Source organism: Lathyrus oleraceus, chromosome 4, assembly GCF_024323335.1.
Source record: "Lathyrus oleraceus cultivar Zhongwan6 chromosome 4, CAAS_Psat_ZW6_1.0, whole genome shotgun sequence".
Classification (NCBI taxonomy): Eukaryota; Viridiplantae; Streptophyta; class Magnoliopsida; order Fabales; family Fabaceae; genus Lathyrus; species Lathyrus oleraceus.
The window spans coordinates 424,956,048-425,028,136 of record NC_066582.1 but is presented as its reverse complement, the minus strand read 5'-3'; positions in this window follow the sequence as shown (position 1 = coordinate 425,028,136).

Here is a 72,089-nt window from a genome sequence, read left to right as displayed (position 1 = left end):
ATAAATCTCAATCCCCTTCACTCAACCTCTCAAACAACCTGTGGCGGCGGTGCTGTAAACGGAGGGAGTTGAGTTTTGTTGTTGTTGTGGAGGCAAGGAGATTTGGTGTTCGTTTGGATGGTGGTTACAATGTGGCTTCACTTTGATGCTTAGTGTTCATGGTGATTTTATGTTGTTGCTTTTGAAGAAAAATGAGAAAATGGAGTGGATTGATATTATGGATGACGTAGCAGTATGGGATTGTCGTGGTTTGAAAGGGTTAACTTTGTGAGAGGAAAAACAATGATAATGTAGGTTCTTGTGTATTAGAGGATGGCGAGAGATTATGTAAGGGAGAGAAAGATGTTTTTTTTGTGAGGTTTGGAGGTATTCCTTTTGATGATGATGATTTTCTTTTTAAAAAAGGGTGATAGATGTCTTAGGGGATGGTGACCGATGAAGGGAAGATGATGATGAAAGTTTTAGCTTTTTCTGAGTTTTATTCAAAGGTGATGGATAGAGTACTGTAGAGGAATAAAGAAAGATATTTTTGTGTTGGTTTATATGCTATAAAACAAAATGAAAGTAAAAAAAACTAAGAGAAAGAAAGGAGAAGGAAACGTGGGAAGAAAGAAGAGGAAAGAAAAAAATAGAAAATATCTCAAGACCATATGTCCTTTTCTCAATGGCCCAAATTTAAATTAACTTTGCAAACAAAAAGGGACAAGTGTTGCATTGTGATTGGTCCTTCAATTAAAATTTTAATAATAAATAATAATAAAATTAATTAAATTAAAAATAAACAAACACAAATTAATATCAAATTGAAAATACTGATAGTTCTGAATAAATCTTCCAATTATTGGAAAAAGAACAAGAATAATCAGACAAAAATTGAATAAAAATTAGGCGCGAAAATGTCCGAAAAAACAAACCGAACGCATAAAACTGATTAGCGTGAAATAAACTTCTCTGAAACATATAGGTTTTGATCAAATTTTGAAATAAAAATCAATCGGTTAAAAGCCTCAAACGGACCAAATGCGACTGAAAAAGTAGTCGAAAATTTAAAACGAGCACATCAGGTTAAACTACGTGAATCGTGGATTAAGAAAACTGACGTCTGCAAGCTCAATTTTGAAATTTTTCGCCTGCTAATTCGACACACTGTTGAGAAACAATTTGACCAATCTGTCTGTAGATCCGAAAAATTAATTTGGCTGATATTTCAAGTGTTATGTGAAACAAAATGTATGTTGTGACTGTTAAAAAAATGCAAACGTCATGTGAATCACTTTTGGATAACTTGCTTCTGATTCTCAATTATAATTAAAAATCTACAAAGATTTAGATGACGACAATACTCTTGATTGTCTTGCTCTGAACCTCTGAAACATGATGTAATGGATAAATGATGCACATAGATCAAGAAATTGAGGATTTTGACTTCTGAATCAATAGATGATTGAATGAATGATGTCCAGATCAGATAAAGTTCTAGAACTCCTAACTTTTCATCTAAACCCTGATAAATATATTTTTACTGATGAAATGCACGACATAATGTATTGATTGATGTTATGCTGATGTAGGAAAAACTCATGTGAAAATTTAGGGTATGACAATCCCCATGCAGAGTTTTACTTCTCATGTTCCCCGACAATATTTGTCTTCATCCCCTACAAGGTTGTCTCCCATTTGATATGGTGTAGACCTAAAAATCCCCGTAGAATTGACAATTTGGATCCTCAGCAGATCTTTTCTCTAATCCTCGACATGTTTGTCTATCCTTCAACAGTGATCTTTCTCCCCGTAAAGTTTGCCGTTATTGGTTGGAATCATGTTCTCCATGATTTCCCAGCCATAGTTGATTTGTGCAAAGCTTGATGATTTATTTTCATCTATAGCATTTTCTCTAGTTGGTGTTTCTATCTTTTAGAGATTAGCCGAGTGTTGCAGCAGTGATTCAAATCTTTGTTGTTTGTATCCTTTGTGTTGTTTCGTTAACATAATTATTATCATATACATATATATTCATGCATAAAACTCAGCATCAGATATTTCATTATGCATTTTTATTGCATTTGATTTCTTTATTCTGATCCTATGTTTTTGTGTTATCATTTACCTATGCAGATCCGGTGCGTCTGTCCTCCTTCAGTTGTAGAATGTCAACCCCTTAAGTAGAAAGAGTTTAACCTTTCTCATTCTCCACTGAGTTATTTCCTCGTGGATGATTATTGTTTCAGTTTCCTCCCTAGCTAATTATCTAGATGGTACCGCTCCTCTTGAGTTATATCCTCATTGGGTTGAGTCTTTGATTGGCCGTTTCTTTCTAGTTATTACCTAGATAGATATTTTGGTCCCTTGAGAATTTATTACCCAGTGACGGGTAATATCTTTCACGATTGTTGAGTACATTACTTTTGCTTAATACCCAATAAAATGTAATCTACTTCCTTTGTTCTCCCTAGCGGATTTGTTCCCATGTTTCCCCAGGTGGTTTATCCTTGATATGTTCATCCTAACCGATGACGGATATACTTCCTTCTTGGTTTTCTACCCAGTAAAAAGGTAGTTGTAATCCCTACTTTTATTCCCCAGAGAGTTAATCCTTAATATGTTCATCTCAACTGATGACGAATTTTCTCCTCTTTGTGGTCTTCTGGCCAGTAACCGATAGATGTAAATCCTACTTTCCCCTAAGAGTCCATCCTTGATATGTTCATCCTAACTGGTGACAGATTATCTCTCTTTGGTATTCTATCCAGTGACTGACAGATATAATTCCTATTTCTCCCGGGTGGTTTATCCTTGATATGTTCATCCTAACAAATGGCGGATATGAAGGAGAATAGTGATCCATAACACAGTGGAATTTAAAATTCCTCCTTTAGTGATCCTTATGATTGGGCATGATCAGTGATAGAATCGTTACCTCTGGTGGCAATGGTAACCTTTGATGCAGATCTACGGAGCGATCACGAACGTTGAACGACGACAACGCCTATACTCAATCCACACGAACGGATTCCTTCAACCTCAGTGCTAGCTGCTACGAATGAAGGCTTTGAGTGAGTGAGAGAGAGAAACGAAATTGCAACTGCACAAATGCTTCTACACAAGGCTTCTATTTATATAACCACTTGTGTGGACTGCAAGCTAAAAAAATCCCACTCAAGTGTATGTGGCCCATATCTTATAATATGCCAAAATCACTTAAGCGCGTGGTACCTTACCATATTTCGTATTCTACTTAAGTACACCGTACCTTACGATGTTCTACAATTCACTTAAGTGCATCGTACATTACGGTATTTCTTAGTTACTCTATCTCTTATCAATCAGTCCTTTTGTGTGTGACCCTGTAGGTTTTCGCGGCATTGACAATTATATTAAATCACGTATTTAACATAATAAACAGTGAGCGGTATCTAGCAACACATCACTGCTACCCAAAACACGAAAATGTCATGTGATCTGACAAATCCTTTTGTGATAATACTTATGTGTATAATTACCCTTTTTCCCTTATGTCTATATTGAACACAAGGCATAGACCGTATCATCCTTGTCCAGTTCATTGGACCCATAGACATTTATCCTGTTACGCAGGATGGGCAAATTCTATCTAGGTCACTCATGTCCCTTAGCATGCTTCGTGGAGTACCCATTAACTGTCTTTATGGTCATCCAGTTATGGACAATGTTTGATAAACAATAACGCACCCGACTCTACATCTAAGGTCCATAGTGGTTTCAGGTCGAAGGGTGGTATACACCATTATCACCATGAGAATAACTTATGACACTTTGCATAACATAGCGGGTCAATCCAGTATAAATATTACTCTTAATATTCATACCTATGTTTAAGACTTGATAACTCCTTATCCATGATCCATGAGATGTGATCATCAGTCTATATACATAATAGTCTTAATGCTTTAATGTTATCCCACTTCACAATAAAGCTCAACTGTGGATATTTTAAGAATAGTGTCCTTATGTTTAATGTGATCTCATGATTAAGTCGCACTTGATACATTAAAAGGACTATCTATTCTAGGGACTTTATTAGACAAACATAATAAAGAAAAATCCTTTTATTATTAAAAAATAATTCGATACAAGTACCAAAAGTATTGGCCTCTAGGGCTTACACCAACAATCTCCCACTAGCACTAGAGCCAATCAGGCATACCCCTAATGCCCATAGATCTAGTATGGCCATCATGCTTCTGCTGTGCAAGAGACTTTGTCACTGGGTCAACAATATTGCCAAGTGTAGGTACTCTGCATATTTTCACATCTCCTCTATCTATTATCTCTCGAATGAGGTGATAACGCCTAAGTATGTATTTGGATCGTTGGTGAGATATATGTTCCTTAGCTTGTGCGATAGCACCATTGTTATCATAATAGAGACCAATGGGATCCATAATGCTAGGAACTATGCCAATGAATTTTTCACTTGAGGCAACAATACACTCGGCCTCGGTTGTAGAATCAATAACTGTATCTTGCTTTGAACTTTTCCAACTCACAGCGCCACCGTTTAAGCAAAACACATAACTAGATTGCGATCTAAAGTCATCCTTATATGTATGGAAGCTAGCATCGGTGTATCCAATTACAACCAGCTCTTTCTAACCTCCATATATCAAGAATGAGTCCTTAGTCCTTCTCAAATACTTAAGGATATTCTTGACAACTACCCAATGAGCATCACCAGGATCAGATTGGTACCTACTCGTTGCACTTAAAGCATACGAGACATCTGGTCGAGTACATAACATGGCATACATGATAGATCCTATTGCAGATGCATATGGAATCTTATTCATGCGACCCCTTTCTTCCTTAGTTGAAGGGGATTGTGTTTTTGATAGACACAGGCCATGTTGCATAGGTATGAATCCTTTCTTGGAATCATGCATATTAAAGCGTCTCAGCACTTTGTCTATGTACGTACTCTGACTTAGGCCAAGCAGTTTTTGTGATCTATCTTTATAGATTCTGATTCCTAATATATAGGCTGCTTCACCTAGGTCCTTCATAGAAAAGCATTTCCCCAACCAAGACTTTACTTGTTGCAGGGTAGGGACATCGTTTCCAATGAGTAATATGTCATCCACGTATAATACCAGGAAAATGATCATGCTCCCACTAACCTTCTTGTAGACACAAGGCTCATCTTTGATCTTGATGAATCCATATTGTTTTACTGTTTCATCAAAACGAAGATTCCAGCTTCTGGAAGCTTGCTTCAATCCATAAATTGATCTTTGTAACTTACATATCTTTTGGGCTTCTTCTGGTATGTCAAATCCTTCAGGATGTGTCATGTAGACATCCTTAAGAAGATTCCCATTAAGGAAAGCAGTTTTGACATCCATCTGCAATATTTCATAATCATGATATGCAACGATAGCAAGTAAAATCCAAACAGAGTTAAGCATTGCAACTGGTGAAAAGGTTTCATCATAGTCAACCCCATGAATTTGTTTATATCCTTTTGCAACCAGTCTTGCCTAATAGGTATGTACCTTACCATCCATCTCAGTCTTCTTTTTGAAGACCCACTTGCATCCTATAGGGTTAACTCCTACAGGAGGCTCTACCAAGGTCCAAACTTGGTTTGTGTACAAGAAATCCATTTCAGATTTCATGGCTTCTAGCCACTTCTCAGACTCGGGACTAGTTATGGCCTCTTGGTAGGTCACAGGCTCATCTTGATCCATGAGTAATACATCACCTTGATCAGTTATGAGATATCCATATCTCTCAGGTAGGTGACGTATCCGTCTTGACCTACGCTAATCTAGTTCTACTTGAGCAGGTTGCTCTTCCATAACTACTTCTGTTTCTTGCTCTAATTCCTCCATAGGTGTATCAATGCTTTGTGATGCTTGAATTTCTTTAAGCTCTACTTTCCTCCCACTGATTCCTTTGGAAATGAAATCCTTTTCTAGGAAAACTCCAGTTCGAGTGACAAACACTTTAGGATACCCCACAAATAAGCATTTGTCAGATTTAGGCTCAAGCTTAGTTGAAATTAGTCATTTCACATAAAGTTCGCAACCCCAAATCTTCATGTAAGACATATGTGGTTTCTTACCACCCCATATCTCATATGGTGTATTCTCAACCTTTTTGGATGGAACACGGTTAAGTGTGTAAGCTGCTGTCAATAGTGCATGTCCCCAAAAGGTGTGACTCATCATGGATCGGACCATGTCTAACAGGGTTTGATTTCTTCTCTCAGATACACCATTCCATTGGGGTGTTCCAGGAGGAGTAAGTTAGGATAGGATCCCACACTCTTTCAGATGGTCATCAAACTCTAGGCTTAAATACTCACCACCTCGATCTGATCGAAGAGTTTTAATATTCTTACCTAGTTGGTTTTGTACTTCATTCTTGAATTCCTTGAACTTTTCAAAGGACTCTGATTTGTGTTTCATTACTAAAATCATCAGTAAATGTGATGAAGTACTGAAAACCTCCTTTGGCTGGTATATTCAGTGGTCCACATACATCAGTATGTATGAGGGTCAAAAGATCATTAGCTCTTTCACCTTTTCCTGTGAATGGAGACTTTGTCATCTTTCCAATTAAACAAGATCTGCATGTCTCATATGATTCATAATCAAAAGAGTCCAAGAGTCCATCTTTATGGAGTTTTGAAATGTGTTTCTCATTTATGTGGCCTAATCGACAATGCCAAAGGTAAGTTGGATTTAACTCATTAGGTTTCATCCTTTTAGTATTAATGTTATAAACAAGCATTTCAAGATCAAGGACATATAGTCCATTGTTCATTTGTGCAGTAGCATAGAATATATCATTCAAATAAATTGAGCAACAATTGTTTTTTATTATAAATGAAAAACCAAACTTGTCCAAACAAGAAACGAAAATAATATTCCTGCTAATTGCAGGTACATAATAATAGTTCTCTAACTGAATTATTAAACCACTAGGTAAAGTCAATATATAAGTTCCTACGGCTAAAGCAGCAACCTTTGCTCCATTGCCAACTCGTAGGTCAACTTCACCTTTTGCCAAATCTCTACTCCTTTTTAGCCCCTGCACATTGGTACAAATGTGAGAACCGCATCCAGTATCTAGTACCCATGATGCAGAAGTAGATAAATTAATTTCAATAACAAAAATGCCTGAAGTTGAAGTCTATACTCCATTCTTCTTATCTTCCAAGTACTTTGGGCAGTTTCTCTTCTAGTGTCTGGTCTTACCGCAATGGAAGCAGGTGCCTTCCTTTTCTATGCCTCCACTAGGCTTCAAAGCAGCAACAGTGGGTTTGGGTTTGGCAACTTCCTTGTCTTTCCCTTTATCACCCTGCTTGGTGGGTCTCTTGTTCTGTCTCTTTCCATTTCCGATCATCAGAATGGACTTCCCTTTTGACTTTGTATTCTGCTCAGTAGTTCTTAACATGGCTAGCAGTTCAAGAAGATATTTGTCCATATCATTCATATTGAAATTTAGGACGAATTGACTGAATCTATCTGGCAACGATTGCAAGATCAAATCAGTCGCAAGTTCTTTTCCGAGGGGAAAACCCAACCTCTCAAGGTTTTCCACACACCCAATCATCTTGAGCACATGGGGACCTACAGGGGCTCCCTCAGCTAACTTGCCTTGAAAAAGGGATTTTGAAACTTCAAACCTTTCATGCCTTGCTTGCTCTTGATAGAGCATCTTCAGGTGTTCGATCATATTGAACGCTGCCATGTTCTCATGTTGCTTTTGCAACTCTGAGTTCATGGTAGCTAGCATGAGACAAGAAGTTTCATTGGCATCATTGACATGCTTCTTATAAGCATCTCTTTCTGCCTTAGGTGCAGAACTAGGAGGTTCCTCTTCAGGAACAGGTTTCTCCAAGACATACAACTTTCTATCATGTTTGAGGAAAATCCTCAGATTTCGATGCCAATCCAAAAAATTTATCCCAGACAATTTTTCCTTGTCAAGAATTGATCGCAAAATGTTGTTAGAGGTGTTTGTTGTCATGGTAATCTATATGAAAATAATAAAAATATAAGTATCAATAACATAATTAATTAGGCCTTTAATTAAATATGCTCCCACTATTTTACTCAAAACAAATGACCCTCACCATTTGATTCGGAAAATCCTGTTGGAAGACTTTCTAGTGGGTCGAGATCCACATTTCACTTTGTTTTAAGTCCGCGTAGGTGGATTACACAAAACTAGGTTATTTAGGTAGGAACTCCTTTCAATTGTATCTAATACAACTCTCAAATATTTTAGTTGGGTGAATAACTCCTTATTCCAATCCATCACATGGATCATTTTCAACTCCTGCTTCTAAACATATATAATCTTATTATAATTTGTTTAGTTAATTTTGACCCATTGTTTTAGCAATTGGATATTATAATTATCCCATCGCACCTTACTAATATATAACATGCAGCTCGTGTAAGCGAAACCTATATTATCCGATACTAGTCTTGATGAGTGCTAAAACTCGGAAAGCATAAACTTAATATTTAATTTGAGGGAATTTGCAATTATTCTGATCTCACCGACTTATTTATCATATAAATTGTCTCTCACATGCATCAACATACATTAACATGCATTAACATACATAATGAAACAGTTATGGCCCCTAGCGCAATTGTTCTCCCAAGCCAATGAGAGAACCTAAGCTAACCTAATAACGATCTAAGCTTCTCCAAGCAAGATCTTCAAGGTTGTCCTCCTTTGATATTGAATTCTTCTCTTTCTTCATAATATTACATTACATAAAAGAAACTCGTTTTATATACGAGGGAGTGAGATGAGAAAAGAAGTTACATTAAGATATTAAAAGAGAGGCACAACACGCAGGTCGTATTTTAAAAACCCAAAACAAAATAAAGGAAAACTAAGGCCATAACCGATCACCACAAGACAATAATAATAAACACATTATTATTATTAATTTTAATTCTTTTAATTAATTAAAACCAAATTAAATTTCGGCGACCGATCACACTACACAGAGTTAGTCGGGGGTCCGCTGCCCGGTCAGCGGGATGGGGGTTCCGCTGCCCGGTCAGCGGACGGTGGTTCCGCTGACCGATCAGCGGATGGGGGTCAAGGGGGGAGCGCCCCTGGCCGAAATTTTTAATGAACAATTCATTTGAAATCGACATCGTTTTTCGCATTAACACTTGATACTTTAAAGCACAACTTTTGCGCAGTCACAACCCTAATCGCATAACTCTTTGACAACACAACCCTTGTGCCGTCATTAACCCTAATGTACCAATTTCAGACCGTCAAACACATCTCGATTGTTGATTCAGTATGATTGATCAACACGTCATTGCTTCACCATACTAATGTCGGATCAAGAAGCAAACGACCATTGATCGCTCAAAGGAAAACAACCATTAAGTGTTTGAATGAACGAAAGAGAAACAATATATCATATATACCGTAGTTTGCATCAGGATTACTTATATCATATATATAACTTGATCGATCTCAATTGCATAACCTATGGACGATCGATGTATCACTACTTCACCATACTAATGTCGGATTCTGAAGCATAGTCAACATCAATCATCCAAATCGTACACACATGATGCCAAATTTAATTACTCGTTTATTCTTTGATTCATTCTGTCTTTTAATCGTGTTAATACAGAAAATACAGAAAATAAACAGCTATCAGATGCATGGTTTCGTAAGTGGCTCTGATACCACTGAAGGAGAATAGCGATCCATAACGCAGCAGAAATTAAAATTTCTCCTTTAGTGATCCTTACGAATGGGCATGATTAGTGATAGAAGCGTTACCTCTTGTGGCGATTGCAACCTTTGATGTAGATCTACGGAGGGATCACAAACGTTTAACAATGACAACACCTCTACTCAGTCCACACGAACAAATTCCTTAGTTACTCTATCTCTCATCAATCCGTCCTTTTGTGTGTGACACTGTAGGTTTTCGCGGCATTGGCAATTATATTAAATCATGTATTTAACATAATAAACAGTGAGCGGTATCTAGCAACACATCACTGCTACCCAAGACACGAAAATGTCATGTGATCTGACAAATCCTTTTGTGATAATACTTATGTGTATAATTACCCTTTTGCCCTTATGTTTATATTGAACACAAGGCATAGACCGTGTCATCCTTGTCCAGTTCAATATTGGGCCCATAGATATTTATCTTGTTACACAAGATGGGCAAATTCCATCTAGGTCACTCATGTCCCTTAGCATGCTTCGTGGAGTACCCATCAACTGTCTTTATGGTCATCCAGTTACAGATAATGTTTGATTAGCAATAAGGCACTCGACTCTACATCTAGGGTCCATAGTGGTTTCAGGTCGAATGGTGGTATACACCATTATCACCATGAGAATAACTTATGACACTTTGCATAACATTCTATATAGTATTCTCATAAAGGGTCAATCCAGTATAAATATTACTCTTAATATTCATACCTATGTTTAAGACTTGATAACTCCTTATCCATGATCCATAAGATGTGATCATCAGTCTATATACATAATAGTCTTAATGCTTTAATGTTATCCCACTTCACAATAAAGCTCGACTAAGTATACTTTAAGAATAGTGTCCTTATGTTTAATGTGATCTCATGATTAAGTCACACTTGATACATTAAATGGACTATCTATTCTAGGGACTTTATTAGACAAACATAATAAAGAAAAAGCCTTTTATTATTAATAAATAATTCGATACAAGTACCAAAAGTATTGGCCTCTAGGGCTTACACCAACAAGATATTCTTCCTTTGAGTTTATCCTTAATATGTTCACTTTAACGAGTGACATATACTCTCTCTTTGGTCTTCTACCTAGTAACCGGTAGTTGTAAATCATATTTGATCCTTTTCCCCAACATGTTATTCTTGACCAGTAACAGGTAACAAATACACCTCTTTCTCCTCAGCGAGTCATCCTTGATATGTTTACCCTAACCGGTAACAAATGTCCCTCTGTCAGAGTATATTATCTTCCTACCCAGTAACCACTAATATATAATCTCTAGTAGTCTTATGTTGAAGAACATTCTTCCCCAGTTGAGTTTGAGTGCGTATTTCCTCAACAAAATCGCCTTTTCCTGTTTGATCTGAGTATTTCAGCTTTGTTCTGATCTACCCATTTCCCCTGCAGATTTTCCTGACCCGGGTTCTTCCATTGATTTATTTTCATGGAAATTCCCCTCGTGTCTCCAACATCTTTTAAGTTGTAGCCTGGCCTACGCATAACTTTTTATCCCCCTAGAGTATCTGTCTCCCCAGTGAGTTTTCCTTATGGAATGCATTATGCTCCTGTGGACTTTCAGTCTCTCCAGATTCTTTTCCTTTGTGGCAATTTATTCCCACTAAGATTATTTTTACATACATACCAAATGCATCATGGGGTCTCTTAGGGACTAAAATTTGTTTCTATACATTGTTATTTAAGTCCATTCTACTGAGATGATATGAAGATTTTAACCTTCACATCCTCAGTTAAAATGTCCTTAAATAGGGGCAGCTGTAAGACCCCAATTTTGACCCTAAGATCCCTCATGCTATCTCATCATATGCATTGGCTTTAGGATCACACCTTGACATCCTCCTTACCCCTCATTCATTGGGTTTGCATTGGGGGAGATCACCAAACACATGTGATTGTATTATACTTTATTTTTCTATGTTTACTAACCAAAATGCCAAAAATATGTCTATGTATAGCTTTATTTCTTTTATAGGTAGTGTGTGCATCCACCAATGCCCTATCAAGCTCACAACTAGGGTTTGAGACCCTCAATGAAAGGAGATGAATTAAGAGATGGTTCACATTGGTTCTAGAAATCATATATGGATCCCCATGGTCTTCATTTATTATTTTGATCAAGAATTCATCAAGAGTTTGAAGCTTGTTTGCCTTAGAAACCCTAATTCATATGGGTATCTTGTGTGACTTCCTCAACAAGTTTCTTCAATATTTGATCAAATATTTCAAAGGATAACTAATTATACATCATATTATACATATATGATACTCAATAAGTCCAAGAGATCAATAGAATTTCAAGTTTGCAAGTTGGTTTATGGTGCTGGACCAGAGAAAGTCAACTGGTCAAAACTATGGTTCCCTAGACCTTATTTCCTACAATTTTTGTCATATGAAAATGATTACAAGATCAAAGTTACTCCTTATGACATTCCAAACAACTTTCATGTTAAATACAAGATCTATTTTTGCTTGGAAAGTCATTTTTACGGTAAAATATTATAAGTCGTTTTGTATGTGCCCTAGTTAGGAGGTTAACTTCCAAGGATCATAACTTGCTCATTTTTTATGATATGAAGGCCATACAAGTTTCATGATCAATTTCAATATGTCCTCTCCAAATTTGATTCTTTGATAAACTTAAAATTCAACTTTCAAATTCACGTGCCAAGAGGAAACATTATAGATCACTTTGGGCCATTACCATTGAACAAGAGATTTTCCTCAACTTCTAAAATGCATAACTCCTTCATGCCAAATCCAAATGAGGTAAATTTTGTGATCAAATTTAAGAGGTTTGAAAGATATACAACTTTGATGAGGGAACGTTTTCCATTTGAATCCCATAGCAAACGTTATTCAAGGTGGAAGAAGTGAACATTTGGCTTGGTACTTAGAAAAATTTCATTTATGTTTGATTTTCCAAACTTCCACCTAAAACTTCATAATGATCCAAGCTTCAAATGGAAACGTGTTCAACATGGAAGTTGTTTCCCTTTATCTCACCTTTACAAAAATTCCAAGATCATCTCATTTGGAAAAGAATTGAGGGACTTATGCATATGTTTTTCACAAAGTTCCATTTGGTAAGAATTATGGTTAAAATTCATTTCCTTTATCCATGGTAATGTGACATCATTTCAGGTTGAATCATTGGATGGGCCTATCACACGTCCATGCATCCATGCAAGGGAGATTTCTATTTTTGGAATTTTAAATGAAGTGTGTGAAAAGCAAATGCATAGCCTATAAATAAGACCCCTCATGCTCAGAATTAGAGGGACCTGACCCAAGCTTTGAATTTGCAATCCTAACCCTCACCATTAGAGGACAAACTTGAAGGTTTTCAATTGAAAATCGAGTTTCAATTTCACTTCAGTTTGGAAGTTGAAACTCCTAGAATCCAAACCTTTCCTTGATCCAATTCAACTCCTGCAAGCTTCTAAAGTCAAGACAAGGCCAATTGGAAGCAAGATCAAGTAAGATTCAAGTTCCCTTGAAGGTGAATTTTCAGAAACTTCGTATCTTCGATTCTCTCTCAATTCTTCACTATTCTCTTTGATTTTTGGTTGGCTGAAGTCCTACCAATGTAGGCAACAAGATTGAGTTGCTTTGAGGTCAAACTGAAGCAACTCAGTTCATGATCCTCAAAATTCAAATCCCGACATCTTTTGATATACTTGAAATTGGAGAAAATTGAGGTCAGATTCAAGATCCTGAGCATTTTCTCTTTGAAATAGTGTCCTTGTTTTTCATTTTTCATTGAGATGAAGTTGGACCAGTCTGGTGGAGGTCACCGGATAAGATGACCGAAGCCCTAGCTCCGGTGGTGTGTTGGCACAACTCCTGGCCATCTAATCATGTTTGAATGTTTTAATTTGATCCATTTCCTTTGAATACCACAAATGCCACGCGTTGACTACAATGCACCATGGAATGCGCGCTAGGCCATCAGATCTGCTACCTCAATTAATGAGAGATATCTGATGACCCTTGTTTTTTCTAATTTCTTTTTATTTTCTTAATTTTCATTTAATCCTTTTATTTTGTTTATTTCATATAAATTTTATTTTTAATCCAAAAAATATGGAACTTTCACCAAAAATCTTTAAATATTTTTCTCTTCCATATTCTGAATTAAAATTATTTTTTGGATTAATTTTGATATTTTTCATGAATTAAATGTTTTTGTGCATACTTTTAATAGTTTAAAAATACTTCTAACTTTTGAAAAATGGTGACATTTTTTGTCTAAGATCCTTTGACCTTGTTTGACCTAGGATAAATCCCTTGGTCATTTATTTGGTGTTTTGAAGGGATTTTATGTTATGACCAAATTAAAATGTTTTTTAATTTACTTTTAATTGGATTTTTAATTGATTAAATGCTAAAACATTTTGTTGAGCCATTTTTATGGTCTTGTGATGTTTCACTTTTTGTTTGGGCCTTGGGCAAGGTTGATTTGACTTTTGTTGGATCAAAACCATTGGATTTAGGGGATCGATGAAATGCATATTTGATCTTCCAAAATGAATGAATGGTTTTGATTTTTTGAAAGTTCTCTATTGGTCAATTTGTGTTTCTATCTTCATCCCTATTCTTTCCCATTCCCTCATTTGACCAATAAAATGTCTAATGTATTAAGGCTAATTGGTTCATCAATGAACTTGTGTTAGATGAACTAATACAAGTATGACTATGATATGTCCCTCCCTCTTGATCTTTTATTTTAGTGTATGGGATGTTTTAGGAGTTTGGTTCTTCATACCAAATATCTAACATGAATTAACACCTAAATTTTTATTGTCCGACTGTAGCACCTCAAATTTGCACCTATCATTGTACATACCATCTCATATTAGGTCATAGCATATCATGATCCATTGCATAGCATTGCATTGTCCCAGTTGCCTCAAGTACAAGCCAATCAAGGAATTAGGTCAAACTGGTCAGGAGATCAGTCAGTCAAGCAAGCAAGTGCATTTTTCAAGGAGCCAAGGCCCTAGGGTTTGTCCAACATGTTCACATGACTTGGAGGTCCATTTGAAGTGTTTAAGTCAAGGATTGGATGTTCAGAAGTCATCAGTTCATGCACAGTCAGTCAGAAACCCTAAAAGTCAACTGTTGGTCAACTGTCCTTTTAATCAGTGATTTGATGATGGAAATTGGTTTGAGAGGTCTCATTCATGTACATATAGTCCTCATATATCATGTCAAACACCATCATGGAAGAATTTGAAGCCAGATCAGAAATTTCCAAAAATGGAAACTGGACCTGTAACTGAAACTTACCAAAAATGGAAAGTCTTGATCCTCAAACTTACATCATGATACAAGCTTCAAATGAATTTTTGCCCAACATGAAAGTTGAAGATCTTGTTCTCCCATTTCCAAAAAGTCCAAGAACTCTTAATTCCCATGTGTGGTTGGCAAGTTATGATCGAATCGACTTCAGAAATTCTTGAACTTCAAAAGGCCATATCTCTCAAACCGTTTGGCCAATTTGGGTGGGGTTTTTTCCTACAAGTCACATTTGTTCCCCTCTTTCCAAAAATATAAATTTCATAAGCCAAAACTTCACCAATCAAAATGGCATTTTTTGACCTATCTCATTTAAATGCAAGTTTGACCAATGTTTGACTTTTTGATATAAACATTTTTCTAACATTTGGCCAATTGGAACAGCTCAGAAAAGTCATTTAAAACCTGTTTGCAAGCTCAATTATGCAGTACATGAAGCCATTCTTTAACTTGCTTGAAATTTGGCAAAAGGACAATTTCACTCATTCTATCCATACTCTCTACCATGCCATGCTTTGTACTTCATCAAGACAGAACTTTAGAAGTACATTTGCTGTCATTTTGAACACATTTTAGCAGCCTAACCAACAGCAAAACAAGGGCCATTCACTACTTGCTTGAATTTTGGAACAAAAGGACAAATGCAACCATATCCACCATACTTCCACACCTTGCTTTGTACCATGACAGCAGACCTTAGGCATGATTTTTTGCTGACATTTTGAGATTCAATTGCAGCTAGTAGCCATAAAAAAAAAACACTTGGCATAACAGAAATTATTGATGCTGAATCCCTCTCACTTGCATTTCAAAAAGCTGTCAAAAACTAAAAAAAGAGCAGTTGCTAATAGCAGAATTTTCCATTGACTTGCTGTCATGAGAAGTCAGCAATAACAGGCACAAACCAAAAAGAAGGGACTTCATCCATTCTCACTCTTGGCATTTGCAAATTCTGTCCAAAAAGGCAACTTCAAACAGAAACTTCTCAACTTCATTTTCCTGTCATGAGGACATTAATAGCATACCAAACACACTGCAGCAGAAAATGATCTTATCCACCTTGCTTTAGCATTTCAAATTTTCTGTCAAACTCCACAGTTCCAAGACAGTACCTTGCCACTAAAGCAACACTCAACAGTAGATTTTAGGGGTGTATTTTCTGTCATATTGAGGACAGTAAAACCAAGGGCAGCATGACAAACCATTTTTTTTTGGGGCCAAGGCAAACTCATTATGCATTCTCATTCTAAAAGCTCACTTTGCTTTGCATTTCTAAAAACAGTCAACAAAAATACCCTAAAGACCAAACTTTGCATTGCTTTTCCATCATCCAAGTACCATTTTGAAACTAGCAGCACCAAGCCAACACAGTAGAAAACCTTGTGCTCTCACTCTCTCAAAAGGAAGCACACTTTGGCCATCAAACATGACATAGCAGACCAACAAACCTCATTCATTCAAACTCACCCCACTTGCATTCTTCCAAAACCTGTCAAAACTCAAGAAGAACTGAACCTGCCTTGCCTAACTCACAAATCCAAAAACTGCATTCAGTCTGCCTTTGGCATTTCAAACTTTCTGTCAAGTACAAAGGAACCAAACCTGCCATACCATAGAGCAATATCCAACAGCATGACCTTGCTTCGATTGAAACAACATAACCTCATTTGCTGTCAAAGATGAAAACTCCTAACTAGCATCCATCAAGCACATTGGCATACAAAAAAATCATTCATGCTGAAAACTCATTCTTAGCATTTTCAAAATCAGTCCAGAAACTCCAAAGTGACCAAAGCTTTGCCCTGCCAAAGAAACTCAAAAAGCGGCCAAACCTTGCATTGTATTGTGACCATCCATTCACCATTACCAAACACTGCTAGCAGCCACTTGGTCAAGAGAAAAAACACAAAAAACTCACTCAAAGCCAACTTCATCATTCATCATCTACACAAAAACTCACTCCATGGCAGAAGTTGCTTGAGACCATTTCAATCTACACAAGCCAAAGCCAACTTCATCATTCGACATCTGGGACCCTAAGGTGCAACTGCTGCACTTCAATAACATCAAACAACATCAAGAACACAACTGCCCTTCAAAAATAGGTACTTTAGTTGCTTTTAGTTCCTTGTGAACTTTTGCTTTGCTTTGCTTGTATAAGTAATTTGCATTGAGGTATGTCTCTTTGTCTTCATGTAGTCTGGAAGACCTGGCCTGTTACTTGGCCAGGCAACTGTCTGAAGTCCTCCTTAAGAGGCAATGTTTGTGACTGTTTACTTTTGTCCTTGCATAGAGTCAAAGACCTCCTAAGAGAAGAGGCAATTGGTGGAAGGTAGGGATATGCAATCTATCCCCCACTATTCAGTGTGTCATCTGCTTTGCTCACACCACGTTGTTGATGCATTGCAGATACAAACCCAAGATCTTGTACAATTGTACAGTTGAGTCAGTTTCAAATGTGTAGAAGGGTTCCCACTTTCTGAACCCACACATTCTTGTCAAATGCTCTCCCAGGCCAGGGATAGAAGCAATGAGGCACACCCCTCATCTCCTTTCATCTGCTTCACCTTAGCCCCGCAATGGCAAGGTTAAGAGCAACATTCACCCAGTTCCAGAGGTTTGTTTGTTGAGGTTGATATGACCCCTCGACTAAAACCTAGCCTTGTTTGAGCCACTTGCTTGTGTATAGTGTGTGCTATCTGTGCTTGTAGGATTGTTTGACTTGCTTCCTGTGCAAGTTAGGATTGTTTGACTTGCTTCCTGTGCAAGTTAGGATTGTTTGACTTGCTTCCTGTGCAAGTTAGGATTGTTTGACTTGCTTCCTGTGCAAGTTAGGATTAGTTTAGACTTGCTTCCTGTGCAAGTTAGGTTTTGCTTGGCTTGCTTCCTGTGCAAGTTAAGTGTGTGTGTGGCTTGCTTCCTGTGCAAGTCATGTTTAGGGTAGGTTGGCTTCCTGTGCCAGTTAGCTAGAAACCTTAACTTAGGGTTGATTTTGCATGATAACATCTAGGCTCGAGTCGTAGTCTCCCTAGTGTTGTGTCTCCCTCTGTTATCTGGTTAGGCTAGTCCTTTATCCCTGCGTAGGGGAACTACATCGCCCTGATCTTCATACCAGATGAAGTATGTAGGCAGGAGATTGAGCTGATCTCTCCGGGCGCCCTTTTCTTTTTTTGTGTGTGTTGTCTGACAGTTGCTAGGCTCGAGTGCCTGACTCCTTAGCAATTTGTTGTCTGTCTGTTTGAGTGTGTGCTTGACAGTTATAGGCTCGAGTCCCCGACTCCCTATCAACTTGTTGTGTTGTTGTGTGCTTGGAAGCTGATGTAAGTCCATCGAGTGGCATTTGGGTTCCAGTGTGCGTGTGTTTAGGTTCGGATGTCAATGTAAGTCCAGTGATTGGCATTTGGGCTCCACGTTTGCCTCTTTGCGTGTGTTTTGGTTCGGATGCTGATATAAGTCCAGTGATTGGCAGTCGGGCTCCACGTTTGCCTGTGTCTTGTTTTGTTTGTGTGCGTGTCAGCCGAACTACGAATGCTCTGATTCTTCTCTCGTCCGAGAAGATACGTATGCATAGGATGCGATATCCTAGCGAGCACGTGTCGTTTCCCCAGTCCGAACTACTTCGATTCTGATGTCTATGCCTGATAGACTAAGTAGGCCCAGGATGCGACATCCTGCCGAGTCAGTTTCAGTCAGTCTCTTTTGTCTCTTTCAGCCAGTGTGTGTGAGTTTGAGCAGTGTTTAGCAACCATTTTCCTTTCTATTGTGCGTGGATCCCGTAGAGTACTACGGATGCGTAGGGGTGCTAATACCTTCCCTTCGCATAACCGACTCCCGAACCCATTCTCTTTGGTCGCGAGACCATGTTCTTTCCTAGGTTTACTCTGAGCGTTTCCTTTCCCTCTTTTGGGATAAATAACGCACGGTGGCGGCTCTGTTGTTTCTTCTTTTCCCGCCGGTTTTTCGCGCGATGCGACAGCTGGCGACTCTGCTGGGGATTTAAGAGAAGTTGACCTATGCTGGTCCATCTTCCCTGAGCGAGTCTCTCCTAGCGCTCTCTAGGTTAGGGTTTTGGTTGCTTTGTGCTGTTATTTATTGCATTCATTGTATATATGTGCATTTATTGTTTGCATTTATGGTTTGCATTAATGTTTGCATTCATTCATATTCATTTGCTGGCTGTGCTGTGTTTCTCTGTTTGGGGTGGGAGTTACTCGAGGTAAAAGGCCCAATACCCAGGCTATGAGTGAAATCTAGGAAACCTAGGAATAGAGTGATTCATGGGAAGCGGGTGGTGTACGCCACTTAGCGGAACATTGATATCACGAGCAGTTCAGACCCTGGTGGGATATTATCGGTGCATACATCGGGTGTGCACAGGATGATATTCTGCGAAAGGTTATTTATGCTGCGTTTCTCTCGACTTTACCCTGGCCTAGATAACACCCGTGAGTGGGGAGGGTTTGATCATTACAGGTACAGTTGCTGATTGGTTGGTGATTTGTTGGTGACTCTTGGTACTGATGGTGACTGTGAATTATGGGGCATTTATTTCTGGGACGCCAGAGTTCTGTCCGTGGTTTATCAGCGGGTTCCGTTTATTTCGGATCCCCGGGCTGAGTTGAGAGTACTTGTTCAGAGGATCCGTTTGTCACCCGTTTAGTGGTTGTTCCTGTAAAGATAAGTGATATAATCTCCGGTTCCGTTTATTTCGGAACCCCCCAAGTTGGATTTATGGTGACTTGATCCCACAGATTGACTGATTCAGAAAAGCAGAGGGTCTACAGTTGACTTGGTGGCACAAAGGCCTGCATTCATGCATTTGCATCATATCATCTCGCATTCATCTGCATTCAACTCATGTCTGTCCGTACTCAGGGTCCATTACTCTTAGATTAAAAAACCCCGGTTGAGAGACATCCAGATGTCAAAATGTTGTTGATGAAATTTTATCTGTCTCAATGAAACCAAAAAAAAGGAGGACCGAATATTCCTAGTACGGACAGACATTGCATGTGTGAGTCATACTAACCCATTTGTTGTTTTGTAGGTTTCAGTATTCAACCGGTACGCATAGCTCGTCTGTTCAGATAACCTGCTGGGGGTCAACAAATCCAAGCTGATGGATCTTCCCAACGCCGACATCCTTGAGCTGAAAGAGATGATGAGGGAGTTGTTCAGTGTTGTGCAAGGGCTTGCCTTGGGACAGAAAGCCATGTCTGAAAGATTGGAAAGGATCGAGAAATGGCTGATAGCAGAGAAGGTTCAGGGGAAGGCTCCGTCCTCCGAAGTGAACAAACCTTCTGGTACTGTAGTAGAGAAACCCTCCGACAGTGGTCCATTCAAGAAGAAGGTTGAGCCAGTTGGTGTGCCCGCAAAGAAAGAACGTAGCAAAGATCGTTATCATCCTTACGCTACCACTGTATCCACTCCTGTCAGCAAATCACCTGTTCAACAGCAACAACTGCCACCTCAACAGAAGACACCGAGAGCTGAAAGCCAGGTGAAGAAGAAGAAAGAGGATCGTCAGTTTGAGGAACCACCCGTGACTTACGCCCATCTGTTCCAAAGGTTGATGGATCTTGCTTTAGTACGGCCAAGGATATTGATTCCCATAGAACGGCAGAAGAGGCCACCAAACTATGATGAGAATGCCAAGTGCGAGTTTCACTCTGGGGCACCCGGACACAACATTGAGGGCTGTAGAGCTTTTAAGCATGTCGTCCAGGACATGGTGGACTCCAAGACCATTAACTTGGCCCAGATTATGAAGGGGGATGTCAACCCTGCGCCCAGAAGGGGTCCTGTAAAAGTCAAGATGGTGAAGAAGGCCAAGAAAGGATTAGAGATGACTGAGGAGGATCAGCTAAAGGTTCCAATGGCTATGGTCCCAAAACCTCTGGAGCAGGATGGAGTTTTCCCTGTTAGTGATAATTCTTGTGCAATCGTCACCATAGAGGGAAGTGCACTGATGAAAGACACGACCCAGAAGATGAAGGAAGTAGAAATGGACGATGTAAGGTGTGGAGCACCCCGTCTGGCAGTTGAAACCATCCAGGTAGAGAACGCCCTTGCTGCCGAGAAAAAGAAGAAGCTGTCCATTTCTTCTTATAAACAAGCTCTGGAGGTGGTGAAGAACCAAGAGACCCAAGGCTGGGGAAGGATCATTGACATCGTGGCAAAAGCAGACATGTTTGGAGTCGGTTATCATCCGGATTTAGAGTCGTCTAGACCAGACAGAGGATGTCGTCCACTGTACGCCTTCGTCAGTGCAGGAATGTTGGATCCTGGTCATGCCCGTTCAATGGGTGAAGATGTCGACAGCAACCGCGAGCTTGAGGCGTGGATACAGTCGTGCGTACCAGGCAACTGGAAGGCCTCCAAAAGCATCACTGTCACTCATTCTGAAGAGTAGTATTTCTGTTTTTCAATTTTTGTTTGCATGAAAGCCATACGTTTTGCCCGAAACGTAATGGTCCATTGTAAGGGCCATCTCATGTGTTTCATTATGCAACATTTTGCATCAGTAATGAATGGATGTTTTTGTAGTTAAAAGCGGTGTTCCCTGTTTTTCATTTAATTTTGCAATTTAAAAAAGTAAAAAAACAAATAAAAATGGCAACGTTTTTTCATTCTCTTTCCTTTTGATTTTGTCTCGTTCCAAAGTGATTACTCTCCTGATCTCACCGATAACGATTTGGTTACACCTCTGTATGACTTCGACAATTCAACCTATCATGCCAGAGAAAAAGGCGAAGAAGATTGTGATTTGCTGGAATTAGCCAGGTCATTGAAACAAGAGGAGAAGGTGATGAGAAAGAGAGAAGATGTGAATAGACTATCAAGATGCGAGCAGAGCTAATCAGAAAGATGCATTCCCGGTACATCACAATGAGGTATTGGTTGATTATATGGCTCAGGTCTCAGTGTTTATCTTCATGGATGGCTTCTTGGCCAAGACCAGATTGAATTGTTTCCAGATAATATGAAGTAAATCAGGTCCATCACACAAGGGGCACCTTCTTGTTCTAAGTTGATGTCGTTTCGTCACGTGAGGCCGGTGCCACGTATCAGAGGTCTACGGTGACTTTGTTTCATGAGATGATTCATCGTGAAAGCAAAAGCCATGTTGATGACATGATGGCAAAGTCCCAAGCAGAACAGGGGCATCCGGTAGACTTGGGGCAAGTTGTTTGACCGTTTTAGATAACTCATACTGTTGAGTCTGAAGCAGTGCACTTATGGAGTGTTGTCCATCAAGCTACCAAGGCTTGTTGTGAGCGAATCAGAGGAATCGAGGTCAATCCTGCTAAAAAAAAAAAAAAAAAAAAAAAAAAAAAAAAAAAAAAGAGATAAATTGCAGGAACCTCTGATTTTGATACCTCAGTGAAAGAGATAACTGTTAATCCGGTACTTGATAACCCTCGAGGGGTCTACGAGGTGCGTATTGAGTCAGCATGACTAAGTCTTGTCGAAAAGAGTATGCAATTTACCTAAGCAAAAAGTTTATCGATTGTGAAACCATACACCCGCTGTTCGAAAAACTTGATGTACTTTGGCATAGGCTGCTCGCCGACTGAGACAGTGTATGCTGATTCATACCACTTTGTGGATGTCCAAAATGGATCTGATCAGATATGTGTTTGAGAAGCTAGTAGCAACCCATGGAAAGGTTATCAACCAAGGAAGTTTGAGGTCCCTGATGAGGACATCTCGAGGTACTCAAATCGAAAGATTGAGAGTGACCGATCCCGGAGGAGGGGCCTGGCCCTGAATCCGAACGGATTCCGATGTCTGATGGGGAAGTAAAGTGAATGAGGTAGTGCTCCCCGAATCACAGTTGGTTGCACCAACAATGGTGGCTGAACATAAAGTCTGTATCCTGGATATCGAACCTAGGGATGTGCATCTACCTGGGACGGTGTCTTCCTCACGGATGTATGAGAAACCAGAGAAGACTGAATGGATAAGGACTCGGAATGACACGTTGAGCCCAACTGAGGGAAAGGGCTGGCAGTTACCTGGCATGGGGGAGTTGTACCCAGTGAACGAAGCATGTTGTTAACCAAGAAGTGTGACCTCGAGCGTACCACGTGGAAGAATGGTTGAAAAGGATCCTTCCTCCTCAAGACGATTGTGGGGCAAATGGACAAACAGTTATGAATGTCCATTCGTGGTCAAGAGGGTCCCATCTGACAGAACCTTGTTGTTTATGACCACGGATGACGACGATTTTCCATTCCCTGTGAATGCGGACGCTGTTAGAAAATACTTCGTGAAAGAAACCCGCTGGACAAAAAAAAAAGAGAATAAAGAGTCCAGGCAAAAAATGGGCATCCCGGCGAACCAAGAAAAAAGAGAAAAGGTTCGGGCAAAAGTTAGGGATAATAAAAGAAAAGAAATGTACACCCGACAAGTTGAAAACCCGCAAGGGCGACTTGGGCAAAAAAGGGTATCCCGGTGGACTGAAACCCGAAAGGGCGGTCCAGGCAAAAGAGGGATTGAAACGAACAACTGTGTCCAGCATGATCATTTGTGCTCATGATAACTTGGATAATCTCCGACAGAGACCGATCGGAAGCGTCTTGTTCAGAAGACAGAAGGTGCGGAAAGTCCTGAGGACATATGAGGTGTAACTGAGTTGGAACCCGATGAGATCACGGTTTCACGTTGCCATTAGGATAGATTTTTCCTTTTGTGTGCAATCACCTCTTTCCAGGGGTTGCTTCCTGTGTGTTGCTCAATTATGAGCCATCTTTTATTCCAGTCAAATAAAGCGTGTGTTCGATCAAATAAATTTTGTTTTTGTGTCATTACTGTTTTGATTACGAAAACATCTATTCATTTTGATAAGAATATTTGCATTTTGAAACATAGAGGTCCCTTCTGATGCATGCTTGTGAGATTGAAATCTGGAAATCTTACTTGGAAGTCTGAGTGACCTAAGTGTTGAAATAACAGAACACCTGGGGCATACCTGGGGCACGCTTTTATCTGACGATCTCTTGTGCAAGTACTGTTAGACATCTTCATTCACTTGCCAGTTGTAATATGAACCCTTTTGACAAGAGATCCCCTCAGGGTCCAACCAGGGGCAAGGGATAGATGAACCGTGAAAAGACGGTGAAGGATTACAACGACGATCCTGGAAAGTTAATCAAGAAGACTCTTCAAAGTCTGATGATTGGAAAGTATGTATGAATCCCAAGAGTTCAACCTCCGTGAAGTACGAACGAGTTGGGAATACAAGATGATGGAGCAGAAAAGTCCAGAAGAGTCTGGGAGTTCTTAAAAGTGGAAAGTCAGCACTATGGGTGGATGATGGATACTAGTGTTCGACGAGTCGACCGACATCCCTGTCAAACAAGCTGTATCTCCCCAGAGGATTGAGAGTGTGATCTCCCTGGCAGATTCGAGATCGTTGTCTCCTCAGCAAGCCTGAAGGTTATCACGTCCCCAGCCCAAGCCAGTATTGAAGCTATCAGAGTTATTTCCCCTGCAGAGATACCTGTGGACAGTACCTTCTTTCCCCAGCAGATCTAAGGATTGCTTCTCCCCAGCAGGCCTATGCTTGCAGATTTCCCCAGTTGAGAATCCCCGCTGAGCGCCTGACAGTTATTTTCCTCGGGAGCACCCCAGTGGAGTTTTTCTGTAGACCGTTGGTGTGTTCCCCAACAATTGGTTTTGTGATGCTATCATCTCCAGTGGGGCCGTGAGTGCTTATCCCAAGCAGGTTTTGGGAATTCATCTCCGGTATGATATGACGTGCTATCATCCTCGACAGAGTTGTTACTCTCACTGCTACGGTTGTTGCTCTCTCCACTAGGATCGTTCTCCTCAGCAGAATGGTGTGGTTTTTCCTCAGCAAGTTCCCCGAGTGGAGCGGGTCTCATGAAATACATCTCCAGCAGTGATTCTCCTACATATGGATTGGTTGGGTCGTCCCTAATGGAGTAGCATTTATTTCTCCAGCAGAGTTCATCCTACCAGTGGATTGGACGAGTTTCTGTAGTAGACTGGTATCTGCATCCCCAGCTGAGTTGATTCTACCCATGGATCGCGCGGGTTATCCCTAGCGGAGTAACAGACATTCTCCAGAGCAGGGTTTATCCTATCTGAAGATTGGTTGAGTCTTCCTCCCAGTGAAGTCGCTTTACCATTCCCCAGCACAGTTCCTGGAATTCCCCGGTGTTGTCTCTGAAGGAGACGTGTGTTTATGCATTCATCATTTAGATAAGCATAACATATTGCATCATTAGTGCATAGCATTTCCATGATCATGGGGCATTGTGTAAAGCAAGAAAAAACTCATGCATCAACGTTGCAAGCATATCCATTAGCCCTAGGCCGTGGTGACCAGCCGAGGTTGGGTTGTTGGAAAGAGTTTAGCATCGCGCCATTGGATCGGCTTCAGGATTGGGTTCATCAGCATGGTTGAGAGGTTGGTGTTTTCCTAACAAGTGATTCCTCAGTCGAGCGGGTATCCCCAGCAGTGTTACTCCCCAATTGTTAGCGTCTTGCCAGCTTGGGTCTTTTTCCTTAAGCAAATATGGGTGTGTCTGATCTCTCCATGTAGAGTCTACCCCTTAAGCAGAAAGTGTCAATCTTTTCCTGCCATTTCCCCACTGAGATACATCCTCGTGGATGACGGTTGCTTCCGTTCCCTCCCTAATGGGATGGGTTTTCCCTATTGAGTTCTTTCCTCATTAGGATGAGTCTTGATTCAGTCTGCCTTTTTGGATCGATCCTAAATTGGCTTCTTGTTGACTATCTCTTGTGCTGCCCTGGGGCATAAATGAATAGTCGCTCACTAACCGGCACTCATTCATTTCATCCTCAGCGGAATTTGTTGTTGGCCTCTACCACCAAACCGGTAGTTGTAAGTCCTATCTTTGTGGTTTTCTACCCACTAGCTGGTAGTTGTAAAATCCCACGTTCTCCCCTTGGTGGAGTTAACCCTTTGTGCTCATCCCAATGATGACTGGTTACCTTTCCATGGGCCTCTACCCACAAGCTGGTAGTTGTAAAATCCCACTTTCATCCCCTTGGTGGAGTTAACCCTTTGTGCTCATCCCAATGATGACTGGTTACCTTTCCATTGGCCTCTACCTACAAACCGGTAGCTATAAGTCCTATCCTTGTGGTTTTCTACCTACAAGCTGGTAGTTGTAAAATCCCACTTTCATCCCCTGATTGAAGTTGACCGTTTGTGCTCATCCTATCGATGACTGGTTACCTTTCTGTGGTTTTCTGCCTACAAACCGGTAGATGCAATCCCCTCTTTGCAGTTATCAGTATCCGGTTTGTGATATTGATATTCTTTCCCCTCTGGATACTTGCCTTGATCAAGCAGTATTGTCCCCATTGGGTCTTCCCCTTCTTTTTGGATAGTTGCTCCGAATAAGCAACTTTATCCTCTTTTGATTGGTCATCTTTTGCATACCTAGTCTAGTACCCAGATGCCTTTCTTTTCGGTCGATTATTCATTTAGCAACCTACAACCCGGTTATGGATAATCTTCCATGCGAGTGTATTATCTACGTTTTGACGGCTATAGATAATATGTACTTATGATTTTCCGGTATTCAGACCGAAGGAGTTTCCGACGATCAGGTCGATGTACTCATGGCACAAGGCCAATTTTCCGGTATTCAGACCGAAGGAGTTTCCGACGATCAGGTCGATGTACTCATGGCACAAGGCCAATTTTCCGGTATCCAGACCGAAGGAGTTTCCGACGATCAGGTCGATGTACTCATGGCACAAGGCCAATTTTCCGGTATTCAGACCGAAGGAGTTTCCGACGATCAGGTCGATGTACTCATGGCACAAGGCCAATTTTCCGGTATTCAGACCGAAGAAGTTTCCGACGATCAGGTCGATGTACTCATGGCACAAGGCCAATTTTCCGGTATCCAGACCGAAGGAGTTTCCGACGATCAGGTCGATGTACTCATGGCACAAGGCCAATTTTCCGGTATTCAGACCGAAGGAGTTTCCGACGATCAGGTCGATGTACTCATGGCACAAGGCCAATTTTCCGGTATTCAGACCGAAGAAGTATCCTCCTCTCTGTTGGTGTCGATAAACGTCGAGTTTTTCCCAATCATCCGTTGATGATTTGGTTGTGTTCACTCTCCCCAGTAGAGTTTTCTCCCCTCCGTTGGTGTCGATAAACGTCGAGTTTTTCCCGATCATCCGTTGATGATTTGGTTGTGTCCTCCTTCCCAAGTGAAGTATTCTCCTCTCCGTTGGTGTCGATAAACGTCGAGTTTTTCCCGATCATCCGTTGATGATTTGGTTGTGTCCTCCTTCCCAAGTGAAGTATTCTCCTCTCCGTTGGTGTCGATAAACGTCGAGTTTTTCCCGATCATCCGTTGATGATTTGGTTGTGTCCTCCTTCCCAAGTGAAGTTTCCTCCTCTCCGTTGGTGTCAATAAACGTCGAGTTTTTCCCGATCATCCGTTGATGATTTGGTTGTGTTCACTCTCCCCAGTAGAGTTTCCTCCTCTCCGTTGGTGTCGATAAACGTCGAGTTTTTCCTATTCGTCCTGTGACGTCTAGTTGTACCTGTCCCTACGTGGATTTACCTCTCCGTTGGTCTTGGTAAACGTTGAGTTTTTCCCATTTCGTCCGTTGACGTATGGTTGTATCCCTTCCGGTCATTCATTAATGTCTGGTTACCTCTCCGTTGGTCCCGGTAAACGTCGAGTTTTTCCTAGTTGTCCGTTGGCATCTAGTTGTGATTTCTTTCCCCCATTCATCGTCGTTGCGATGTCTGGATGTGGCTGTACCCTTTGAAAACCAAAACAAAATACCCAGTAATAAATATCAAATCCCAGTGGACGTTTCCATTGGCGGATCCCTGTATTGTGCAAATTCTACGGTTCTTGGTATTCAATCCCTGTTTACCCTGAAAGTCTGACAGCCGTTGCTCTCATCCATTCGGGTTCCCAGCTGATTGAATAGGGGCAGCTGTAGCACCTCAAATTTGCACCTATCATTGTACATACCATCTCATATTAGGTCATAGCATATCATGATCCATTGCATAGCATTGCATTGTCCCAGTTGCCTCAAGTACAAGCCAATCAAGGAATTAGGTCAAACTGGTCAGGAGATCAGTCAGTCAAGCAAGCAAGTGCATTTTTCAAGGAGCCAAGGCCCTAGGGTTTGTCCAACATGTTCACATGACTTGGAGGTCCATTTGAAGTGTTTAAGTCAAGGATTGGATGTTCAGAAGTCATCAGTTCATGCACAGTCAGTCAGAAACCCTAAAAGTCAACTGTTGGTCAACTGTCCTTTTAATCAGTGATTTGATGATGGAAATTGGTTTGAGAGGTCTCATTCATGTACATATAGTCCTCATATATCATGTCAAACACCATCATGGAAGAATTTGAAGCCAGATCAGAAATTTCCAAAAATGGAAACTGGACCTGTAACTGAAACTTACCAAAAATGGAAAGTCTTGATCCTCAAACTTACATCATGATACAAGCTTCAAATGAATTTTTGCCCAACATGAAAGTTGAAGATCTTGTTCTCCCATTTCCAAAAAGTCCAAGAACTCTTAATTCCCATGTGTGGTTGGCAAGTTATGATCGAATCGACTTTAGAAATTCTTGAACTTCAAAAGGCCATATCTCTCAAACCGTTTGGCCAATTTGGGTGGGGTTTTTTCCTACAAGTCACATTTGTTCCCCTATTTCCAAAAATATAAATTTCATAAGCCAAAACTTCACCAATCAAAATGGCATTTTTTGACCTATCTCATTTAAATGCAAGTTTGACCAATGTTTGACTTTTTGATATAAACATTTTTCTAACATTTGGCCAATTGGAACAGCTCAGAAAAGTCATTTAAAACATGTTTGCAAGCTCAATTATGCAGTACATGAAGCCATTCTTTAACTTGCTTGAAATTTGGCAAAAGGACAATTTCACTCATTCTATCCATACTCTCTACCATGCCATGCTTTGTACTTCATCAAGACAGAACTTTAGAAGTACATTTGCTGTCATTTTGAACACATTTTAGCAGCCTAACCAACAGCAAAACAAGGGCCATTCACTACTTGCTTGAATTTTGGAACAAAAGGACAAATGCAACCATATCCACCATACTTCCACACCTTGCTTTGTACCATGACAGCAGACCTTAGGCATGATTTTTTGCTGACATTTTGAGATTCAATTGCAGCTAGTAGCCATAAAAAAAAAACACTTGGCATAACAGAAATTATTGATGCTGAATCCCTCTCACTTGCATTTCAAAAAGCTGTCAAAAACTAAAAAAAGAGCAGTTGCTAATAGCAGAATTTTCCATTGACTTGCTGTCATGAGAAGTCAGCAATAACAGGCACAAACCAAAAAGAAGGGACTTCATCCATTCTCACTCTTGGCATTTGCAAATTCTGTCCAAAAAGGCAACTTCAAATAGAAACTTCTCAACTTCATTTTCCTGTCATGAGGACATTAATAGCATACCAAACACACTGCAGCAGAAAATGATCTTATCCACCTTGCTTTAGCATTTCAAATTTTCTGTCAAACTCCACAGTTCCAAGACAGTACCTTGCCTCTAAAGCAACACTCAACAGCAGATTTTAGGGGTGTATTTTCTGTCATATTGAGGACAGTAAAACCAAGGGCAGCATGACAAACCATTTTTTTTTGGGGCCAAGGCAAACTCATTATGCATTCTCATTCTAAAAGCTCACTTTGCTTTGCATTTCTAAAAACAGTCAACAAAAACACCCTAAAGACCAAACTTTGCATTGCTTTTCCATCATCCAAGTACCATTTTGAAACTAGCAGCACCAAGCCAACACAGTAGAAAACCTTGTGCTCTCACTCTCTCAAAAGGAAGCACACTTTGGCCATCAAACATGACATAGCAGACCAACAAACCTCATTCATTCAAACTCACCCCACTTGCATTCTTCCAAAACCTGTCAAAACTCAAGAAGAACTGAACCTGCCTTGCCTAACTCACAAATCCAAAAACTGCATTCAGTCTGCCTTTGGCATTTCAAACTTTCTGTCAAGTACAAAGGAACCAAACCTGCCATACCATAGAGCAATATCCAACAGCATGACCTTGCTTCGATTGAAACAACATAACCTCATTTGCTGTCAAAGATGAAAACTCCTAACTAGCATCCATCAAGCACATTGGCATACAAAAAAATCATTCATGCTGAAAACTCATTCTTAGCATTTTCAAAATCAGTCCAGAAACTCCAAAGTGACCAAAGCTTTGCCCTGCCAAAGAAACTCAAAAAGCGGCCAAACCTTGCATTGTATTGTGACCATCCATTCACCATTACCAAACACTGCTAGCAGCCACTTGGTCAAGAGAAAAAACACAAAAAACTCACTCAAAGCCAACTTCATCATTCATCATCTACACAAAAACTCACTCCATGGCAGAAGTTGCTTGAGACCATTTCAATCTACACAAGCCAAAGCCAACTTCATCATTCGACATCTGGGACCCTAAGGTGCAACTGCTGCACTTCAATAACATCAAACAACATCAAGAACACAACTGCCCTTCAAAAATAGGTACTTTAGTTGCTTTTAGTTCCTTGTGAACTTTTGCTTTGCTTTGCTTGTATAAGTAATTTGCATTGAGGTATGTCTCTTTGTCTTCATGTAGTCTGGAAGACCTGGCCTGTTACTTGGCCAGGCAACTGTCTGAAGTCCTCCTTAAGAGGCAATGTTTGTGACTGTTTACTTTTGTCCTTGCATAGAGTCAAAGACCTCCTAAGAGAAGAGGCAATTGGTGGAAGGTAGGGATATGCAATCTATCCCCCACTATTCAGTGTGTCATCTGCTTTGCTCACACCACGGTGTTGATGCATTGCAGATACAAACCCAAGATCTTGTACAATTGTACAGTTGAGTCAGTTTCAAATGTGTAGAAGGGTTCCCACTTTCTGAACCCACACATTCTTGTCAAATGCTCTCCCAGGCCAGGGATAGAAGCAATGAGGCACACCTCTCATCTCCTTTCATCTGCTTCACCTTAGCCCCGCAATGGCAAGGTTAAGAGCAACATTCACCCAGTTCCAGAGGTTTGTTTGTTGAGGTTGATATGACCCCTCGACTAAAACCTAGCCTTGTTTGAGCCACTTGCTTGTGTATAGTGTGTGCTATCTGTGCTTGTAGGATTGTTTGACTTGCTTCCTGTGCAAGTTAGGATTGTTTGACTTGCTTCCTGTGCAAGTTAGGATTGTTTGACTTGCTTCCTGTGCAAGTTAGGATTGTTTGACTTGCTTCCTGTGCAAGTTAGGATTAGTTTAGACTTGCTTCCTGTGCAAGTTAGGTTTTGCTTGGCTTGCTTCCTGTGCAAGTTAAGTGTGTGTGTGGCTTGCTTCCTGTGCAAGTCATGTTTAGGGTAGGTTGGCTCCCTGTGCCAGTTAGCTAGAAACCTTAACTTAGGGTTGATTTTGCATGATAACATCTAGGCTCGAGTCGTAGTCTCCCTAGTGTTGTGTCTCCCTCTGTTATCTGGTTAGGCTAGTCCTTTATCCCTGCGTAGGGGAACTACATCGCCCTGATCTTCATACCAGATGAAGTATGTAGGCAGGAGATTGAGCTGATCTCTCCGGGCGCCCTTTTCTTTTTTTGTGTGTGTTGTCTGACAGTTGCTAGGCTCGAGTGCCTGACTCCTTAGCAATTTGTTGTCTGTCTGTTTGAGTGTGTGCTTGACAGTTATAGGCTCGAGTCCCCGACTCCCTATCAACTTGTTGTGTTGTTGTGTGCTTGGAAGCTGATGTAAGTCCATCGAGTGGCATTTGGGTTCCAGTGTGCGTGTGTTTAGGTTCGGATGTCAATGTAAGTCCAGTGATTGGCATTTGGGCTCCACGTTTGCCTCTTTGCGTGTGTTTTGGTTCGGATGCTGATATAAGTCCAGTGATTGGCAGTCGGGCTCCACGTTTGCCTGTGTCTTGTTTTGTTTGTGTGCGTGTCAGCCGAGCTACGAATGCTCTGATTCTTCTCTCGTCCGAGAAGATACGTATGCATAGGATGCGATATCCTAGCGAGCACGTGTCGTTTCCCCAGTCCGAACTACTTCGATTCTGATGTCTATGCCTGATAGACTAAGTAGGCCCAGGATGCGACATCCTGCCGAGTCAGTTTCAGTCAGTCTCTTTTGTCTCTTTCAGCCAGTGTGTGTGAGTTTGAGCAGTGTTTAGCAACCATTTTCCTTTCTATTGTGCGTGGATCCCGTAGAGTACTACGGATGCGTAGGGGTGCTAATACCTTCCCTTCGCATAACCGACTCCCGAACCCATTCTCTTTGGTCGCGAGACCATGTTCTTTCCTAGGTTTACTCTGAGCGTTTCCTTTCCCTCTTTTGGGATAAATAACGCACGGTGGCGGCTCTGTTGTTTCTTCTTTTCCCGCCGGTTTTTCGCGCGATGCGACACCGACCTCAGATAGTTGTGACTTCTACATAAGTCCAATTACGATTGCTTAACATAGAGCTAAATTTGACCCTCAAGGCATAACATTCTAGTAAGTGAGATTGTAAGTCTCCCATTCTTCATGGCATTGTGTGGAGACTTGACCTTTTTTCCTTTCATGAGAGCTAGTGGCATTCTTATTGAATTATCCAAGTTGGAGCCCTTCTCATGGAAGATGTCTTGGTTTAAGGATTCATACTTGTGAATGAATGGTTGAGTATTCTCCCAAGAATGACTTAATCAATTAAAAATCACCACTAACACTTGATTAACTCTTAACTAACATTTGAATAACTCTTATTAATAATGCTTTAGTTTCAAGTCATTTACTTTATGCATTTTAAATTTCAGTCATTTATCATTATTTGTCATTTACATTTCATTTGAGTTGTTTATATTTATGTCATTTTCATTTTGCTCATTTGAGCCATAACTTGTGATTGTATATATTGTTTGTGTATTTTGGCTTTGTTTGTGGTCTTAGGACCTTAAAACACCTAATAACAACAAAAACCCTAAAAAAATATTTGTTGGACTGTTGATCTTGATTTGAACTTTTGGACTTAGGATTAGGCAACATTCCCTATGCAAAAGGACTTGGCCAATGCCAACATTCTGAGATTGAGTTATTGTGAACTGATTCTTTGCTCTAAGTTGATCAAGGAATATTTCATATGATACATGAGAAGACAAAGAAAACTGCTAGCTATGATAATTGCTTGCTTGGATGTGGCTATCTTTATTTGATGCCTTAACCTTCATGATATATGGATATTGTTCATTTACTTATTCATTATTGCTTGATTAAAATCTAAGGGAAAATGGGTTTCTATATGACATTCTTGTCTGTTGGATTGCATCCCATTGGTCAGATCTTTTCAACTCTTAAATTTTAATTTTGTGCTTAGGATAGTCTCTTCATCTCCTCCCACTTCTTAAATTTCAAAATCTCTCCCCCTTTTCAAAAACTTCTCTACTTGTGATTTTAAACATAGACTTTATTTTAATGATTAGAAACTTTGGCCTTATGCCAATGAATTTTCAAACTCTTTCTTAAATCAAATTTATAAATAAACTTAATTATATTGACTTAAAATTTCAAAAAGGCAAGAAGAACTGACAACTTCATTCAAACTTTTGGCCCTTTGTGCCTTTTCATTTAAACTTTTGCCCCACGAACTACGAGGTTTTGATCCCTCATTTTTATGTTGGTACGTAGGCACGAGGATGAAGGTCTTTTCAAACACAAAAGTATAATCAATAAATTTGTTTCTCATCCTCACACTCTATTTTTGTCACACATATTTTATACCAAACACATATGCACACATAAAAAAGGGCTCCCTAGGAGTACCTAGGATACTTTGGGTGCCAAAACCTCCCTTCTGTGTAACCAAAACCCTTACCTGTAATCTCTGGCATTTTATTAGTTGTGATCTGAAAACTTCTTATTTTTGGGTTTTGTTCGTACTTTTCCCTTTTCCTTTGGAAACAATAAAAGTGTGGTGGCGACTCTGGTTTTATGGACGTCAAGTTTATTCATATCTTGATGGTCATGAATTTACTGCTACACTTATCAACACCCAAGTTCCATTGATATCGATGAGACTTGATCGGATCAACCGAGAATCAAAGGGTTTGTTGTGAGTCGCATTTATGGAGTCAGATTAAGAACCACCTCAAAGGAGTGTACTAATGATAAAAACATGTAGATCATGTTCTAAAAAGTTCCTAGAGTCTTAATCCCTTCTATCGGATATTATAGGTTAGGATGACTGACTCATCAACCCATAATATTCTCAAGATGAACTCGTCTAAGTGTAATATCGCGTAACAACTGTTATCAGGTCTACACCTAAAAAGTCTCCACACTACGTCCTAAATAGGACAAGTTGGGTTAAATGTTCTACGGTCCTCAGCTTCTCGGATCCCAAATCAGAGAAAGTAATGCCTATCCACAAATAACTCGTGTGACATCAATAACTCCAAAGAGGTCTCCACTTAGTAGATGGATCTCAAGCCAACTTATTAAGGACTACTCCACACAAGTTGAACATAACTATACCATCCTACTATCTTAATTACACTCAAGTTCGGGTTAGAACTTATCTCACTAATCAGAGATCACCAAGCACAAAAAATAGATTATATCATACAAATAATATACAAACATCAAATATACAAATATATACACATAAAAAAGTAGGCTAAACCCACAGAGGACTACTCCTCAGCAGATTCGCCACTTAATTTCTGTAGCGGTAAATTCATAACCATCAACCTATGGATAAGCTTAACGTCAATAAAACCAGAGTTGCCACCGTGATTTTATTGTCACCAAAGGAAATGGGAAAAGTACGAACAAAATCCAAAGATAAGAAGTTTTCAAATCAAAACTAATAAAATGCCAGAGATTACAAGTAAGGGGGTTGGTTACACAGAGGGAAGGAGTTAGCACCCAAAGTGTCTTAGGTACTCCTAGGGAGCCCTTTTTTATGTGTGCGTATGTGTTTGGTATAAAAGATGTTTGAGAAAAAATAGAGTGTGGGGGTGAGAAAATAATTCTTTGATTAAACTTTCATGGTTGACAAAACCTTCGGACTTGTGCCTACGTACCAACATAAAAATGAGGGATAAAAACCTCGTAGTTCGTGGTAAAAATTTCAAATAAGTTGGTGAATTGCTTTTAACAAAAGTTTAATAAGAAAAAGGCAAAAAGGGCCAAAAGTTTGAATGTATTTGTTATTTTTTTTGTCTTTTTAAATTTAAGTCAATATGATTAAGTTATTTACAAACTTGATTTAAGAAAAAGTTTGAAAATTCAATGGCATAAGACCAAAGTTTCTAATAAAACATGTCTAAGTTAGAAAACACAATCAAACAAAGTTTTTGAAAAGAGAGAGAGATTTTGAAATTTAAGAAGTGGGAGGAGATGAAGAGACTACCCTAAGAATTTTTTTAAAAAGTTAAGGGTTGAAAAGATCTGACCAATGAGATGCAATCAAACAGACAAGAAAACAGACACTTCAAAAAGGATTGTCCTAAATTGAAGATGTGGTTCAAAAATAAAGTTATGTTTTATATTTCCATAAATTTCTAATATTAAATCTTATTGAAGTACCAAATAATATTTGGTGGCTTGATTCGGGTGCGACTACTCAAGTATTACATATTATACTAAGATTTGTTTCGATCAAAACTATAAAAGGAAGTGAAAGATTTGTTTATATGAGAAACATAATGAAGACGCATATAAAGGGAATTGAGACATACAGATTGATCTTGGATATTAGGTGTCACATATCTGAAAAATTGCACTTATGTACCTGGATGTGCTAGGAATTTAGATTCTGTTGCTAAGCTGGATGAATTGAATTTTAATTTTAGGATTGGAAATGATGTTATTTATTTATTTAAATATTTGAACTATTATTTTTATATTAGTTTAGTTGATGGTTTATATTATTTTAATCTTGATTTTAAATTTAAAGAATCTTAGTTTCACATTGGACTTATTATTTGTAGTAAGCGAAGCACACATAATGAGAGTTCTGCTTATTTGTGGCATCACAAGTTAGAACACATATCCACAGAAAGAATAATCAGATTATTGAAAGGTGAAATATTACCTCAAATGGATTTTGGTGAATGAAATATATGTTTCGATTGCATTAAATGAAATCCCACAAAACAAATAGCAAAAAATTTGTCTACAAGAAGCAGTGGTCTCCTTGAATTAGTACACACTGATACTTGTGGTCCCTTCGATGTCCCTTCTTGGGGAGGAGAAAAATATTTTATCCCCTTCAATGATGACTTTTCGCGTTACCGTTACTAGTATTTATTGCTTGAAAAGTCTCAATCTTTGGACATCCTAAAGATATTCATTGATGAGATAAAAAGGTAGATAAATAGAAAAGTAAAAAGAATAAGGTCTGTTAGATGGTGAATATTATGGAAAATATAATGAGAAAGGACAATGTACATGCATGTATCGGGGTATTCGTTACCATTAGAGATATTGACTAAATCCAAGGTAATGGTTAGAAAGCGAACAAAAACCTAAAAGTTTTATCGAATAAAAAACTAGTAAAAATGTCAGAGATCGGGGTAAGGGGGTTGGTTATGCAATGGGAAGGTTTTAAGCACCCAAAACATCCTAGGTACTCCTAGGGAGCCCTTTTCACATTTGTTGTAAGGTTGGTATTTTGTGAAAAATTGTTTGTGCAAACATGATTGAAGAGAGGAGAAGAGAATATACTCCTAGGGAGCCCTTTTCACAAATGTTAAATGTTTGCACAAAAGTTTTGGCTTGGGTTAGAGTGGAGGGAAGAAGAAGAATGGCTAAAGTCCTAATCATACAAGATATGAGGGATAAGAAACAAGACCACAAATGGAGTTCCTCTCTTGAGATCATATTGATGATCCAAGTAGCTCCCATCCTTTGGAATATGTAAGAAAAATAATTGGTAAGCTCAAGCAATCAACATAATCAAACAAGCTCTTAGAAGATCCCCAATGTCTCTTGTATCTTTCATTTTGAATGAACATGGCAATGATTATTCAATTTGATCTCTCATAAGATCCCCTAGCACAAAAGCACACACATCAAAAAGTTTTATGAAGCAAATCAAGAATGGACAAGAGTGAGTTTAGAGACTTGGTTCTTCTAATACATCTTCAAAATTAAGGTCCTTTTACTCCAATTTTGCATAGGGAAAGTCCTAGAAACTATGTCCATTTGTCTATTTCTTTGAATTTGGTCCACAACAATCAAAACAAAACACAAGCACAATAATATATACATCATTATGTGCTCAAGTGAGCAAAAGGCAAATTGCATTAACATAAACATGTGGTCAAATGAGCAAAGGAAAAAGCAAATGAGTAATATGTACAAGAATAGTAAATTGCATAAATGTAAAGAGTAAGAATTAAATGTTAATAGTTAATGGTTAGTGTTAATAGTTAGTGTGCCATAAGGAAAATTTAGCGCTATGTTAAGCAATCGTAATTGGACTTATGTAGAAGTCACAACTATCTGAGGCCGGTCAATAATAATGTAGGCAACAACACAAGTTAGAGGTCTTGATTAGTGAATCAAACTCCAACAACTTGCCATGCCAAAAAGAAGATGAGAAATGATCTTGTATTGATTTAGGTCCTTTGCATGATTTAGGAAGCAATATATCCTTAATGCAAAGCCATTCACTTGATCCATGATCAAGATGAATTAGATTTGAATCAAGGAAGATTAAACCTCCATGTATCAATGCTAACCACTAATCTTTAACTCATTGATCAAAAAAGAAAAAAGAAGAAGAAGAAGATGAAGAATTAAAGTGCATTAATGGAAATGATATGTATTAATCAACAAGCATTGACCAAAGATAGGGGAGATGAAGGTCAAACAATAAAAAACATAAGCAAAATGAAGATTAGAAGTCAGGAAACAAATAAAATATTTTGGGCATTTTTTAATATTAAAATAAAACTTGAATTAAAATAAAAAAGAAAGTTCAAACTTCAAACTCACTTCAAATCAACTTTGAAAAGTCCAAGTGAATTACCCCAAGTTTGACAAAAAGTTTCAGCATTTTTAGAAGTCAGAAACTATTTTAAATCAATTAAAAATGCATAAAAATAACCTAATTGAACTAAAATCTCAAATAAATCTCAAATCAATTAATAAATTGATGAGAATATTTTTCATAGATCTATCATCATTCAAAGAGGTTAGAAAAATATTTTTGTATTTTTTGAACATCAAAAACTATTTTAAATGAATTAAAAATAACCAGAAAAGAGAAAATTACTAAAAAATATCAAATGATAAAATAAAAAATATTAAAAATCATTTTTAGAAAGTAGAAATTAAATAGAGAAGAATGAAATTGGTCCCATAACTTTTGGACCAATAATGAGAGAGATATGAATTTTAGAAATAAAATGGAATTAAAAGAAATAAAAGAAAATAAAATCAGAAATTAGAAAATATGAAAAAGCGTGAGCCATTGGATCATCCTTCATCAATTGACGTGGATCATCACACGGCCTAGAAGCGCGCGTTCACCAAACACGTGAGTCAAACGAGATACACCCAGCCTTTAATGAAGTCATAACAATGGATGCACGAGATTCAATCTGGAAAAATAAATGGAAGGTCCTGATTGAATCTGGAGACCAGACGGTGGCCAACGCCACCGTCTTCTCCGGCCAGCTCCGGCGAGGTTCAAAATTTGCAGGGGAAAAATGTTAACCAAAATGCACGATCCAGGTATCATTCGAAAGTTGGAGTGATGTACATCACCCCTGTACCACTCAATTCCATTCTAGATCTCTAGATTGAGAGAAATCAGAAGTGGAAATTCTGTGGTGTTCATATGAACTTCATGATTTTCAAAAATTGAAAGCATAGCAATGTTGCCTCAATGCAGAGGACTTCAGATCACACAAGAACAAAGCAAATAGAGCAATATACAAGCTGGTTCGAAGCAAATAACAAGTGAGGTAAACCTTTGAATTGCAAGGATTTGAGTCAAGATCTTTGGATTCTTTTGCAAACAATAAGCACTATGGATCAAGTAGAGAAGGCTTAGGAACTTTGAGATATGAAGATTGATCAATGAAATCAAAATTCAGATCTGAAAAATTGGAAGAGAAATGAAATAGTTCCTTTAGTGATGGCTAGGATTTTAATTCAGCATCAATTGGGGCGCCTTTAGGTTGCTAAAATGAGAGGGCCTCCATGCATGGGCCTGTACAGGCATTTTATTTATATTTGAAGCAATGCTGAATGCATGAATCAAAACTTGCATGAATGGAAAGGGCCTCCATGCATGGGCCTGTACAGGCGCATTGAGGGCCCAATTCCAACTGGAAATGAAAACTTATGCATGATGTAAGTAGAATGGACGTGCAGATTGGATTATATGAGCTCATGCATGGCAATTGAAATGATTTTCACAAAATGCACTATTACATTCAAGTCTTCGAAAATGCCATGTAAAAACTTGAAATGCAACCTTATGAGTAATGGTTGGAAAACTTATTACATAAAGAACAAATGTTATGTTGATCAAAACTCCATTTGGGCCTTGGAAATTAGTGAAAATTGAAGTTGAAGTGTAGGGTGCAAAACATGCATATGTGGAATTTTCAAAATTGGCCAAAGTTCAAGCCCTTCTGTCTCAATGATGAAAGATCCAAGTGACAAAACCTTCAGCATGGAAGTTGTAGATCTTTTCAAGGCAATCAATTTAGACTTAAAGTTTGCATCATTTGGAGTTTTGATGAAGAAGTTATGGGCACTTGAAGTTGGACTTTTTCACATTTCAATGCATTTGGTCCAAAGTGACCTATAATGTTTTGCATTATCACATGTATTTATTTTGAGATTTTGAAATTTTTCTCAACATAACATTTTAATTAAACATCTTAAGCATTCCAATTCCTTTTATCTCACATCAAAATCATAAAAAATGAAGGAGTTATGTCCTTGGGAAGTTGACCTAAAATTAGGGTTTCAGTCAAAATGACCTATAATATCTTGGAATGGATGATGACCTTCCAAGCTTCAAATCAATTTATGATGAACATTAAAGTTGTTCATATGATCCTTAAGAACATATTTTCTCTTGGGGTCATTTCCATTTGATAAACACATCAAAAGTTAGGTCTCAGTGTATTTAAAAATAGTCAGATGAATTGACTGATCAACTTCTCAAGTCCAAACCTCATATCTTGATGAATTGATGATTGAGGGCACTAGTTAGAAAACCACGGAAGAGTAACCGTCATCGGTTAGGATGAATAAAATAAGGTTAACTCTACAAGGGGACGGAAATAGGGTTTACAACTACCGGTATGAGGGTAGCAAGCCACAGTCTTCGCAGGGGAAAAGATTGGATGATTACTGATTATTGAGCAGTCATCCATCTAAACTACGGGGAAGCGCAGGGAAAATCAGGAGAAGCCAATCTAGGAACAAACTAGAGAGGCACGTAGAAACAAGACTCATCCCTATGAGGATGTAACTCAGGGGGAATTTCGTCCCAATATATGTGTTGGGAGGAAACGGGAGTAACAATCATCCACGAGGACATAACTCAGTGGGGAGTATGGAAGAAAGGATAAACGCTTTCTGCTTATGGAGATGACTCTACATGGGGAGATCAGACACAAGCATCTGCTTGGTGAAATATGTACCACCGAATAGCAGGAGACAACAAACAAAGGTCCTTATGGCAAATAATGCAACATGAATATTTGAATATCAAAATTTAAATGCATATATGTGTGGTTTATGTATGATGAATGTTGACAAAACAGACATATCTAACACAAACAGGTCCACAAATTAAACATCCGGTACTACATCTCAAGAGAGACATCCAGGCCCACTGGAGAACATCCAATCTGATAAGGGCGAGAGATACCGGGAACCAGAGATCTCTGCAGGGGGATGAGCATCAGCCACCCTAGCTGGGACAAGATCAAAACATGGATAAAATCCGTCGTGGAAGCAACTCTACTGGGGAAATTATCGAAGGAGATAATGGAACTTTGCAGGGGAACAACCAATCAATCAGAATGTTCCAGTGTCACCACCATATATCGTACTACTGATGAAATCACATCTGCCGAGGAGGGAAGATCATTACTCCGCTGAAGGAAAGAAGGACGAATACCTTCACCAATCACTCTGCTCATGAGGAAAAGGGATACAATCATGACGGGAATATGAACAAATGTCCTACCCTGATGAGGACCATGCCATCTTTGGGAGAGCACTGAAGATATCTCAAGTATCCTTTTGTCATCGTGAATGTTCACTTTGTTTAAAAACAATTTATGAAATTTTTTATTCATTTGAAACAATGACATTTCTCAACTAAAACATGCAAAACATTTGTTGAGTAGAAACAAATAAGAGTGCAAATAATTGGATAAAGGCTCAAATTTATTTGATGGAATGGAAGTCTGCAAACGGCAAGACTCCATAGATCTTTACAAATTTGAAATTGGTGATATATATTGGAAAAGGGATACATTGAACATAATGACCATTTCCCCATCAACTCTGAATCCGATGTATTTGAAGCTTCAGTGGATGATGACTGAGTGAGAACCTTTGACAGATGACAATTTGTAGAACAAAGTCTTGTCAGGATACAGTTACTTGCCAAATCCCTAATTTTTGCCTAGATTGCCCAGGGTGGGGAACTCAATCTAGCGGGATATATATTCATTTTTTTATGTCTCTAACTTTTTCCTAGATCGCCCTTTTGGGTTTTCAATCCACCAAGACGCTCATTTTTTTCTAAGCCGCCCTTTCGGGTTTTCAACTTAGCGAGCTATTCTATTTTTACTTTAGGCGAAGTATTTCTTGACTGCATCTGAATTCACAGGACGAGTGAAATCCTCCCCATTCATAGTTGTAAGTATCAAAGCACCGCCTGAAAAGGCTCTCTTAACAACATATGGACCTTCATAGTTTGGAGTCCACTTGCCCCTGGAGTCAGGAGCGAAAGACAAAACTTTCTTGAGCACAAGGTCACCCTCTCGGAACACACGAGGCTTGACCTTCTTATCAAAGGCTTTCTTCATCCTCTGTTGATATAACTGACCATGACACATGGCAGTCAATCTCTTCTCTTCTATCAAATTCAGTTGGTCATAACGACTCTGAACCCATTCAACATCAGTCAACTTGGCTTCCATCAAGACTCTCATTGATGGGATCTCCACCTCTACTGAGAGCACAACCTCCATGCCGTAAACAAGAGAGAAAGGGGTTGCCCCTGTTGAAGTGCGGACAGATGTACGGTACCCATGCAGGGCAAATGGCAGCATCTCATGCCAATACTTGTACGTAACAACCATCTTCTGGATAATCTTCTTGATATTCTTTTTAGCAGCTTCAACAACCCCATTCATCTTGGGTCTGTAAGGAGAATAATTATGATATGCAATCTTGAACTCGCTACACAGCTCTTTCATCATCTTGTTGTTCAAGTTAGATCTATTATCAGTAATGATCTTATCCGGCACACCATAACGGCATATGAGTTGATTCTTGATAAACTTCACAACCACCTGCCGGGTCACATTTTCATATGACGCCGCTTCGACCCACTAGGTGAAGTAATCAATTGCTACGAGAATAAATCTGTGACCGTTGGACGCTTTCGGCTCTATCATGCCAATCATGTCGATTCCCCATATGGAGAAAGGCCATGGTGATGAAATCATATTCAGAAGTGTCGGGGGAATACGAATCTTATCCGTATAAATCTGACACTTATGGCATTTCTTCACATATTTGCAGCAATCAGACTCCATTGTCAGCCAATAGTTGCCTGCTCTCAACATCTTTCTAGCCATGGCATGTTCATTGGAATGAGTACCAAATGAACCCTCATGGACCTCAATCATTAATAGGTCTTCTTCATGTCTATCCACGCATCTGAGCAGAACCATGTCAAAGTTTCTGTTGTAAAGCACATCGCCATTGAGGTAGAAACTGCCAAATAATCTCCTCAAAGTTTTTCTATCTTTCACAGATGCCCCAGGCGGGTAAATCTGACTCTGAAGAAAGCACTTGATATCATAATACCACGACTTGTCATCTTGTACCTCCTCTACTGCAAATACATGAGCTGGTCTGTCCAAGCGCATCACAGTGATATTGGGAACTTCATTCCAAAGTCTTACCACAATCATTGAAGCAAGTGTAGCAAGAGCATCTGCCATCCGATTCTCATCTCGAGGAATATGATGGAAGTCAACCTCAATAAAGAATGTTGAAATCCTCCTCGCATAGTCTCTATATAGGATGAGGCCAGGCTGATTCATCTCCCATTCACCCTTAATCTGATTAACAACAAGGGCCGAATCACCATAAACATCAAGATGTTTGATCCTAAGATCAATACATTTTTCCAATCCCATAATACAAGCCTCATAATCAGCCATATTATTCGTGCATTTGAAAGTTAGCCTTGCTGTAAAAGAAAAATGTGTGCCCTGAGGAGTAATAATCACTGCCCCAATACCATTTCCATATTGATTCACAGCGCCATCAAACACCATGCTCCATCGGGAACCAGGTTTTGGTCCTTCATCAAGCGTAGGCTCATCGCAATCTTTCATTTTCAGATACAGAATCCCCTCATCTGGGAAGTCATACTGAACTGACTGATAATCCTCAATCGGTTGGTGTGCCAAGTGGTCAGCTAAGATACTACCTTTTATGGCCTTCTTAGCCTGATACTCAATATCATACTCAGATAACAACATCTTCCAACGGGAAATCCTCCCAGTTAAAGCAGGCTTCTCAAAGATATACTTGATTGGATCCATTTTGGATATCAACCAAGTCGTATGATTCAACATATACTGGCGTAAGCGCTTAGCAGCCCAAGCCAAAGCACAACATGTTTTCTCAAGCATCAAGTATCGAGACTCACACTCGGTGAACTTCTTACTCAGGTAGTAGATAGCATACTCTTTCTTCCCTGATTCATCTTGTTGACCAAGTACACAACCCATTGAGTCTTCAAGAACTGTCAGATACATAATCAACGGTCTCCCTTCCACAGGTGGAGACAGAATCGGAGGCTCGGACAGATACTCTTTAATACTGTCAAAGGCCTTTTGGAAGTCCTCGGTCCAATCATGAGACTGATCTTTCTGGAGGAGCTTGAATATCGGCGCACATGTGGCAGTAATGTGGCATATGAATCTGGAAATATAATCAAGCGGCCAAGAAAACCTCAGACTTGCTTCTCAGTTTTGGGCGTAGGCATCTCTTGTATTGCTTTGACTATCACAGGATCAACTTCAATACCTCTTTCACTGACAATGAAGCCTAATAACTTGCTGGAACGGACTCCAAATGTACACTTGTTAGGATTCAGACGAAGCTTATACTTCCTCAAACGCTGAAAAGGCTTCAACAAGTGCTCTACATGTTCAACTTCCATTTTTGACTTTGCAATCATGTCACCAACATATACCTCAATCTCTTTGTGCATCATATCATGAAACAAGGTAGTCATAGCTCGTTGATACGTGGCTCCGGCGTTCTTCAAACCGTAGGGCATCACTCGATAACAAAATGTTTCCCAAGGTGTGATGAATGTTGTCTTCTCCATATCCTCGGGTGCCATTTTAGTCTGATTATATCCGGAAAATCCGTCCATAAATGAGAAGACCTTGAATTTAGCTGTATTATCTACCAACATATCAATATGTGATCGAGGGAAATCATCTTTTCGGCTAGCTTTATTCAAGTCTCTATAGTCCACACACATTCGGACTTTTCCATCTTTCTTAGGCACGGGCACAATATTGGCCACCCATTGAGGATATGTAGAAGTCACCAGAAACCCCGCATCAATTTGCTTCTTAACTTCTTCTTTGATCTTTACTGCCATATCGGGATGAGTTCTTCTGAGCTTCTGCTTCACAAGCACGCACTCAAGTTTCAAAGGCAGGAACTGTTGCACGATATCTGTATCTAGACCACGCATGTCTTCATACGACCAGGCAAAGACGTCGACGTATTCTCGTAGCAACTCAATCAACCCCTTCTTAACAGATTCTTCCAGGAGTGCCCCAATCTTCACCTCTCGAACGCAATTTTCAGACCCCAAGTTGACTGTCTCCAGATTCTCAAGATGTGGCTGAATGATCTTCTCTTCATGCTCAAGTAGACGGGTAATTTCGTCAGGAATCTCTTCAACATCATCTTCTTCGGCCTCAAATACAGGGAACTCAAAGTTGGGAGATGGTGTTGGATCATTATGTTCAATGGATTTGATCAACCTACATAGTGATTTTGGATATAAAAGAGATTTTAGAATTCAAACAAGGTAAACCATTATGCAGATGAAAAGATTTATTTTATTTTTATCATTTTTAGGGTTTTATGTGAACACCAATTTCATGCAAAAAGCAAAAAGTGAAAATAATTGGAAAACAAACATTTAACATGAATTTATTGAATGAAAATATCATTGTATTTATGAGCAAACAATGTCATCACTCCTCCTTTTGGCATGAGAAGAGGGTTTTTAAACACAATGAACATTACTTTGACTTATGGATAACTGTCGGAACATCAACAGCGACCCAATTATTACAAACCCCTCCAGGGATGACAAAGTTTCTAGAATCCTCTGCATCGTCTTCCAAAATAGAAGCAGTTTCCTCATCTTGACCAGTGTGGATGAATCCAGCACTCTTGAACAACCCTTGCTTGTTGAAGACACCATAAGAAAACCCTATGCCAACCCGGGATTTGTTGTCTTCCAGCTTAATTATTTGCCCTAATCCAGCAGTTGTACCACGCTCAATGGCCAACTTAGCATCTTTATAGGACGCAAATGAAGAAGTTCCTTTCTTAATAGGCTTAGCAATAGATAAAGCTTGGAACGGCGTTCCAACTTCATCCTCAACATCTCTATAAGAGAAAGAAGACAAATGGCTAATCAGGAGAGCCTTCTCTCCCCTACCACTACCACCTTCTTGTTTTTAACAAAATTCAATTTCTGGTGTAGGGAGGATGTCATGGCGCCTGCCTCGTGAATCCATGGTCTGCCCAATAGACAACTATACGATGGGTGAATGTCCATGACCTGGAAGGTGATCTGGAAATCACTTGGTCCAATCTTGACTGAGAGTTCAACCTCTCCAATCACAGTTTTACGGGACCCATCTAAAGCTTTCACCACCACTCCATTCTGCCTCTTGAGAGCCCCTGATATGACAATTTAGCCAAAGTGGATTTTGGCAACACATTCAATGATGACCCAGTGTCCACCAGCACATTGGACATGGCATCATCTTTGCAACTCATGGAAATGTGTAGTGCCAGGTTGTGGTCTCTTCCCTCCTCGGGGAGATCAGCATCACAAAAACTCAAATTGTTACAAGCGGTGATGTTTGCAACAATACTGTCGAATTGTTCTATTGTGACGTCATGATCTACATACGCCACATCCAACACCTTCTGCAGAGTTTCTCGGTGTGGTTCTGAATTCATCAGCAAGGATAGTACGAAGATCTTTGATGTCGTCTGTAGAAGCTGATCTACCATGTTGTACTCACTTCTTTTGATGAGCCTCAACATCTCATCACAGTCTTCTTTCGTATTGCCACTCTGGCCAGCAGAGACAGGAGCTCTTACAACGGAGGTGGGTTTGGCAACAGGTGCCGGATTCGGAGCATTAACAACATTTCCAACCGGGCGTTCAGCATAATCAGCAGCATCAGCCCTTCGAACAACAGCTTGAGATTTCGGCGGAGCCGAAAAGACACGACCGCTACGGGTCAGGTCGCTGACGTCGGTAATATTAACAACAAAGGTAGAGGGCAGGGGCACCTCTTTCCCCTCCTCTTAATGCTACGTCATTGTAGTGATAAGGAACTGCTTTCTCAGAAGAATATGGCACAGGGCCAACTGGTTTAATGATCAAAGAAGGAGAAGCCTTCTGCTTGCTACCATCGTACTTGATAATAACAGGCTCAGGGATCCGAAATACTTGAGAAATTACATTGACTTCATCAGCGTCTTCATCAACATTTCTGTTCTGAAGTATCTCAATGACTCCTTCATCCAGCATTTCTTGAACATCCTTGCGGACTTGGCGACATCCTCTTTGATTGACAGTGAAAACTCAACATCTATCGTGGTCGTGCTCATAATGACTGTACTCACACATCAATCTATGCATCTTGACCAGAGATTGTCGAATATGGCTGACATATTTGACTTTGTATTTACCAGGGCAGCCCTGGACCATGTTGACAGACTTCCCATGCTCAGGCAATGGGTTCTTCTTTACATTAGGACCTACGTCCTCGAAACACAAAATACCACATCTCACAAGGTCTTGAACCTTGGTCTTCAGTGGGTAGCAATTTTCCACGTCATGTCCGGGAGCACCGGAATGATAAACATAATGTAATTTGGGCTTATACCACCACTGAGGGTTGGTACGTATAGCCGGTGGGTCTCGTGGAGTAATCAATTTCCTCTCTATCAAAGAGAGATATAATTCTGCATGTGTCATGGGAATAGGATCGAAGGTGACCCTCTTCCTCTCGTAACTTGTACTGGCTTGATTACTATTTCGAGGTTGGTAGGCCTGCTGTTGAGGACGGTGTTGTTGCTGATTATTGTTGTGCTGCTGATATTGCTGATTATCTCTGAAAACAGGTGCTATGTGAGCCACCTGGTGTTGGTTACCGGCATGACGCACAGTCTTCCTCCTTACAGAGGGTCTTCTTGGTTTCACATGGGAGGTCACAACATGTGCCTCGCCATCTTTCTTCTTTCCAAACGTCCCATACCGTTTGGCAGAAGAGCCTTCTTCTCTAGTCAGGCGCCCTTCCCTGACTCCCTCTTCCAGACGCATCCCCATGTTCACCATCTCGGTGAAGTCAGAAGGAGCACTGGCAATCATCCGCTCGTAATAAAAAGAACTCAAGGTCTTCAGAAAGATCTTGGTCATCTCTTTCTCCTCCAGCGGGGGCACAATCTGTGTTGCTACCTCTCGCCACCTCTTGGCGTATTCTTTGAAAGTTTCCTTGTCCTTCTGGGACATGGCTCTCAATTGATCCCTATCGGGAGCCATATCCACGTTATACTTGTATTGCTTGACGAAGGCCTTGCCAAGGTCGTTGAAGGATCGGATGTTCGCGTTGTCCAAGCCCATATACCATCTTAGGGAAGCACCGGACAAACTGTCCAGGAAGTAGTGAATGAGAAGTTGGTCATTGTCGGTCTGAGTCGACATCTTCCTGGCATACATGACCAGGTGGCTGAGAGGGCAAGTATTTCCCTTGTACTTTTCAAAGTCAGGTACCTTGAACTTTACAGGGATTTTGACATTAGGGACCAAACAGAGTACAGCAGTAGACTTGCCGAAAAGGTCTTTTCCTCGAAGAGTTTTCAATTCCTTGCGGAGCTCAAGAAATTGGTCATTCATAGCGTCCATCTTTTTGTAGACATCTGGGCCCTCAGACGGCTCAGAATGATAGATGGTGTCGTCTACTCTGGGCATAGTATGCACGACAGGAGGAGGAACGGCTAGGACCGGGCTAGATACTGGCAGAGATGCAAAAGCGGGTGCGGGAAGCTCAGGAATGAAGTTGGGAGGCATCCCCCTTGGAAACCCGGCTGACATGGTTGTTGGTGCGAAGTGAGCGTTGGCCGTAGGCACAGTTGAAGAGACAATCTCATAGATGACTGTCCTCTGGGGAGGAGTTGAAGGTGTCAGAGACGACTGGCTTTGGGTAGCCATGAATGACTCCATCAGGGCAGTCAATTTGGCTACTTCCTCCTTAAGCTCACGGTTCTCTTGTTCCAAATGATCCATTAGTCTTGATGCGTTGGCTCGGGTGTAGTACCGGTGAGTCAGCTAGTCTTCAAAATAAATGAAGAACACAGAGTTAGACCATAGAACAAGAAGCCTGGAGCAAAACCTACTTATGCACATGATGCATGCAATGCATGTGATTTAATTTTTTATATCAAAGGAACTTTAGAGTCTTATTTGCAAATATTGGAAGTATTAAACATTTATCATATGGAAATATCATATCAATAATATTTGGAAAATATTTTTACGCCAAAGAAGTACAGTCTTGGTAACCAAATACAATACAAGAGAGAAGGAAAATGAGCATCCTATGGAACCCTAGAAACAATCATCTAAAGCTCTAGAGACTAGAAGATAAGATGCACGAAGCCTCTTCACCTCCCTCTCGTAGGCTGCCTCCATGTCTGCCTTTTCTTTGGTTAGTCGATCATACCTCCTCTTCCAAAACTTCGAAGACTGAGGAAGTAGAGAAGTCCATGCATCAGCAGGATCATCTATAACCTGGTGCTCAAGGAACTCTATCAAAGCATCCTTCTCCCTGATCTGCTGAAGCAACTCTTCTCGTTCACGGATCCAAGCACACGAACGGTCTTCATCTCTCAACTCCTCCACTCCTTGGTCAGGGAGGGTTGAAGGCCCATCCACAACCAAAGGTGTAGGTCTCGGATACTCGTAAGGCATGAAGTACTCGGAAGCTCTCCTCCTAACCCAAGAGGTATAGGGCTCCAAAGCAATACAGTTCTTCGGACACAACTCCTTCCTTCCCTTCCTATGGATCTTGCGCCAAGCGCAGACCATCCTGCCCTTCAAGCCTTGGGGATCTTTACCCTTCTAGAAGAACACACCTTCTAACAAAATGTTATTAGGTTTATCCTTCAGGGGAAACCCAAGCTGACGACGTGCCAAAATAGGGTTGTAATTAATCCCACCACATGTACCAGGAAGAGGTACATTGGAGAATTCACCACAAGAGTCGATAATCTGCACACCATCATATACATGATTGTACCAAAAGATATCATCATTAGTGAGAGATATAAGTCTCGTGGACCACCGTAGACATCCTCTGTTCTCCTTGAAGGCGACCGTCTGTGGAAAGTGCGAAATAAACCACTTGTACAATAGAGGCAAACAACACACAATGGTACCACCACCCTTTGCATTCCTCATATTCAAAGAAAAGTAAGTGTCACCCAACAGATTCAGAACGAGATTAAGAATAGAGAAGATCCTAATAGGGTTCACGTCCACAAACTTGTCGATGATGGGAAATAACACTAGCCCATAGATAAGAAGTACAAATATGGCTTCAAAGGCGTCCTTACTCATGGCCTTCCCATGCATAGTAGCTTGAGCAATGAGGAACTCAGAAGGGAGACCTTGAATTCCACCTTTGGTAGTCATATGAGCACCAACCAGAAATTCATCTATATGCAACATGTTAGCTATCTCTTGAGAAGTAGGAACACTCTCTAAGCCACTGAACGGTAACTGGTCTAGAATAGGTATACCCACAAGGTAGGCATACTCCTCAAGCGTGGGCAAAAGCTGGAAATCCGAAAATGTGAAGCAACGGTACAAGGGATCATAGAACTACACCAATACACTCATCAATCCTTCGTCCACTTGAGTAGTCAGAACAGATAGAAGCTTCCCAAAACGAGCCTTGAAACCCAAGGGATCTAATACATAGGATGTCAAATTCCTTAACTCTTTCAAGTCGGGTTGTCTGAAACTATACTTCTTTGTATTCCTTCTTTGTCTTTCCATGTCTGAAAATTTGCAAATAGACCTCTTAAGTTCCTCGAAAATTTCCTCATTATTGATGATATGGATGCAAATGGGTGCATGAATGCATGAATGCAACAATCACACTCAAGGATCAAGCAAAGCACACCAAACAAAGGTCATGGGATGGATCATGTCATCCTTAATATCAATCATCCATTTTGGTGGATTATGGTTTACACCTTATCAACACCCAAGTTCCATTGATATTAAGGATACAAGAACGGATCAACCATGAATCAAGGGTTTATTGCAAGTCACGAGCATGGAGTCTCGGTTAAAAACCACCCAAAGGGAGTGTACTAGGGTTTAAACCTGCCAAACATGTTCTACAAGAGGTTCTCATAGTCGTTATCCCATCTTTCGGATATTATCGGATAAACGACTACTCGTATTCCAAAAATATTCTCAAGAGAGACTCTTATGAGTGTAGTATCGCGTAACAATCGTATCAAATCTTACACTTGAACGACTTTCGCACTACATCCTAAGAATAGGCCAAGATGGGCTTGGTAAACTAAGGTCCTTGGCTTCTAAGGTCTATATTAGAAAGAGTACTGTCTAACCACAACTACTTGTGTGACATTATTGATCCCAACATGACCTCCACCAAGTGAATGGGCTTGCAAGTCAACTTGCTAAGGAATAACTCCACACAAGTCAACAAGACTATGCCATTCTCCTATCCTAAGTGCACTCGAGTTCGGGTATAGAACTCATCTCACAAAGATCACCAAGCATACAAGGAATTAATATTCAAGCAATTCAATCATTACATACAATACAGTAATCCCAAATTTCACAAAAAATATGTCACGAAAAATAATATACACAACAATACAACAAATATGAAAAGTAGGCAAAACCCACTAGGAAAATGTCCCCAGCAGAGTCGCCACTTTTCTGTAGCGGGGTATTCGTTACCTTTAGATTTATTGACTAAATCAAAAGTAAATCATACAATTCGAGTCGCCACCGCACTTCTATTTATCCAAAGGAATGGTTAGAAAGCGAACAAAAACCTAAAAGTTTTATCGAATCAAAAACTAGTAAAAATTTCAGAGATCAGGGTAAGGGGGTTGGTTATGCAATGGGAAGGTTTTAAGCACCCAAAATATCCTAGGTACTCCTAGGGAGCCCTTTTCACATTTGTTGTAAGGTTAGTATTTTGTGAAAATTTGTTTGTGCAAACATGATTGAAGAGAGGAGAAGAGAATATACAAGTTATTTACGTTTTTTGTGTTTGGATGGATAAACCCATTGCCTACGTACCATTTAAAAAAAGATTATGATCAAAACCTCGTAGTTCGGGGTAAAAATCTCAAAATGAGTGGGTGAATTGATTGGTCAAAAAGCCTTAAGGTCTTTTGTTATCCAAGGGAGAAAACTCAACCTAAAAAAAACCACAAATCCACCATGTGAGGATAGCTTCAACATGCTAGTGAGGGGTTAACCCTATAATAAGCATGGAAGACTCATTGTCCATCACTAAGGATATAGGTGAGTATTATATCTACCTCAAGGATAACTCAAACCTAATAGCTAAATATTATGAAAAAAGTTTTGATTTGGGAAGTGGCCATTGAAACCACAAAAGTGTTTGAATGAGTTATATTTATCAATGAAAAGTATTTACAAAATATGGTCAAAGTTGACTTAAAGGTTCAATTCAAAATAAGTGTTATGAAAAGAAAGTTTGAAAATCAAAAGCATAAGGCTTAGGTTTCTAATGTTTGAAAACAAATGTTAAATGTTTGCACAAAAGTTTTGGCTTGGGTTAGAGTGGAGGGAAGAAGAAGAATGGCTAAAGTCCTAATCATACAAGAGATGAGGGATAAGAAACAAGACCACAAATGGAGTTCCTCTCTTGAGATCATATTGATGATCCAAGTAGCTCTCATCCTTTGGAATATGTAAGCAAAATAATTGGTAAGCTCAAGCAATCAACATAATCAAACAAGCTCTTAGAAGATCCCCAATGTCTCTTGTATCTTTCACTTTGGATGAACATGGTAATGATTCTTCAATTTGATCTCTCATAAGATCCCCTAGCATAAAAGCACACACATCAAAGAGTTTTATGAAGCAAATCAAGAATGGACAAGAGTGAGTTTAGAGACTTGGTTCTTCTAATACATCTTCAACATTAAGGTCCTTTTACTCCAATTTTGCATAGGAAAAAGCAAATGAGTAATATGTACAAGAATAGTAAATTGCATAAATGTAAAAAGCAAGAATTAAATGTTAATAGTTAATGGTTAGTGTTAATAGTTAGTGTGCCATAAGGCAAATTTAGCGCTATGTTAAGCAATCGAATATGGACTTATGTAGAAGTCACAACTATCTGAGGTCGGTCAATAATAATGTAGGCAACAACACAAGTTAGAGGTCTTGATTAGTGAATCAAACTCCAACAACTTGCCATGCCAAAAAGAAGATGAGGAATGATCTTGTATTGATTTAGGTCCTTTGCATGATTTAGGAAGCAATCTATCCTTAATGCAAAGCCATTCACTTGATCCATGATCTAGATGAATTAGATTTGAATAAAGGAAGATTAAACCTCCATGTATCAATGCTAACCACCAATCTTTAACTCATTGATCAAAAAAGAAAAAAGAAGAAGAAGAAGAAGAAGATGATGAAGAATTAAAGTGCATTAATGGAAATGGTATGTATTAATCAACAAGCATTGACCAAAGATAGGGGAGATCAAGGTCAAACAATAAAAAATAGAAGCAAAATGAAGATTAGAAGTTAAGAAACAAATAAAATATTTTTGGCATTTTTTAATATTAAAATAAAACTTGAATTAAAATAAAAAAGAAAGGTCAAACTTCAAACTCACTTCAAATCAACTTTGAAAAGTCCATATGAATTATCCCAACTTCAACAAGGTCAAACAAAGTTCGACAAAAAATTTCAGCATTTTTAGAAGTCAGAAACTATTTTAAATCAATTAAAAATGCATAAAAATAACCTAATTGAACTAAAATCTCAAATAAATCTGAAATCAATTAATAAATTGATGAGAATATTTTTCATAGATCTATCATCATTCAAAGAGGTTAGAAAAATATTTTTGTATTTTTTGAACATCAAAAACTATTTTAAATGAATTAAAAATAACCAGAAAATAGAAAATTACTAAAAAATATCAAATGATAAAATAAAAAATATTTAAAATCATTTTTAGAAAGTAGAAATTAAAAGGAGAAGAATGAAATTGGTCCCATAATTTTTGGACCAATAATGAGAGAGATATGAATTTTAGAAATAAAATGGAATTAAAAGAAATAAAAGAAAATAAAATAAAAAATTAGAAAATATGAAAAAGCGTGAGCCATTGGATCATCCTTCATTAATTGACGTGGATCATCACACGGCCTAGAAGCGCGCGTTCACCAAACACGTGAGTCAAACAAGATACTCCTAGCCTTTAATGAAGTCATGAAATGGATGCACGAGATTCAATCTAGAAAAATAAATGGAAGGTCCTTATTGAATCTGGAGACCAGACGGTGGCCAGCGCCACCGTCTTCTTCGGCCAGCTCCGGCGAGGTTCAAAATTTGCAGGGGAATTTTTTTTAACCAAAATGCACGATCCAAGTATCATTCGAAAGCTGGGGTGATGTACATCACCCATGTACCACTCAATTCCATTCTAGATCTCTAGATTGAGAGAAATTAGAAGTGGAAATTCTGTGGTGTTCATATGAACTTCATGATTTTCAAAAATTGAAAGCATAGCAATGTTGCCTCTATGCAGAGGACTTTAGATCACATAAGAACAAAGCAAATAGAGCAATATACAAGCTGGTTCGAAGCAAATAACAGTTGAAGTAAACCTTTGAATTGCAAGGATTTGAGTCAAGATCTTTGGATTCTTTTGCAAATAGTAAGCACTATGGATCAAGTAGAGAAGGTTTAGGAACTTTGAGATCTGAAGATTGATCAATGAAATCAAAATTCAGATCTGAAAAATTGGAAGAGAAATGAAATAGTTCCTTTAGTGATGGCTAGGATTTCAACTCAGCAGTAATTGGGACGCCTTTAGGTTGCTAAAATGAGAGGCCAAGGCATTGTATTTATAGCTGAAGCAATGCTGAAGGCATGAATCAAAACTTGCATGAATAGAAAGGGCCTCCATGCATGGGCCTGTAGAGGCGCATGGAGGGCCCAATTCCAACTGGAAATGAAAACTTATGCATGATGTAAGTAGAATGGACGTTCATATTGGATTATATGAGCTCATGCATGGCAATTGAAATGATTTTCACAAAATGCACTATTACATTCAAGTCTTCGAAAATGCCATGTAAAAACTTGAAATGTAACCTTATGAGTAATGGTTGGAAAGCTTATTGCATAAGGAACAAATTTTATGTTGATCAAAACTCCATTTGGGCCTTGGAAATTAGTGAAAATTGAACTTGAAGTGTGGGGTGCAAAACATGCATATATGGAATTTTCAAAATTGGCCAAAGTTGAAGCCCTTATATCTCAATGATGCAAGCTCCAAATGACAAAACCTTCAACATGAAAGTTGTATCTATTTTCAAGGCAATAAATTTATACTTAAATTTTGCATCATTTGGATTTTTGATGAAGAAGTTATGGGCACTTGAAGTTGGACTTTTCCACATTTCAATGCATTTGGTCCAAAGTGACCTATAATGTTTTGCATTATCACATGTATTTATTTTGAGATTTTGAAATTTTTCTCAACATAACATTTGAATTAAACATCTTTAGCTTTCCAATTCCTTTGATCTCTACTCAAAATCATAAAAAATGAAGGAGTTATGTCCTTGGGAAGTTGACCCAAAATTAGGGTTTCAGTCAAAATGACCTATAATTTCTATGAATGTATGATGACCTTCCAAGCTTCAAATTAATTTTTGATGAACATGGAAGTTGTTCATATGATCCATAAGAACAATTTTGATCTTGGGGTCATTTCCATTTGACGAACACATCAAAAGTTAGGTCTCAGTGTATTTCAAAATAGTCAGATGAATTGACTGATCAACTTCTCAAGTCCAAACCTCATATCTTGATGAATTGATGATTGAGGGCACTCAAATAAATTCAAATATGCATCAAATGATTAATTAAAGAACTTCCTTTGGTTGTATTTGACCATGGGTTAAGGTTGCTTAATGAGCAAGACACAGTTGATGCACATATGGATTAGGGTTTTCTTGGGAAACAAGCCTCAAACCCTTTGATTTGCTTTGATAAAAATGATGAATTGAGGTGATTGGAAGGCATATTTTATGGATGAGAGCTTTGGGAATCATTGCCATGCTTGCTTTCATCTTCTCTTGACCATATTAATGCATATAGGATCTCCTAGAAGCTTTTAGACCTTGTGACTGCTCAAGCTACAAATAAGAGAGGTTAGTGACATATTTTTTTGTGCTTTTGGTTAGTGAAAAAAGAAAAATGAGAAAAGCAATGATATATAATTCAAGCATGCTTGGTGATCTCAAACCAACTCACAAAAGGTCCCACCCCAAGGTAAAGGAACCAAGATGCTTATAATCCTTGAGGTAATGCAAATGCAATGTCATGATGTCATGAGGGATCTTAGGTCAAAATTAGGGTCTTACAATGCCCATAACAAAATATGTTATGTGCATAATATATTATGTCTGACACACCATAAGAAAATGGTGTAGTTGAAAGGCGAAATCGTACTCTCATGGATATGGTCAGTTCAATGTTAAATCATTGTAATGTGCAATTATCATTGTGGACGTACTCATTAAGGATCACTGCATATTTTCTTAGTATAATTCCTTGTAAGATAGTCCCCGAGACTTCTTATGAACTATAGACATGAAGGAAGAGTTTGTAATCCACGTGAAAATAAGCTTCATGCAATAACCATAAGTATTTTTTTTCTACTGGGTATCCTGAAATATCAAAAGAGTATAGGTTTTATTGTCCTAGCCATAATACAAGAATAATTGAGTATGGTAATGCCCAATTTATTGAAAATGGTGAGTTCAGTGGGAATAAGAAATCATGTAATGTTGATATTTTGGATACTTATGGAGAATCTTCTTCACCTAAAAATCTTCTAAAGTTGTTGCCCCTTTGGTTGCATTACCTTCATGCACCACACAGAGAAAATAAACCATTATTCAAAACCCATAAAATGACCAATAGTTGATAAACCAGTTGACAATGTACATGTCACAAATGAGCAAGAACAAATGATTAAACAAACACAAGAAATAGCAGTAAGAATGTCTGAAAGGAAAAGAAGACTAACTATTTCAAAAAATTATGTTATTTATTCATTTGAACATCAATGTGACTTGAGCTGATTGTGACTCAGTATCGTTCACACAAGTGATAGAAAGTACCAATTCTAAAAAATTGAGTAATGCCATGAAAGAAGAGTTAAAATCAATGGATGACAATAATGCATTAGATCTAGTTAGGTTTCCTAAAGGTTCAAAATGATTTGGTTGTAAATGGGTCTTTAACACCAAACGAGACTCGAAAGGAAATATTGAAATATATAAAGATAGAATTGTAGACAAAGGATTCACTTAAAAGGATGGTGTTGACTACAAAGAAACTTTTTCCCTTGTTTCAAATAAGGACTTTTTGAGATTTTTTTTGGCTTTGGTGGCTCATTATAACTTAGAGCTTCACCAAATGGATTTGAATGTCAGTTTTTTGAATGGTGAGTTAAAGGAAGAAGCGTATATGGATCAACCATAAGGGTTTGCTGGGAAAGAAAGTTTTGTCTGTAAATTAGAGAAATCAATATATGGACTAAAACATGTTTCAAGGCAATAGTATGTCAAATTTAACAATACCTTTTTGTCACATGGTTTTGTAGAGAACATCGTAGATCAGTGTATTTATATGAAGTTCAGTGGGATAAAAAATTCATAATTTTGATCTTATATGTTGATGATATTTTACTTACTGAGAATGATATTGCTTTGTTACATGATGTAAAGAAGTTCATCTCAAATAATTTGATATGATATATATGAGTGACGCCTCATATGTGGTAGGAATAGAAATATTTTGTAATAGATCACAAGAAATCTTGGATTTATCTTAGAAAGACTATATATCTAAAATATTAGAGAGGTTTAGAATGGATAAATGCCCTACTTGGATAGTTCCAATTCATAAAGGGGACAAGTTTAGTCAAATAAAATGTTCCAAAAAATGAATTGGAATGAAAAAAAATAGAGCCGACTTCCTATGCGTTAGTGGCTAGGAGCCTGTGGAGGTTGAGAAAAACAAGAAGGGGGGGGGGGGTTGAATTGTTGTAACTGATAATAAAAACTTTTGAAAATAAAACACACGCGAAAATAAAAGATATCAACACCAAATTTTTATCCTGGTTCGTTTGAAATTCAAAGCTACTCCAGTCCACCCGACCAAGGTGATTTATCCTTCAATAATGACTTAATCCACTAATCTTGAAAGATTACAACAAATGAGCGTCTAAGAGGATAAAGATCTCTTAGCCCTCTGAAGTATACATACTTAACAAGTCACTTGAGGAATATTCAGTAATTACAGAAAAATTACAGTAGTTCTTTTGTGCTTCTAGGTAAGCAGAAATTACACAATATAAGAACAAAAGAAATGTTCACACTTTAGAGCATCAACTCATGTGAAAGGAGAACGCGTAAGAGATTTGAGATTAGTTTCAGTATTCTCGTGTGTTTCCGTTATTTTTCTTTGTGAAGAGATCCATTCTATATATAGGGATTGATGAAGAGACGATTGGATCAAAAAGAATCTTGGAAATGATTAATGATTAATGTCATTAATCTCTGTGTTCTTTCCAAAGAAGTTTGGGGCGCTATAAATTTCTTCCAAAAATAGATTCTTGCCGTAAGTGGAAGTCTTCATAGTTAAGTCTTCGGTGATCATTTTCTGCATCAGAGTGTTCAGACATCAGAGTTTCTGTTCAGCAAGTACGTCTTCAGATAGTTACTTAAAGTTGACTGTCTTCAGAGGTTCTTGATGTCTTCCTGATTGATTACCCCAGAGTGTAAAAGCTTCAGATCCTAGAGTGCACTCTTCTGCTTCAGAGTGTCTGATATCTCTTTCTTCGTTAAGCTTTGTACGCTTCCTTTATTCAGAGTCAGAGCTTCTGCTTGCATACCTTCTAAGTGGTCATTTTGAACTAGTGTCTATATCTGATATATGTGTATCTGACTTCTTTTTTATTAGAGTACTACACACTTAGATAAATTTTGTTAGGGTACCATTTTGTTTCATCCTTTGTTATCATCAAAATCTTAGAGATGAATTGTAGATATTGAATTTTGTTCTTACAATCTCCCCCTTTTTGATGATGACAAAAACTTCAGAGTGATGATGAAACAATGATACTATCAGCAAGAATAGAGAATAATGTCTCAGAGTCAGATGAGAGATGACTCTCACTGAGATAGATCATAAGGATTTTTCAGAAGTTCTTACTAGATTTTCTTTGTGTGGTAGCTAGTTTTTACCTTAGTTTTTATCCTGCATACCTTAGAGTTTTCATAAGAGATTAATGTGCGCAGTGCAGCAAGAGGTTTAAATATATTTTCATCAGAGCTGTTTTTATTCTCCCCTTTTTATCAGACTCAAAAAGACTTAGCACATAAACGAGTAGGCAAAGGAAAAAAATTATATATGATAAAGACAGGTACGGATAAGCAGCAATTCAAAATAGAGAAAACATAAAATATAGCTGAAAACATAAGGAAAGCAACAAGAAAAGCCTAAGTGCCTAACGGTTCGGAGGCAGAGGCATCCTTTGAAGCAGCTGAGTTAGAAGGTTCTGAATATTGTTGTTGATGGAGTCCTATTGATCTAGTCTAGCTATCACAATCTATTTCTCCTTCTGTAGCTCTTCCAGAGTCTTTAGGACAAGAGGAGCAAAGTCAGAATGAAATAGACCCCCCTGAGTCAGAGCATAATTGCTTGCCTTTGCAGCTTCTTCTGCAGCTTTACGTGCTACCTCTTCAGTATCAGCTTTTGCTTTTGCTTCAGCTTCAGCAGCAACATCTTCAACAGCGGCCTTCTCTATAGCTTCTCTGACCCTTTTCTCTTCTTCCAGACGAGCCTTATCTTTTGCTTCTCTTCTGGCCTTTTCCTCTGCCTTTCTGACTAGACGTGCCTGCAGCCTTTCTCCAGCTTCCCTGATAAAGTCATTGTGGACTTGTTCAGAGAGACCTTTCAATTTAAAAGCCTCACAGGTTATCCATCTGATCACTCTGTTCCAGTGAATCCTCACTGTAGAGGGATCGTCACTAACACTAGAGTTCTCAGATAGAGATCAGATCTTCTCCACTGAAGACTCAACAAATAAAGAAATTGCTTCTTCTAGGGTGGGGAAGGTAGGTTCTGGTTCAGGAGTGGGGGATGGAGATGCAGGTGGTGTATGGGTAGTTTTAGAAGGAGGTTTAGAGGTAGGGAGAATAATGTTCTCAAACGGTGTTACGATGGGAGTTTTAGATGGTGGTGTTGTTAGCTGTTCAGGTGGTGGTGTAGGTGGTTATTCAAATGGTGGTGGAATTGGTTGTTTAGATGATGGTGTAATGTTGACTTCGGTTTCAAGTTGTTGTTGTGAGGCTAGGGCACGAGCCTGAAGCTGAGCCAAGGTGGGGGATTGGGGGTCAGAAGGTTCTGAGTCATAAGAGAGGATGTAGTAAGGTGGAGATGAAGGTGTTAAGAGATTGGTTAAATAGGTTCATTTAGCATTTCAGCTTCAGAGACTAGTAAGGTTGTGGTGGGGAGGTTAAATTTTTGAAGAGGAGGTGATGGTGGGTTAGAGATGAGAGTATCATAGGGTTTTGTGGTAGAGGGTGAGGGTTCAGAGCGTGTGTAGATGGATATAGTCCGGGGAAGAGAAGAAGAAATTTGCTTTAAATTTACAGAGCGACAATGAGGAGGCAAGGACTTACTTGGAGATTCGATTAGAGGGACCAAAGGTCTTGATACAGAAGGTTCCCCAACTTTGCTTTCTGGGCCTTCTTTGACTTCTCAGAGGGTTCTCGTTGTCTCTTCACGAAGTTGGGTGGATGCTCAAGCAACCAATCCACAGAGAACTCTGAGATGTCCACTCCTTGGCTGGCCAGATCCTGCAGATAACGTGCAACAACATCTAGAGGATCAATTTTGGAGAAGAGGTAGAGGCTATTTGGAATATTCCTATGATCTTTGAGTGCTTCCTAGAAGGTTTCCAACGAGAGTTTCACCCAAATTTTCTCAATCACCCCCATGCTCTTCAGATTATAAGCATTCAGAGGCCTTCCAGTGTCAATGGTTACATCCTCCATCAGATTGTGGTGAATCAGGTGATCCACCAGCCCACTCTCTATCAGAACGTTAGAGATTAGCCTTCCCAGGGGGATGTAGATTTTGGGCTTCATGTTGTTCCTGGTGACTCTTACAGAGTCTCTCAAGTATTTGAACAACAACACTGGCAGATTCAGCTTGAGCCCTTTATGGAGGCAGTAGAGTATGCACTTCTGATCAGTGTTGATGTAGTCAGAAGAGTTGGATGTTGGGCGATGATGAATAGTTCCCATAATGATCTTCAGCCAGACTTTGAGGTTCTGGTGAAGTTCCTTGTTCTTGGAGGAGTTACCTTCAGCATTCTATTTGAAGATGGTCGGGGAAATTTTCTGGGACATATACTTTGCCCTAGGAGTAATATTGTAAATCCTTCTACGCCCTGTCTTCTCCATGTTCAGAAGGGAGGCGATGGACTTGTCTATGATGACGATTTTTACCCCTAAAACATATGACACGATGTAGTGATCATTTGAGTCTGCAAAACGCTAGAATTCTTTTACCATAAATGTATAGACGGGACCATAGAGCCTTTGAAAGAAGTTTTCCCACCCTTGCTTTCTGAGTTCTTTAGTAAGGTCTATTCCATTCCTTTTCATCTTCTCAAAATCCACCAGGGATTCACACAAAACCTCAATCTTGTCAAAGGGAGTAGCAAGATGAATGTCTGGTTCACGGTCTAAGATGTGTGGTTATTTATAAATTGGGGTGGATACAACACCATTTGTTGCAGTTGTTTGCTGAGAGGAACAGGGAGGTTGCTTCGTTGATTCCATATGTTGAGAGTAGTTGTAGACGGATTGTTGTTGGGAATCCATGAGGAAGTTAATGAAGTTGATGAAGGTTGAAGAACTTAGAGGATATTTGAGAGGGAGAGAGGTTTGTGTAGGCTGTGAGTGTAAAGTGTGAAAAATATAAGTACAGATAGAGAGCATGCAAAACGACAATGTTAGGTAGAAGTTGGATAGTTAAAACATTAATAATGGCACAAAAAAAGAGTAGACACGTTTAAGGGAGGCATGATTACAACTAATGATGGAAGTCTAATCCACAAATCAGCCTATTGCTCGTGGAGATCTCAAGGGTCTGTCTCTTGATTTCTGCTAGACAGTTGTCTAGAAGATCCAAGGTCAGACGCAAGATAACCCACATGTTGATCTATCTGATCTTCAGGAATACCTAGGGATTGGATCTTGAGGATTTCTGATTCAGATGACTTCTAATTGGTAGAAGTATCAGAGTCAGATCCAGATACCATATGTTATTTTTAGAGCCTTGTTTTGCTATTTCAGAGAAGCACGTTAGATTCACTCTAGTCAATTTTCAATTTTTAAGTGTTTTAGAATGAATGAGAATCTATCTTCAGCGAGGGGTTTTGTGAAAGTATCAACCCATTGATGGTCTGTATCTATAAATTTTAAATATATTACCTCTTTTTGAACATAGTCTTTGATAAAATGATGTTTTATTTCTATGTGCTTAACTCTAGAATGCAAAATAGGGTTCTTACTTAAACATATGGCAGTAGTATAATCACAGAAGATAGGAACGTTACTCTCAAATATCTGAAGGTCTTCTAGTTGATTTTTCATCCAGAGCATCTGAGTAGTACATAGTGATGTTGATATATATCCCGCTTCTGCAGTAGATAGAGCAATGGTTGACTTTCTTTTGTTGGCCCAAGATATAAGATTGTTTCCCAAAAATTAATAGTTTCCAAATGTGATTTTTCGTTCCATTTTGTCCCCTGCATAATCTGCATCACAATATCCAGAGAGCCTATACTCTGATGTTTTCTCATACATCAAGCCAAGGTTAGGAGTTCCTTTCATATACCTTAGGATTCTTTTAACTATTGTTAAATGAGATTCCCTTGGATCTAATTGGAATCTGGCACATATACATACACTAAAAAGAATATCAGGACGAGTAGCCGTTAGATAGAGAAGAGAGCCTATCATACCACAATAGAGTTCTGACAAACCTTTTGAGTTACTTCTTCTTTCTCCAGAATGCTGGTTGGATGCATGGGTGTCTTTGTTGGTTTGCATTCTGACATTTCAAATTTCTTCAGAATGTCTTTTATGTATTTACTTTGATATACATATGTAGCTTCTGAAGCTTAGTTGATTTGAATTCCCATAAAGAATTTTAGTTCTTGCATCAAACTCATTTCAAATTCTGCCTGCATTAGCTCAGAGAATTCTTGACAAACAGAGGGGTTAGTTGAACCAAAAATTATATCATCAACGTATATCTAACATATCATGAGATCATTTCTAATGATTTTACAGAAGAGTGTAGAGTCAACCTTTCCCCTAATAAAATCATGTTCCAGAAGAAAGTTGCTTAGTCTTTCATACCAAGCTCTAGGGGCTTGTTTTAGACCAGACATTGATTTTTTCAATTCAAAAACATGTTTTGGACATTTAGAGTTTTCAAAACCTGGAGGCTGATGTACATACACTTCTTCTGAGATATAACCATTAAGAAATGCACTCTTGACATCCATCTGATATAATTTGATGGAGTGATTTACAATGAATGATACAAGTAAACAAGGATTCTAACCTAGCGACTGGAGCAAAGGTTTCATTGTAGTCAATGCCTTCTTGTTGACTATAACCTTGTGCCACCAGTCGTGCTTTATTTCTGACTATTTCTCTTTTTTCGTTCAATTTGTTTCTGAATATCCATCTTGTTCAAATAATATGAATTCCTTTTGGCTTTGGGACAAGATCCTAGACGTTATTCTTTGAAAATTGATCAAGTTCTTCTTTCATTGCTAAAATCCAATCATTCTCTTGAAGTGCCTCATCACAAGAAGTAGGCTCAATCAGAGATACTAATCCTAGAGGAGTTTCTTCAGATACTTTAAATGTGACCTTGTTCTAACAGGTTCATCCTTGTTTCCCAGAATCAATTCTTTAGAGATGTTTGGACGATTTCTTGATCTTTTATGGATAGTTGAGATTTTAGTTGTTTCTGGATTTTGCTTCATAGCTTCCTCTGATACTTTAGTCTTTTCGTCAGAACCTGCAAGAATTATTTCCAAATCTGCAAGTTTTTCAACTAGCTCTTACTTTTCAGATTCAAGCTTATCATCAAATCTGACATGTATTTATTCTTCCACAATTCTGGTTTCTATGTTGTATACTTTGTATCCCTTAGAGCATTTCGAGTATCCTAACATAATACCTTTTTTTGCTTTTGAATCAAACTTGTTCAAATGTTCTTTAGTGTTAAGAATAAAACATGAGCCTCCAAAAGGATGGAAGTAAGAAATGTTGGGTTTTCTTCCCTTGCACAGTTCATAGGGAGTCTTCTCCAGAATAGGTCTTACAGAGATTTTATTATGAATATAGCACGTTGTATTTACTGCTTCAGCCTAAAAATGCTTAGCCACATTTGTTTCATTAATCATGGTTCTGACCATTTCTTGGAGTGTCCTATTCTTCCTCTCTACAACTCCATTTTATTGTGGAGTTCTAGGGCAGGAGAAATCATGGGATATTCTATTTGTATCAAACAATTCTTCAAAGAATTTATTTTCGAATTCGCCACCATGATCACTTCTGACTCTGATGATTTTAGAGTCAAATTTGTTTTACACTTTAGAACAGAAGCTAGTGAATATACAGTGAGACTCACTCTTGTGCTTTAGGAATTTTACCCATGTCCAACGACTAAAATCATAAACAATAACCAGTCCATACTTCTTTCCATTGACTGAAGTTGTCTTAACAGGTCCAAACAAGTCAATATGAAGAAGTTCCACAGTCTTAGAGGTAGTAACAACATTTTTCTTTTTAAAAGTTGTTTTTGAAAATTTCCTTTCTAACATGCCTCACATAGAGCATCTCAAGAAAACATCAGTTTAGGTAGACCTCTGACTAACTCGAATTTATTTAGTTGAGAGATTCTTCTCATGCTAATGTGGCCCAAGCGTCTATGCCATACCCATTGCTCTTCGTTAACGGACATTAAACATTTTACATTCTGATCTTTTAGATCCGAAAGGTTTATTTTGTAAATGTTGTTTTTCCTCTTGCTAGTGAATAGAATTGTTCTATTATTCTAATTAATTGCTTTACATGTTTTTTGATTAAATATTATATCATAAATGTTATCAATTAATTGGCTTATTGATAACAAGTTATGCATTAATCCTTATATATAGAGAACATCGGATATAGAGGGAAGATATCCATTACCAATAGTTCCGGAGCCTCTGATTCTTCCTTTCTGATTCCCTCTGAAACCTACAAAGCCAGCATCCTTAAGTTCCAGGCTTTGGAACATATGTTTTCTTACCGTCATGTGTCGCGAGCACCCAGAGTCCAGGTACCATGATTAGAGTCTCAACTCTGCTGCATAGGATATCTGCAACATAGACTATCTTATCCTTTGGTACCCAAAGTCTTTTGGGTCCTTCATGATTAGTTCTCCCAGAGTTTCTTAAAACTTTAGGTTTTCTAGCATTAGTAAAACCTTGTGTTTGTGCGTGTATGTAGTGATAAGAAAATGGGGATTTAGGTTTGTCATCTGTAGAAGATATGTGTTTGTCTTCATTAGAATCATATCCTATTCCTCCTTTCTTATTCTAACTGTCTCCATAAATCATAGAGGGCATTCTACTTCTTTCTATCCCATTTTTCAGAAACTTTTGAAAAGCCTTTTCATATTCATATATAATTGTGTTGGAAGTTTGTGAGGCTCGAGATAAAGCTTCTTCAAGTTTTAAACATTGTTTATTTGTGTATTCCTTTTCTCTTGTCAAAATTAGAATATCATCCTTTAATTCAGAAAATGTTATCTCAAGCATATCACATTCTTCAATGGTTCCTTCACGGACCTTTTTTAATGCTTTAAATTTTTGTTTAAGTTTCTGATATGAGTTTAGAGATTCAAAAAGACATGATTCAAGGTCAGGGCGAGACAAATCAGAAAATACCTCTTCAGGATCAGACCCTCTTTCTGATGAGTTTCTAGATGTGGTAGCCATGAATGCCACATTTGCATGTTCTTCTTCAGAGTCTGAATCTGAGGAATCAGATTCAGAGTCATCCCAGGTGGCCATGAGTCCCTTCTTAGTTTTGAAGGAATTTTTCTTGAATCCTTCTCTTCGGGATCTTTCCTTCTTGAGTTTTGGACATTCGTTCCTGTAATGATCTGTTTCTTTACATTCATAGGATGTTACCTCTTTGTTTTGATTTACTTCTGGAAGTTGATTCTGAGATATCTCCCTTGGGTCTTGGTCTTCTGAAATTGTTATTCCTTTTTCTCCAGAGTTTCTTACTCTTCTGGTTAGAAGGGATAACTCTTCTTCATCGTCAGAGTCTTCCTTTTCAGAGTTGTTATTGTCTTCTTCTTCAGCTTGGAGGGCTTTGTTCCTTTCTGGTTTACGTCTCTCAGATCTGGATTTCAGGGCTACAATTTTTTTCTTCTTTTGGGGTTCATCTTCCTCAAGTTCTATCTCGTGACTTCTGAGGGAGCTGACGAGTTCTTCTAGGCTTATGTTGTTCAAATCCTTTGATAATTTTAATGCAGTGACCATGGGTCTCCACTTCTTTGGCAGGCTTCTGACAATCTTTTTGACATGATCTGTAGTTGTGTAGCCTTTGTCCAGAACCTTGAGTCCTACAATTAAAGTTTGAAATCTAGAAAACATTACTTTTATAGCCTCATCGTCCTCCATCTTGAAGGCTTCATACTTCTGAATTAGAGCTAGAGCCTTTGTCTCTTTGACTTGTGAATTTCCTTCGTGAGTCATCCTTAGGGAATCAAGTATTTCTTTGGCAGTTTCCTTGTTGGTGATCTTTTATATTCATTGTAGGAAATGACACTCAACAATATTGTTCTGGCTTTGTGATGATTTTTAAAGTCACGCTTCTGATCATCCGTCATCTTGTTTCTAGTAATAGCAAAATTACAGTAGTGCTTTTGTGCTTCTAGGTAAGCAGAAATTACACAATATAAGAACAAAAGAAATGTTCACACTTTGGAGCAATAACTCGTGTGAAAGGAGAATGCGTAAGAGATTTGAGATTAGTTTCAGTATTATTGTGTGTTTTCGTTGTCTTTCTTTGTGAAGAGATCCATCCTATATATAGGTATTGATGAAGAGACGATTGGATCAAAAAGAATATTGGCAATGATTGATGATTAATGTCATAAATCTTTGTGTTCTTTCCAAAGCAGTTTGGGGCGCCATAACTTTCTTCAAAAAATAGATTCTGGTCGTAAGTGGAAGTCTTTATAGCTAAGTCTTTGGTGATCGTTTTCTGAATCAGAGTGTTCAGACATTAGAGTTTCTGTTGAACAAGTACATCTTCAGATAGTTGCTTACAACTGATTGTCTACAGAGGTTCTTGATGTCTTCCTGATTGATTATGTCAGAGTGTAAAAGCTTTAGATCCTAGAGTGTGCTCTTCTGCTTCAGAGTGTTTGATATCTCTTTCTTTGTTAAGCTTTGTACGCTTCCTTTGTTCAGAGTCAGAGCTTCTGCTTGCGTACCTTCTAAGTGATCATTCTGAACTAGTGTCTGTATCTGATATATGTCTATCTGAATTCTTTTTTATTAGAGTCTTGCAAAACTTATATAAATTTTGTTAGGGTACCATTTTGTTTCATCCTTAATTATCTTCAAAATCTTAGACATGAATTGTAGATACTGAATTTTGTTCTTACAGCTTGATGTATGCCTAAACATGTACCCGATCATATATCGGTTTTGTTGTTGGTATATTGGGTCGATATCAAAGTAATCCTGGAATGAATCACTAGAAAGTTGTAAAGAAGGTTCTTAGGTACTTACAAGGAACCAAAGATTATGTTCTCACATATAGAAGATGAAATCACCTAAAAGTGGTTGGCTACTAAGAGTTAGACTTTGGGGGATATGTGGACTCAAGAAAATCTAGATGTTGGTGTGTTTTTCATTTGGTTGGAGGATAAATGTCATGGAAGAGTAGAAAGGAGTCTATTATTTCTAATTCAAATATGGAGGCATAATTTGTGGTATGCTTTGAGGCCACAATTCAATAATTGTAGGACTCATGATCTACAGTTGTGTAGCCTTTGTCCAGAACCTTGAGTCCTACAATTAAAGTTTGAAATCTAGAAAACATTACCTTTCTATTATTGACAATATATCTAGGCCGCTAAGAATTTATTGTGATAATTATGCAAATGTCTTCTTCTATAAGAATGATAAGTATTTTGAAAGTGGTAAACACATGGAATTGAAGTTATTATTAGTCAAAGAAGAAGTGTTGGAACAAAAAGTGTCATTTGAACACATTGGTACTGTAAGACCCCAATTTTGACCATAAGATCCCTCATGCAATTCCATCATATGCATTAACATTGGGATCATACCTTGGCATCCTCCTTCCCCCTTTTTCATTGGGTTTGTTTTGGGAGAGATCACCAAGCACTATGTGATTGTATCATACTTTTATTTTATCATTTCACTAACCAAAATACCAAAAATATGTCTTTGCATTTGCCTAACTCTTTTGTAGGCAGGGCATGATCTCCATTGATCTATCAAGTTAACATCTAGGGTTTGAGACCCTCATGACAAAGAGGACAACCATGGATTTATTCAAGTATGGTCATAAACATCATATATGAGTCCCAATGATCTCTACATGTTATATTTATCAAGTGTTCTTCGAGAGTTTGAGGGTGATTTGCCTTGGAAACCCAAGTTTGACTAGGTATCTTGAGTAACTTCTCCAACAAGCTATCTCACCAATTGACCAAATTTGTCAAGGGACACTTAAAAATTCATCATCTTATGCATATATGATCTACCATGAGCCTAGAATGTCAAGATAATTGAAGATTAGCAAGTTGGTTGATGGTGGTTGGCCAGATGAATTCATCTAATCAAAACCGGGTCTCCCTAGACCCTATCTCCTACAATTTTCACCATATGAAAATTATTCCAAGAGAAAACTTACTCTAAATGACATTCCAAACAACTTTCATGTTGAGACCTAGATCTAGTTTTGCTTGGAAAATCATTTTCTATGTTGAAACATAATAGGTCATTTTGTCTAAACCCAAATTTGAAAGTCAACTTCCCAAGGCCATAACTTGCTCAATTTTTATGAGATGAAATATTTATAAGTTTCAAAATCAAATTCAATATGTCTACTTGAACTTTTATTTTTGGAGTGAGAGCTAATTCAACTTTTATGAGCATGTGATATGAGGTGACATTATAGGTCACTTTTGACTTATACCATTGATCAAGTGATTTTTCCAAAATTCAAAAATGCATAACTCTATCATTTCAAATCCAAATTACATGAAATTGGTGACCATTTTGAATATCTTTGAAATATATACAACTTTTATAAAGACACTTTTCTCATTTTAATCTCACATAAAAAGTTAAGCAAGGTCGAATATTGAGACATATGGCTTGACACTTAGAAAAAATTACAATATGTTAAAATTTCCAAACTTCCACCTCAAAATCCTTAAGGTTCCAAGCTCCAAATGGAAAAGTGTTGAAGATGAAAGTTGTTCCTATTGATCTAACCTTTTCAAAAAGTCCAAGTTCATCCATTTTGGACAAGAAATGAATAGGCTGCGCATGGCTTGAACATGGTATCATCATTTGGCAAGATTGAACCTCAAACATCCATGCACAATTGCCTAGCGTTCCAACATGACTTCAGCCTTGCTTACACTCAATTATGTATCAGATGGAGTGATTTCATGGGCCTGCACACGCCCATGCACTCATGCATCACACATTGCTAATTTTGGAAGTTCACTTCAAGTGTGCAAATATCAATTGAATTGGCTATAAATAAAGCTTCATATGCTCAGAATTTCACACACATTCGCGCCAACTTTGATCCAAACCTCTAACCCTCTCATTCCAAAGGATAATCCTGAGAATTTCACTTGAAATTGAGTTTGAATTCTTACTGTTTTGAGATTCAAAACTCCAGGGATCCAAGACCTTTTGAGCATGCAATTCTTCTTCTGCAAGCATTTGGAGTGAGATCAAGCATGAGCCAAGGCAAGAACAGCTGAATCTAGACCTACATTGAAGGTATTTTCCAGAAATTTTAATCACTTCGATTCTCTCTCAATCTTGCTCAATTCTTTTGATTCTTTGGTTGTCTGAAGTCCTACCAATGTAGGCAAGAAGATTGAGTTGCTTTGAGGCCAAATCGAAGCAACTCAGTTCATGTACCTCAAATTTCAACTCCATGTATCTCTCAATATACTTGGAGTTAGGATAAACTAAGGTCAGATTCGTGCTCAGTGCCATTTTTACTTTGAAATCATGTCCTTTTTAATTTTGGTGATGGTTATGACTGAACTAGTCCGGCGAGGCTCGCCTGAGAAGGAGACCGGAGTTGTAGCTCCAGTGGTGAGTTGGCATGTTCAGAGCCACGTGATCCATTTGAAATGAAATAATCTCGTGCGTTGGCTTGAATTACCTTTCCTGTGGCGCACTGACTTAGGCGTATCGTGGATTGCGCGCTTGTGACTACTTGATCCGCCACTTCAATTAATGAGGGAGATCAAGTGGTCCACATTTTTTCTGATAATTTAATTTTCATTTTAATTCTTTTATTTTCATTAATTCATATTAATTTTAATATTGATCCAAAAAATATGGGAGTTTCACCAAAAAATTTCAAATAATTTCCTCTTTCATATTCTGAATTAAAATTATTTTTTGGATCAATATTAATATTTTTCATGATTTAATTGATTTTACATTTGTTTTTAATTGTTTAAAAATACTTTTAAATGTCCAAAAATTATGAAATTTTTTCTCCAAGGTCCTTTGACCTTGTTTTACCTATGATAAATCTCATGGCCATTTCTTTGGTGTTTTGATGAGGTTTTAGGAATTGGACAAACCATATTTAATTTAAATGCCTTATTTTAGTATTTTTAATTTGAATAAATATCAAATAAATTTGTTGACCATTTGTGATGACTTGTTTGAGTTTGATTATTGTTGTTCGGCCTTGGTCAAGGTTGATTTGACTTTTTCAAATTAATATCATTGGATTTAGGGGATTGATGGAATGTATATTCCATCTCCTAAAATGAATGAATAATATTAATTTGATAAAAGTCCTCCTTTGACCAATTTGTGTTTTCACCTATTCCCCTCCCACTTCATCTCATTCCTCTTCTCCATTCATTCATTCCATTTGGCCTATGATATCTCAAAATCCTAAGGCTAGTTGATTGAAAAATTAACATGAGTATGGATGAGATTAGGCCACACCTTTTGTATATTCTTTTTGTGCGTGGTATGTTTCATGAGCATAGTCTATTATACTATGTCTCTAACATGCATTAACACCAAAATTCTATTGCCCGACCTCAAATAGTTGTGACTTCTACATAAGTCCAATTACGATTGCTTAACATAGCGCTAAATTTGTGACATAAAAGGCATAAGCATTCTAGTTAGTGAGATTGTAAGTCTCCTCTCTTTCATGGTATTGTGTAGAAACTTGGCCTTTTTTCCTTCCTTTGGAAGATGTCTTGGTTCAAGGATCCATGCTTGTGATAAGTGGGTTGAGTGTTCTCCAAAGAATGTCTTAAAATGAAAATCAAAAGCAAAACAATACTAACTTCTAACCTATTAACTACTAACTTTTAATTTCAAGCACTTTACTTTAAATGCCATTTAATTCTAGCTATTATACATTTTCCATTGTTCATATCATTCTAATTGTTAATGTTAATGCAATTTTCACTTTGTCCACTTGGACCATATTGTGTGATATATTTTGTTTGTGTATACTTTGTTTGTTTGTGTGGTCTTTGACCATTAATGTACATAATAACAACAAAAACCCTAAAAAACTTTTGTGTGGACTGTTGGATTGATCTTTGAGAAATGGACTTAGAATTTAGACAATATTCCTATGCTAAAGGACTTGGCCAATGCCAACTTATTGTGAAACCAAATGCTTGTAATTTGAAACTTCATCTGATACATCATTCA